This window comes from Ambystoma mexicanum, chromosome 9 (genome assembly GCF_040938575.1).
Source record: "Ambystoma mexicanum isolate Mex_15411 chromosome 9, UKY_AmexF1_1, whole genome shotgun sequence".
Classification (NCBI taxonomy): domain Eukaryota; kingdom Metazoa; phylum Chordata; class Amphibia; order Caudata; family Ambystomatidae; genus Ambystoma; species Ambystoma mexicanum.
The window spans coordinates 1,474,249,360-1,474,321,448 of NC_090931.1; positions in this window are offsets into that span (position 1 = coordinate 1,474,249,360).

A 72,089-nucleotide genomic window follows, 5' to 3' on the forward strand; every position below is an offset into this window, starting at 1 on the left:
TCACCAGGGGCAAGTCCTGATGGTGGTAGGTACTCTGAGCGGCCTAACACACCTTAGAAACCTTATGACTATCCATCCACACCTTAGAAACCTTAAGATTCAACCCATTCCTGACCAGTATCCCTACACCCGCTTTCTTTAGAGGCCCAGATCCCCAATATTCCATCTCCACTCTAGACGGTAAAACCCTTTCTTCCTCTCCCCGGGCATATTTGGTTTCCTGCAGAAATAGGACATCTAGCTCAGATCTCGGAAACACCCTGTACACCAGAGACCTCTTTGTAGGGAGTTAAGCCCCTTGACATTGAGTGAGCCAATTCGGGTGAGTGCTCCTTTCGTTATACTAGAAATTGCTGCCATTACCTATCTAGAACTTGTATCACGCGCATGATGGACCTTAACAAATCTGGTTTCCTTACATAACACAAAAGACCACACACCACACATCTGCATAACACTTTACACTCGCCCTCCCTGCGCCCCTACCCCTCTCCATCCACGGATTCCCTAACGGCGTCCGAACCAGCTTTGCTAAACTCTCCCAGCTGGAGTCGGACCACCAGTGAGAACCGAAATCAACCCGGTCCCATCACAGAAGAATCCACTAACCATTGAGCCCCCTTTCGTTACCCGCTGCTCCGCCCCCCCCCCGGATCCCGTAAACCATCACATTTCTCCAATATGTCAGTGTTACTTAGGCCCTTAAGCGAGTACCTCTTGACCACCAGTGGCGAGCCCGATGCTCAGTTCTCTCCGCCCTGCTATCAGCATACCGACAAGAGATAATTGTCTCTCCTCCTGGGCTCTCCTGAGTTAAACCTGTGCATCTGGGGAAGCATTCATCCTCCTAAACTTTCTAGAGCCTGGTATTCGCCTTCACCTCGGGCCTTTGATGCGCCATTGTCTGTCATCTTCACTTCATCTTCCTTGATTTGTTTCCTCTCCCTGGTCACCCAATAGGTTGGCCGTACAGTTCTGAATGTCCTTCTCCGATCTCAGCTTGACTGTGCTCCCTTCCCATTCGAATGTGAGACAAAAGGGGTATCCCCAGCGATATCGAACACCCGTTTCCTTGAACCATTCGGTGGGCGGGATACACTTCCTTCTCATTTCTAATGTAAGAGACGCCAAATCCTGGCAAATCGAGCCTCTTGCCATATCCAGAATGATCTGTGCACTGCTCTTGGCCTTCTCCAGAACCCTGGCTTTGTCAGCAAAATTGTGGAACCGTGCCAAGACTGTCTTTCGACCCCCTGCGGAACCTCCAGCTCTGTGTATGAGGTCAAGTTTAGGTTTGTCAATGGAGTCATCTTCGAAAAAGTGTTTCATGAGCATGTGGAGGGTTCTCTTTAGGTCTTGTTCGGTTTCTCCTTCTTTCTCTGGGATGACAAAAACACATATGTTATTGCGTCTTCCTCCGTTTTCTAAATCATCCAGTTTCATGCAGAAGTCCTCCTCTCTGGCGTCAATGTCCGCAATTTTCTGGTCCATCTGGGATTCCAATGTGCTAAGAGAGGTCTGGTTATGCTCCACCTCTTCAATTCTTTCTTCCATCTTATCAATCCTCTATGTTATTTTGTCGACTTTCGCCACTATGTCGGCTCTCATACTTTTCATCTCACTCAACAGGTCTTCTACATCTGCTTTGGTGGCGGCCGCCTTGGTCCTGAGGCTGCCATTCTGGGGTCGGGGGTGGCGCTTCAGTGCAATGCGGGGAGAATCTATATGGTGCAAGATTCTCCTTGATGTCCATACGTATGAAACTCAGGATCCTTAGGAGAGGTGTGTTCAGTGTGACTTAAAGTTCACCAGGACCTTGAGTGAGCAAGAAAAGGGTTCCACGATTCCACAGGTGGAGAAGAGGGCACACGCCCCTGAACTGGGTGCCTAACCTTCTCAGTCGTAGATGGCAGTTGAGAATGGACGATGGGAACGTACGTTCCAGATGCGTCACTCCAGAAGAAAGGACCGGAGCTGCACAGGCCCTTGGCCATCTGCCAATTTAGACCTCGCTCAGTCGTGGAAAGGCTGAAAACTTTGGCGATTTGCTGGAAGTGATGCACTTTGGGAGTAGTCACAGGAGGCTTGGTGTTGAGGAGGGCACACGCCCTGGTAAACAGGGGCCCAACCTCTGACGTCTGCTTTCGGTGGTCACCTCCTCTTGTTTGCAATAGGGTGTGGGGTCTCTTCACTATTCACAGGGCTGCGCTCCAGGTCTTCCTACAGTGTTTTAGCTCATACAGCTTTTTTTATGGTAGGGCGGGCCTCTCCACACTCATCAAGGGAAGATGCTTTCTACTTCAGCCTTTAGGTCATCCCGCTAATTATAGATTCCCGTCGTTTGAGAATGTTCAGGCAAGCAATCGACTGAGAGGCAGCCCTCTGCTGGTGGATGCTGTGTCAACCTATTGTGTGCGGGGGGACTCTAAGCATGTGATTCCCATTGGCACCTTTCCCCCAAGTGCAACGTGTTGATCGTTTCGGCGTCTCTGAACCCTTACCATAAGGTCGACATTTAGTGCAGGATGACTTTAGATTGATTCCAGGCACATCGCTCGAGGAACTGGGCCTTCTGCTGAATGGAAGTCCAGTTATTAGATCACTTTAACCTCCCCTCCTGTGCACCTACCATGTGAATGAGCCGTCAGTGAACCAGTATGGTAACTCCACCTTGGTTTATATGCCCCTCTCAGAGAGCAATAAGTGCGCTATCCCACTCAAATAAACCCTGGGAACTCTGGATGGGGGGGCCCCAGGTGTGGTAGGCACAGGTCTTCACAACATACTTAAGAATCCAAACTGTATAGCGCTGATGCGCAAGGTCTGGGCATAAACCTTGAAGTCAGTTGTCGGGTACTATGCTGGGTGCTTGGATCAGGGGAGGGCCTGCTCCCATATATGGTCGCCGTAGTTAGTGCAGGTGGCAAGAGTAGTATAGCCGCTTATAGGTCCCTCACTCTCCTTGCATCTCTGAGCTCATTCTCTGGGGGTACTCTTACAGGCACGTGACACATACATTGAGGGCTGCGCTGGGCTGCAAACCCTACGGGGGGGCCACCACACAGGTGGAGCTGCGTCGTGGCAAGAGCACCAGGATACGTCCCTCTTCCTCCTGTGGAGAGGGCTCCTCTTCGTGGGTGGGACCCAGGGCCTCAACTGACTTCAGGGTAGGCGGCCGCTCGTCCTCCAGATTCAGGGCGGAGGACTGTCCGGACCAAGTCTTCAGCTACCTCTGCTGCGAGGGTCAACTACACCGGGCACCGCGTCCTTCAGATGCCAGTTCCCTGAGTGATGCAGCACACCACGTCGGGAGACAGGGGGGGCGAGTCCTGTGCCACTGCGGAACACAGGGCGGCAGCCCGCCTTCGCTAGGACTGCATAACACTGCGACAGAGCCGCAGCTCTCCTCACGGCCGCCCCGCAGATTACGCCTCCTCCACTCAACATATGACGGAGAAAAGCTTCAGGGAGGCGCTGCAGCTGGTGTCATGTTCCTTTTGCTGTAGCTGGGCAGTATTCTTCTCCGGGTCCGCCGGCGCTCACGTAGACCCAGGGGACTCCACGCAGCAGAGTCTTCACTCGGGGCACACGCTGTTCTCGGCAAGATCAGATCCGATTTCTTCCGGATTTGCTCTCATGTTGTGCGGGACCCCTTCATGCACCAAAATCCATCAACATCATCTGTGTGGGGGGGCCTGAAGTGGGGGCTTAGGCCACTTTTCAGGGACAACGGGACAGAGCTCACACGGAGAAGGCGTTCATCTGTGCGCCCCCTGGTGGCCAGTCCTATCCTTTGCTTTTGACACCATCAACCATGCCATCCCGCTCAATCGTCTCCATGACAATCTTGGTATTACTGATCAGGCCCTGGCCTGGTTGACCTCCTTTCTCACTGACCGACCCTTTCAGGTCCAACTGGTGTCTTTCCTCTCTTCTATATCTCTCTCTCTACTTGTGGTGTTCCCCAGGGGTCTAACTTCTCTCACTGGCTCTTCAACCACTACCTGGCACCTCTTGCCTATGCATCGCTACTTTCTGCTCCAATTTGCAATATTATACGGATTACACTCTGCTCTATTTCAGGCTCCCCTAAGCCACCTCTGCTTCTTCTCTCATACCAGACTGTCTGGCTGCAATTCAGGAATGGTGTCCTGCCAATGATCTCTGCCTTAATGCCAGTAAGACTGATATCCTTCTCATTGGGCCACCCAATCCCTCCTTTCCTCTTTCTCTCTGGCCACCCACTCTGGGCACTCTTCCTGCTCCTTCCTGTGAAGCTAGGAACCTTGGTGTCATCTTCGACTCCACACTCTCCTTCTCTCCTCTTATCTCTGACGTCTCTAAGAAGTCAAAATATCAGCAGCACCTCCTCAGAGGTATTCTTCCTTTTCTCACTTTCCCCCAGAAGCTCACTGTCTCCAGAGCTCTGATCCTCTCTAGGCTGGACTATTGCAACAGACTCTTCTTAAATCTTCATGCCTCTACTCTACGACCTTTACAACTTATCCAGAACAAGACTGCATACTTGTCCTTGGCCTCAAGCCCAGGGATTGTATCTTTCTAGCGCTGAAATCTCTTCACTGGCTCCCCGTAGCTTCAAGGATCAACTTCAAGACCCTGTGCATCATCCACAAGGCTTTCTGGGGCTTGGGACCACTCTACCTCCAACTTTCTCTTCCAAAACCTTCCTTCTGAAGCTCTCCGCTCATCCACCTCTAACTCTCTGAGGGTTAGACGCTTCTCCAAGCAGAGTTCGGGGCAGATTTATCTCCCCAGCCGTGGCCTCACTGCCTCTCTCAAACTTGACCAGAACCTACAATTTCAGAAGCAACTCAAGACCTTCCTTTTCGCTTCAACTTTCTTCCTCTCACCTGCTGATGCATCTGACTGCTCTGCGCACTGGTCACGTGGTCATCCTCTCGGGCTCAGGCTCCTGGATGTCCAGTTGCCCTTGCACTGCCACCAGGCTTCCCAACACTTAAGGGTCTATATCTGCAACCCTACAGTCCCTTCTCTCTGCACTTATGAACCACCCGCTGGCTGCACTTGTGTGTTAACTGCATTGCCCCTTTCCCCTGCCCCTGGCACTTCTCTGCTTCCCTCTTGCCCGCACGTGCAAGATCTGAATGACACAAGGCCTAGTAAGATTATTATCTTGTCCTCCCTTTGTTTCCCCCGTCTTGTTACGCCTAGAAACACTTGTGTACAGGCGCTTTATAAATGCCACATCATATCATATTCTACAACCAGTGCATGTTTCAGCACATTTCAGCTGTCCTCCAGGAGGATTGGTTTGTCATCAACCTGTAAGAGTATATCAATATCAAACTCTCAAGGATGTTTTGTGGCACATTGCTCCAGCCAGCTGGACCCTTCAGGGAATTCTACATTGATTATGCGGATATGATCAACAGGTGTAGAAATTACAGTTACTATATTGCTGTAGTTCGTCTGTTTTCCCGTTGGATGGAGGCTGGCACTTGTGCACAACCAGATTGAAAATCAGTGACTAATTTTTAGTATGCAAGGTTTTTCCTCGCTGGAGTATATTTGAAATCCTAAAGTCTGAAACAAAACTCACTTTTTTAATAAGTTCTTCAAAGAAATGACGTCCCTGATAGGAATACAACATAAACTGTGCTCAATCTACCCCTCTCAGATCAACGGATTTGTGGAAAAATTGAATGGATGGTTGAAAGCTAAACTGTTAAAAAACGTGCACTACGTTAGGGAGGAAATGGCTGCATTGTCTCCCTCTGGCTTTGTTTAGCCTGAGAACGCAGCCAAGCAAAGATCACTACTTGTGCCTGCATGAGATAGTGACGGCGAGAAGAATGTATACAATTCTCATACCTACATACACAGCCACAGATGCTCACAGGGCAGCAGGAGTATTGGGGGTGGAGTTTCAGGGGTATTTGAGAGAGTTAACCAAAGGTATAAAGATCTTGTTTTAATAGATTACTCCTAGAAAAAAAGATACAGCTGATGTGTCAGCGACAAATCCACTGAACTTACCGGTGCCGTAACTATTTCACAGGTACCAGGTTTTCAGGAGGCATTTCTTCCGGCGCTGGAATGATTTTATTTCATTTATTTGATTTTTTGTATCTGTTGGTAGCGCCCAGAGGTGATCAGCGTTTTCAGTTACAATATACAATACAATTGTTTTCGTCATCCTGTTCGTGGTTCGTTTGAAGGAGTTGCGGTACTGGGGTTAACTTATCTGATGTTCGGAACACACCTGGTACTGCTCCACCTTCTTTTATCACGAGAATGAAGCAGTTACTGTGCAATGTAAAAATATACTTTGCAGCATGGTTTCTTATGATATTTTTGTCTGTTACGCGCCTTACCTGTGGACTTGGCTTTGTGTTTTCTGGGAAGAGATAAGGCCTATCTCTTTGGGCAGCCACCTCAACCCCTAATAACACGGGGAGAGAGAGGCTGGTCCTAGAGCCAAGTCAAAAAATAGAGGAAAAACACAAACTGGGAAAACCTCTGAAGGTGTAGATGGATGCCTTAGAGAACTCTGAGGCAAGTTTAGCTGTAGATTCAAATCTTCAAGAGTACAGTGGATCACAATTAACAGCGTTTTTAAGTATAGGTTCCAGGAAGCTAGCAAGGAGAGAGGAAGGCACAGAGCAAATGAGAGGCTCCAAAGTAATAGCACTGAAGAATTGCAGCAGGGTAAGTTCCACAACTGCTGGAGCTCGGCAAAAAGACATAGGAGACTCGTAGACTCACAACGGAGCGGAATGCAGGAAGGTGATCAGCAGACCAAGAGAAAAGAGCAGAGGAATCAATCAAGGGCAAGCAAGGCATGAAGGAAGGAACCGGTAAGGAAAGAAACAACCATCAATGCAACATAAAAAGGCAGTTGCGATACATTAGCTTACTGGAGCTGCTCCTCCTAACTAGTGTTTACTGACGACGGGACGTCAGAAAGAATGCAACGTCCCAGCACGTAACGTGGCAATCGGCGGCCATACTTGGATGGGCAAAACAACGCAGTGTGGACGACATGTTGGAATGGGTGTTCGATGCTGCCAAGGAACCACAAAGAATGACATGGCGACAATCTGACAGTTATAGCAGAACAATCCCTATAATGTGATGAAAGGTTTGGATTTTTCTGCCTGCTTTTCTGCTTTTTCTACCCATCTGCTGGTTCAACATTAGAATTGTTGCGTAATATATATGTTATGTTGCATATGTTGTTTTCTTTTTGGAGTTTCTACATTGTTTCTTTGTGGTTATAGTATATGTTTGGGGAATATAAAGGGGGGTATGGAAATTACACATATGTATATTTGTGGATAACACGAACCAGGAGGGTAACTGAAGCAGAGATAGAATATAATCAGAATAAGGATGTAATACTGGATACAGTGGTGGATTTGAACCACCTCAAGATAGACAACATGTGGTATACTCACATGCGCAGAGTGGGGAGGGAGAGATCAGACAAGAGCTGCAATGTATGTTCTTTGATACCTCAAGCAACAGGTTCACTCAAGTGGTTTATACCTCAAGAAATGCCACCTCTTATAGCCAATGTTTAGTACACCTACCCTGTGCAGAGTACAACGTCTTTTTCAAGGGCACATGGTCCGAGCAGTAATAATGGACAGAGATGATGAAGAATGTGATAAGAAGAAACAACAAGCCTGTTGAAAAGTAAGACCACTGCTCAAAATGGAAGGATCACTGTTTTCCAATGACAAATGGGTGGCAAAAGTAGTGAGCTGTGCAATGGGGGGATTTAATGGGGTTCTCGAAGGATGTAGTGGCACGTGTCAATCAGAACTGTGGCAGGGCATGGGGAAATATGCCAAAATGTACATGGATCGAGTTAAGTGAGATGCCAGCAAAAGTAGTGGAGTATTCTTTTTGCTTCAGAGGAAATGGTATTATACCTGTAGAAACTAAAATTTATTGTAATAAAACTCTCGTCATCCCTGATCTGACTGAAGTCACTGCAACGTTAATAAATGTCTAATGGGTGTATGGACAATGTACGTACCTACACCTTCCGCCATCATGGAGGGGTGTATGTGCACTGACCACCTTGCACTCAGCAATTGTGATAGTTCTGAAGCCCATCTGACTGTTATAAATGTGCCACCCCTGGAAACAACTCAGTCCCCATCTAGCAAGCGTGCCTGCGGCTCACTAAGGCTTTGTCGCCAGAAAAGATCTAATTACTTGCCCTAAGACACATCTGATAAATTTAAGGAGATCACAGACCAGTTCAAATTGTTCACCAAAACAATTTGAACTGGTCTGTGATCTCCTTAAATTTATCAGATGTGTCTTAGGGCAAGTAATTAGATCTTTTCTGGCGACAAAGCCTTAGTGAGCCGCAGGCACGCTTGCTAGATGGGGACTGAGTTGTTTCCAGGGGTGGCACATTTATAACAGTCAGATGGGCTTCAGAACTATCACAATTGCTGAGTGCAAGGTGGTCAGTGCACATACACCCCTCCATGATGGCGGAAGGTGTAGGTACGTACATTGTCCATACACCCATTAGACATTTATTAACGTTGCAGTGACTTCAGTCAGATCAGGGATGACGAGAGTTTTATTACAATAAATTTTAGTTTCTACAGGTATAATACCATTTCCTCTGAAGCAAAAAGAATACTCCACTACTTTTGCTGGCATCTCACTTAACTCGATCCATGTACATTTTGGCATATTTCCCCATGCCCTGCCACAGTTCTGATTGACACGTGCCACTACATCCTTCGAGAACCCCATTAAATCCCCCCCTTGTTTACCTCCCTCCTGGTGCCAACGATCCAGACTGCTGCTAATGCGAAGTGGTTGCAGATCCCCGGGTGGGAGATGCTTCAGTTGGCAAACCACACAGAGCAGGTTCTTAATTCCATAAAGACTGAGCTACGGGCAATCAGGCTGATAACCCATTTGCTCACGGCTATGGAGGGGGGCATGTGCAAGGAAATTGTGTTGTCTTGTTGTACGTACATCCCCCTAATGATGTAAATAACGGGTCCTTGACCCATGCGATAGGGGCCCTTCATAATATGAGGATTTGTCAAAACTGTCAACTTCCTCCTGGTCTTCACTTAATGCAGACAAGTCCCCCTGCTCCTCACCTGATTCTTCTGATGAGGATAGATGCTTCTTTCCTTTCTTTCTCTGAACAGTCTGCTTTTTCAGGAAGAGATACAGCCTCGCTCGGGTAGAAGCCACTATGCCGCCTTAATGCATCCCGAGGACACTTAAAAGAGGAAAAAGCCGGCGTCAGAAAAAAACTTTTAAGTAACTTGTATCTTGAATAACGTCCTTGAATGAGTTGGTTAAGGTAGGTGAAATGCCAGGAAATTTCACTCGAGCTTGATATTGAGAAGAATGGACAGGCCAATCCGTGAAAAGGCAGTATTTGCCAGGATGCAAGTGGTGGATAACAGCAGACTTCCGACGTTCCGATGGCACAGACAGAACAGAAAATTAGATGGAAAACCTTGCAAGAGCCTGCTGAAATGCCAGATAGGAGCAATTCCCGAAAAATATCAGAAAAAAGAAGACGGAGCTGAAGGAGCAAGGTAACCAGATAGGCACAGGAAAGATAGAAGAAAGGGAAAAGACCAGGACGGGAAAGAAAGCACAGAACGAGGCGAGGGGCGCGAGAGAAAGGCAGAGCGAAAAACGCCGCCAAGCGAGGAAAATTAAACCAGCCCAGCGATGCGGGGCGAGACCCACGAGCAGTGGTTGACCGGTTCCAAGAATGGGAAACAATAAAGAAGGATCGAAAGGCAGCGCACAGAAGGAGCTAGGGTAAGCAAAAAGTCAAAAGAGCCGAGAGTAGCGCAACTTAGCGTAGGACCCGGAAGCAAAAGGTGCGGTATGGGTTGCAATGTACAGAAGGGAAAAAAAGGAGTGGTTAAAAAGGGGAGAGGCGGCCATGACAGCAACAGACTAGAGCAACGTGGGTAATGTGAAGTGCCTGTTTAATGGCAGCGGAACCTCCATGTGTTCCATAAGTGCCAGGCTGGCAGGCGTGTGACAGGATTGCCATGGAGAAAGAAGCAAACGTAACTGATGATGACTGGTTCAATTCAATGTTTTTATGGGCCTCCCTGTGGTGGTTGGAAATAGCCGTAAAGTAATTTGTTCCCATCATGTTTTTTTTCGCTCAAGCTTTTTGTTCATGTCAAATGATCCTGAGATGCTGTACGAAGACCATGCCGAAGAGTGTAACAATGATGGTGTTAAAAGCAACTGGTAGAGTTCGTCCTCTCATGAAACACAAGTACACTGAGACTGATAAATGACATGGGGTTGTAAAATCAAGGATGGTGAAAACAGAGCAGGATTTCGGACCCCAATACCTTGAGCATACCCCACTGTAAGAAACATAAATGTGTCGCCCTAGCTTGTCCCCAGGGATCTGTCATCCAGATGGTCAGGACACAGCCATTGCTATTGGATCCAGTTTCTGGTTTTCAAAGAGTTAAGGGGAGCAGGCAACGCCATCTCCCAGGATCAAGGAGATTCAAGAAATTGAATACCCCCTCCAAGAGGGGATCCCCGCCAAGTTGACAACATTTTATTTCTTCTCATTACCTACCATTGGTGCCTCTAATAATTCATTCCTTTGATATGTCGGAGTGGTTACTGTTCAATGAGGTGGCCCTGGGGGTGAAGTGTAAGGTGTCTGGGTGGGGGAAGGGTCCGGGGGCCAGAAACTGTCGGAATCTGTCGGGCACTCCCATGTGCAATCATTGCTGATGCAGGCAATGAGCTTGTGGAGTGGGTGATGGTGGTACAACAAGCATTTTTTGTGGCTTATCATGGGGGATGCTCTCAAAAGAGTATATTGTACTGTAAGGTCCTGTAAGGGATCACGAGTAAGACTCGGGCACAGAAATGTTTCAGTTGTGTGCACCTCCACCAGATGTGCTACACCGTCTCCTCCTCCCCACATTCTCACCAGCACAGCGGGGAGTTGGACCTATTCATTTTGTTCAGACTTTTTGGTGCCTGTGCAGAATTTTGTATTGCAGGTCCTGGCTTTGCGTGGATGTGCATGGTCCAAAAACACTTTGTGTTGCCTGTCCCCACTCCTTGTCTTTGGACTGCCTCCCAGCATCAGCCCCCCCACTTGATCGTTATCATCAGAGTCCCCTTCTCTCTTTCCCCTGTTAAAATTTTATAAATTGTTGAAATTAGACATCTGTTAGTCTTGCTATTCAAGTCCTCTCCCACACTTTTAGCACTCTGGTCACTCATTCTCTCGTTGCTGGGATTTATGCCCAATGCTTGAGCAGCTGATAATTGAAAAGATCTATTTTTTTAGCCCAAATTCCAGGGAACACTCATCAAATGTCTTGATTTGTGTCACATCATACAGATCTTTTAGCTCCCTCAGACCCCCTAACAGCCATTGTGCAAATCAGCTATTTCCCCTGCTTGGCGGAAAGCTGGATTTCTAAGAATGGGTGTTCGTGGAGATGGCCATGGTGCCAGATTGCACCTATTTACCATATCCCTAAATCCCATGGGCCTGTCTCCTCTTTTCAATCACAGTATTTTCCATATGTACTCTACCGCCACTGCCTGCTCCATCTGCACCAAGGGCTTCATATTACCCTCCCTTCCTTATTCCGCACATACTTGCAGTTGCGCCACCTGGAGGTATTTCACTACGTTTGGGCACCCTAAACCTCCTTCCCTTTTGGGTTTGTATCAGACTTCTCCCCATGTGTGGCTTCTTCCCATTGCAAACGAAGCACCCTCTTCAACACTGCCCCTTTTACTGAGATAGGGAGCACCTGGAATGGGTATAGAAGTCTGGGCAGGATGTTCATATTGATGATCGCTATCCTCCCCAGCCATGAAGCATACATGCCTTTCCATATCATCATATCATTCTTGATCGGACCAATTAAATAGGGGATAGTTTGCCTTAAAAAGCATTTCCTGGGGGTTAGGTTCACTCCCAGATATCGCACTGGGCCTTTCACCCAGGTGAAAGGGTTTGTGACTTTTAAGGTGCTCCTTCTCCCCTTGCCCCACTCACAAGTTCAGTATTTCAGATTTGGAAACGTTTACCTTGAACCCCGAAACCCATGAGAACCTATTAATTTCCTCCATGATCTCTTGCACTGACTGCAACGGTTTGGTTACCATTAGCATTACGTCATCTGCAAACAGACCTATTTTATTCTGTGATCTGGCCCAACTGTCCCCCTCTATCGCTGGGTTTTCTCTTATTCGTTGCACAAATGACTCCTTCACTATGGTAAATAGAAGGGGGACATGGGACACCCCGGTTTGGTTCCCTTAATTATAGGAAAGGGTCTAGTGAGCCCCCCCGTTTACCTTTACCCAAGGTAGTGGGTTATGATAATTTGCAATACCTTAAACATATAGGTTCAGTCTAAAAGATTAAACGCCTTCTCGGCGTCAAGCACCAAGAGAAGCGCGGGAACTGTAGCTCCTTCCCTGGAAGCTTCATCTATGATATGGAGTATCCTCCTTATGTTATCAAACGTGTTCCTACCCTGTATAACTCCTGACTGGTCTTGTGTAATCAGATCAACCTTGCAGCTAGGACTCACTTGTACAGTTTGGCATCTATATTGATAAGCGCTAATGGCCTTTAGGAGGAGCACATCTGCAGATCTTTGCCTAGCTTTGTAATCAGAGTGATATGCCATTTCCATAGATATTTGGCTTTGTTCCCGAAACTCATTGAAAAAGTCTGTCAATGCAGTCCCTAAGTGTTTGCTAAATTTTTAATAAAAGGTTTCTGTGTGGACCCACCAGGAGGCTCCGAGATGGCTTGACGTTCCCGTGTCAGTCTCCTCCGAGGGCCGTGTGTTTAGGGACCTGAGCCCCCATAAAACCCTGAGGAGTGAGATTCAGTCCCCGGGGCGACTCCTGGATAGTCGTGTGCCTCTTTGGAGAGTTGTCTTGACCGAAATCAGTGCTGCAGAACCCTGGATCGGGCTCCATGAAAGTCGGAGCGGGAAGGCTCCCGCCTTCTGGTTCGCCCTGAGGCCGCTGTTCACTCGGGGAGTGAAGGCGGTGCTTCGCAGGACCGGAGTAATTGGGGCTTGCCCCCCCACGTAGGAGGACTGCGCGACCCTGCTGCCGGTAAGAGGAGCCTTGGGCACAGGGGGGCTTGAGTGCCGTGTGTTGGTCTGGATCCTTGCCCCATGTCCGGCTCAGAGGGAGGAGTAGCGAGTCACGGGACCTGCTGGAGCGGGCAGGTGCGGCTGTCCTCCGGCTTGTTGTTGCTTTCGTCCACGCCCCTCACCATCTGCTGGCGCGGTCCCGGCGTGTGGGGGTCCCAGCCTTAGCAGCAGAGTCAGCTTGACCCAGCGTGGACCTGAGGTGGGGGGGCGCTCCCCCTGGCAGGAAGACTGAGCAAACCACGGGCACCTGCCTGCAGGAGGAGGAGCATTAGGCACTGTGAGGCGTGAGTGCCTTGGATCGGGCTGGGCGGCCTTGGACTCCTGTTCTCTACTGTCCTGGTTGCGGGGCGGTGCAGACCGTGGGACTCGCTGGAGCCAGTGGATGCAGCTATCCGCTGGCCTGTTGTGGTAGCCCCCGCCTCCGCACCCAGACGTTTGCTGGTGCGGGCTTGCGGTGGAGCAGCCCGGCTTGGGTCTCGGGCGCTTGGTGCCGACCCCCCCCGAAGGAAGACTGAGCGTGCCCTGAGCTCCCGCCTGCAGGAAGAGGAGTATCTAACACTTGGTGTGGGCCTTCTTCATGAATGCAGAGGGCGGCCTCAGCCCGCAGTTTATTCAAGTTGGCGGATCGGCCCTCCCTTCACCCCGCCCCCTCTATGGCATAACCCCCCCTCACCTCCTCTCCAGAGCTGCTGCTATCAAGGGAGTGTATCTCTTCTGGTTTGCCCTGAGAGGAGTTGGTGTCCCCCCTTGGAGTTCGATTCTGAATCTGCGAAGGTGATGAAATTATAGGGGGATGCCTGTGCCATTTGCCTGCCTGCTGTCCTCCCTCCTTCTTACCCTCTCTTTTTTCTGTGGTGCTTCTTGCTGGTTGAACAGCCCGGGGAACGGGAGGGACCACCCCTCCCCATCTACAGTCAGCGTCTTTGGGGAACTGAGGGTCCTCGTCCTGTGAACTCTCCAGTAGGGGCTTTCTGGCAGCCTTGCCTCTGGGCCTGTCCCAGGGGGCATCTCGGAGGGGCCTGTTGGGCCTGGAGTTGGGCTGTGGGTCCGGGGAGGGGTCTTATAATCAGATTGGAGGTTGGGTTGGTCCTTGTCTTAATTTGGAGAGTGCTCTTTCTCCTGTGTTCCTTCCTGTCTTCCATTCGGGCAAAGCTTGGAGCTTCCCTGGATGAGCTGGGCCCTCCAAAGGTTTTCTTGCTCTCCTTCTCTGGTCCAGGCCCCTCCCGACATGTCGGCCAAGGCACAATCAAGATCCTAGATGCTCAGGAGGTTAACAGGAATATGGCTGCCATTTGGAGGAAATCTGCGGCTTCCGGGCGGACATAAGCAGAAGGTTGTATTTGTTGGATAAAAAAGTGGACGCTGTGGACGAGTGGGTTCAGGCTCTGGAGGCAAATCAGTCCTCGGTTGACTTCTTGGAAACTCAGATCGACATGCACCTTTCGGAGCTGGAGCGGAGAGAGGAAAGATGCAGCCTACAACTGGATGACTTGGAAAATAGGGAGCGCCGGAGCAACCTGAGATTCCTCAGTGTTCCGGAGCGAGAGGGGGAATCTCAGGCGGACATCCTCAGGATCATCAATTCAGTGATTCGCAAACTGTTCGACGAGGGTAATATTGATGAACCAACAATTGACAGAGCACATAGAGCGGGTAACCCTAGTAGAGGGCCCAGGTCCATCCTAGTGAAATTTCACTATTTTTCTGAGAAGTATAGGATTCTTGACCTGGCAAGGAAAAAAGGCACCATTACTTGGGACTATTCCAAGGTGACGATCTATCAGGACCTTTCGGCCTTTACCCTTGCCTGTCGCTGCCTGTGTGCTCCCCTAACTAGATGGCTCCAATCCAAGGGTGTGCAATACAGATGGGGTCATCCCTTTTCTCTTTCATTTAAATATGATGGCTATTAATATTCTTTGGTCACTGAAGATGACATTCAGAGGGTCTATGGTGAGATCATGGGCAAATCCAATCAGGGAGCTGCCCGGAAGAGCGAGAGTGTTGATTTGTCCCAGTCACGCACTCCAAGTGGGCCATAGGAAATATAGGAAAGTGTCCTCATCCTCGCCGAGCACCTCCAAAGACTGAATTCCTTAAGATTTCAGCTTGCATTGGGTGGTGGCATGGGGGGGGGTTGCAAGTTTATAAGGGTTAGCTGAGACTGTGTATCTGTCCTGGATCCATTTGTTTGTAGGGATGGGGTTGCATGTTTTGTTGTCTTCTTACTGTTTTTGGGTATCTGTGGGGGAAGGGGAGCGAGGTTTGTTCTTCTGTTCTCTAGGTTGTTGCTTTGGAGCATGGGGGGGCTCATAATGGTTCAGTTGTGTCATGCTTTTTGGCTCGTTGGAGGGTGACGCTGGTGGCCTGGATCTGGTGATACTTATGCGGTCGCAGGTTTTCCAAGCGCTCTGAGGGTTAGGGGGTTGTTGGGAGTCTGTCAAATTTGGGGTTTGTATTTGAGTTTATTGGGTTTCCCGAGGAGGGATCCGCCTCTGTGGGGGCTACCAATTTTTCTCGAGACTGGGATGATGGGGGAGGCGTGGGGAATTCGGCTCTTGAGTGTCCCCGGGGGTAAAATGCAGAGATACATGTGCCCCTGATGGCCGACTTCAATCAAGCGCTGACCCTAGGTTCATTGAATGTTCGGGGTTTAAACTCCCCCTATAAGAGATCCTTGGTGGCTAGGGAGTTTAAGAGGTTGAAGCTCCACGTATTATTCCTCCAGGAAACTCATTGGGTGAGGGAAAGGGAATGGCCTCTTAGAGCCAACTTTGTGCAGGAAATCTTTCATGCTTCGTGTCAGGCTAAGAAGAGGGGGGTGGTGATAGTGGTTTCTCCAGAGGCCCACTTTATTCTACAAGCTCAGCGAAAGGATCCAGAGGGCCGATTTGTAATGGTCAAGGGGGAAGTCAAGGGCAATAGGGTGCGCTGGTGTCCGTCTATGCCCCGAATGAGGCCCAAGACAAATTCTGGGAGGAGACCAAGTCCAAAATTATGGATTTCACGGAGGGAGTTCTCTTGGTGGGAGGGGATTTCAATATTGTTCTTGACTCTGACGTTTACAGAAAAACGGACAGTCCATGCCCGGTTTCCCGCGGGCAAAGGAAGGTCTCAGCTTCTTTTCGTTGCACTTGCGGCATTTCGGACTCTCAGTCCCCTCGGCAGGGATGTGCGCCCCTCTTTACCTTCTTCTCTAACCCACACGCTTCCTTCTCCCCTATAGATTACATTTTGCTGGATAGCTCTTTGAAGGAGAGAGTTTCAAACTTCGGGGTAGAACTGATCCCATGGTGGGACCATGACTTGGTGTGAGTTCAAATAGGAATGCTCCCTCCCGTCCCCAGTGCTTGAGGTGGACTTGTAACGATTTATTGTTGCAGGATAACATTTTTATCCCGGGAACTTTTGGCTGCGATCAAGGACTACTTCGCTTTGAATGACAATGGTGAGGTGGAGGAGGCTGGAGTTTGGGAAGCATTTAAGGCTACGATTAGAGGGGTGCCTATTAGCATGGGAGCGAGAAAGAAGAGGGAGAGGGAGGAGAAAATCCTTAGAGATAAAATCGAGGCTATCCAGCCAGGGGGCAAACTTAAGTCTCAAATGTGCCCAGGCAAATGGTCTGAACTCCAACGGCTCAAGGCCCAACTAGTGGCCCTCCTGGTGGGGCAAACTGAGAGAAAGCTGACTTTTCTAAAGCAGAGATACATGGAGAGGGGGGAGAAGGCGGATAGAATCCTTGCTTGGAGACTCAGGGAACCCAGGAATAGTAAGAGAGTCCATGTGGTGCGTACCCTGGGAGGAGGTAAATGCACGGATGACCTGGGTATAGCGGAGCACTTCCGCCTTTATTATGAACACTTCTATTCCTCGGAATGTGTTAGAGAGGGCTCAGACGCCGACGCTTTCCTGGATGCCCTGCCAATTCCCCGTCTTTCTTCCGAGCAGGCGGATGAACTGGAAAATACTATCATCCCTCAGGAAATAGTAGACACGCTAAGCTCAATGAAGGGGGGGAACTACCCCGGGTGATGACAGGTTCACAATTGTCTTCTAGAAGTCTTTTGGGGCCTCCCTTACCCCATTTTTGCCCAAATTATTCAACTCCACTGCTGAATCTGGTGTCCTTCCTCAGTCCATGCTCTCAGCTCTTATAGTGGTTATTCCCAATGATTCCCCCTCTGTCACTCTTATCGGCCCATTTCTCTACTTAACACCGACGTGAAAATCCTGGTGAAACTTCTTGCTAATAGATTGGCCCAGCTTCTCCCATCCCTGGACCACGGGGACCAGGTGGGCTTTATCCCAGGGCGGCAAGGGTCCGATAATATCAGCAAAACCCTTGACCTCATTCTTGTAGCCTCAAATAGTGGTTTGGAAGTCTTCTTGCTTTCTATCGATTCGGAGAAGGCTTTTGACCGGGTCGAGTGGTCTTACATGGGCAGGGTTCTCCAGAAAATAGGGCTGGGTGCAAGGTTTTGCCGCTTGATTTCCGCCATGTATAACGGGCCCTCAGCTAGGGTATTGTTGAATGGTGCTATTTCTGATTGGCTCTTTCTCTCTAGAGGAACCAGGCAGGGTTGTCCCCTTTCTACCCTTTTATATGCTCTCACAATGGAGCCACTGGCCATAGCGATCTGGCAGCATCCGGGGATCAGGTTAGGGGAGCTTGATTTTAAACTCTCCCTTTTCGCGGATGACATCTTGGCGTACTTAACTAACCTGGATGTCTCCCTGCCCAATCTTCTCTCCATGATTCGTGCCTTTGGTGCCTTTTCAGGCTTGAAGATTAACCCGTCTAAATCATGTTTAATGCTGGTGGGGTCGGTCTTCCGAGACAGCAAGGGGGCGGCGACGGTGGAGGGCATTAGAGTAGTGCGTTCAGACATCCTTTATCTTGGGATCCACCTCCGCGAGATCTGGGCTCCCTATTTGAATCAAATTTCCCCCCGATTCTCTCTAAAATCAAGTCTGACCTTGCTAGATGGGTGGCCCTGACTCTCTCTCAATTTGGATGAATGGTGTCTGTTAAAATGAATGTTCTTCCCTGTCTTCTTTACCTCTTAGCCTCTCTTCCTATACGGATCCCAGAGTCATTCTTTCGATCTCTCCATCTCATGATTCATCGCTTCATATGGAATAGTAAGAAACCGAGGATTAGACACAACACATTGACTCTCCCGAGGTCCTTTGGGGGGTTTGTGTTCCCAGATGTTCGCCTTTATTACAACGCGGCCCAATTTAGGGTGTTGTTGGAGCACATGAGAGACGACTTGCGTACTTACTGGACGTATATCGAAGACTCTCACCCGCAGAAGGTTACAGACTGGTCGTGGGCTTCTGGTAGTGCTCTCCCTAGCCGAGTGAGAACTCATCCTACGCTTCAAGTTCTATGGGAGCTTTGGAGGCCCTGTGGGGAAAACCTTGCTCTCTCTCCAATTGGCCTCCCCCTCTTTCTTCTCTTTGGGGTCCTCCCTTTGATCTTGGTAAAAAGGGTATAAGAAACACTCAGAAGTGGTCAGACATGGGTCTGGAAAGGGCCGCCCAGCTGTTTCATCAGAACTCCTTCATGCACTATGCTTCTCTGGTGGAGGCAATGGGGGAAAGACTGATGTCCATTTTTGAGAACCTTTGTATTAAAGGTATTCTTACCTCTTCTCCCTGGGTTAAGGACCTTGCGTGTGTGCTCTCCCCCTTTGAGAGGGTGATCACTGAGTCTTGCTCACGCAAGGGGTCTCTCTCCAGAATTTATGGGACCTTGGTAATGGCCCAGCCTTAAGGTAGACAGGGGTTCAAGCACCTCTGGGATGAGAGGATGGGATTTGTGATAGAGGATGATACCTAGTCTAGAATTTTTGATGTTCTTTTCTCCGGCTCTCTGTATACCGCCGCTATGGAACAAAACTTTAAGATCCTTCACGCGTGGCATCTCCCCCCGGCCAGGCTGTCCAAAATTTATCGGGGCCTCTCCCCCCCATGTCCTAGGGAATGTGGTGGGAATGTCCAGGTGTTCAGCTCTATTGGTCGGAGCTCCTTAGTTGGATCAAGGACATTATGGGTATTTCTGTGACCAAAGGCCCCCAGAGATTTTATTTGAGATTTCGGTCTCCGAGGAGGACCCGGGTGGCCTCCCCCAGGCAATAAAGGGAATGTTGAGAGCGGGAGGTTAGCGTTGGCGCAGAATTGGAAAAGTAAGCATACCCCATCTAAAACAGAGTGGCTGTCTAAAATGTGGGTGATATTCACCTATGAGAAACTGTATGCGATGGAACACAACAAAATGGTAACCTTTTTGCAGGATTGGATTCCAGTCCTGTTGCATGAAGCCTGTGAGGCGCCGAGACTTTGAACGCTTTGCTGTACCTTGCTCGTTCCTCTTCTTGCTGCGCCTGGGCCTAGATTCCAGCACACCCATTGAGTTTGATGTTGACCGTGAACCTTCTTGGGTCAGAAAATGTTCTAAACATTATTTTTTAATCTTTGCTCCCGTCTTTCACAGATGCAACGGTCCCACTCAGTACTCGGTAACAATCGGGCAAGGGGGGCGAGGTGAGGGGGGGTTTCTACACCAGATTGCCTTGTTGCTGTTGGTAGTGTACTTAACAATAGTACCTGGTTGTTCTGTATTATGAAAATGTTCAATAAAACGTAATGGAAAAAAAAGCAGCCTGAGTCTACCTATAGCTCGCTGGACCTTTACCCTCATTATCAGTGCTTCTTGGTAGTCCTTCTGCTCACCGGACAACCTTGGTCCTGTCCAGCTCCCTAAATAGGCATCCGGTTCTCATTTGTCACACAGCTCAGCACGATACAATATCATGAAAAATTCCTCCATTAACCTTCTTTTGCCCCTCTGCTTCACTACCACCCGCTCTCTGGTCCTTTAGGTCCGCTATATAGCATCTCTGCTCCCTGCTCTTAATTGCCTCACTAGTATGTTTCTCACTTTGTTTCTGTGTTTGTAAAAAGGCTGTCTGCATTTTAAAAAGGTGCTCTCCGCCGACCTATTCACCAATTGGCTTAGCTGCCCCTTAAGTGTGTCAGTGGCCTGGCTAATTTAGCAGTCTCTGACTCCTTGTGTGCTGTCTCCAGCCATGCAATTTCTTCCTCCAGTTCCTTTTCCATCCTCCTCGTCTCGTGCAGCTTTTTGCCACCTTAATTATGTACGTTTTAACATGGTCTTTAAATCTATCCCATCTCTCCCGCTTTGCAACACCCAGGTCCTTGAGTAAAATGAGTAGTCCCTCAACTGAGGGTGATCTGCCCTCCAAATGTCTAACAATCCTAACCCAGCAAGCCTTTCTCGCATCTGATTCGACGGAGGGCCTGTAGCATCTACCCTTACTCCTCCTAGCCTGTCCCATCTTGAATCAAATGCCAGGTTGAAATCCCCAGAAACCGCCCCTACTCCATTTCAACCATGCTGCCAGGAATTGTTCCTGCCCCTGGTTAGGATGGCACACTGAGGCAAATGTGTACGTCTGTCCCCTAATTCTCCCCTTCACCATCACAAACCTCACTAGTGGATCCTTCTTGACTTTTACCTCCTCCAATCTGAGTTCCCTATGCAGAAAGATTGCTACCCCTGCCTGCTTGCCCTTAGCATGCAGCTGAAATTGATTGGGGTATTCCTTGGTGAATAGTCTCCTCACATCCTCCCTTTTTAAATGTGTTTCCTGCAGGCATATGATATGGGGCCCTCTTTTTGTAATATCTCTCAGCAACCTCTTGTTCTGGCCGTTTAGTCCCCTAACATTCCATGATTCCAATGTAATCATTGTTATACTTATACATATGATTCCGGATACCTGGAGGAGCAGGATCCCACTTCCACTGCCGGAGCAGTACCCCTCCTACCCCAGCTGAGGCAGGGATGCATTCCCTCAACCACCAGGCCACCACATCTGCCCACGGTGCCTCCCAAAACGAGCAGATTTAAAATCTGCAAAGCGACCGTCGTCGCGTCGCAAGATGTTATAATTTAGCATTTTATTCAATCTTCAATCCACGCTGATTATTTAGTTTCCGACCTCACAGCCTCCACGAGGCAAGTGTCATTCAAAGATGGCCGTCTGATTTATTTGCATCACAGCCTTTGTCTTTCATCAGGCTGCGCCTGCTGTGATTGGAGCTCTGTGCCTATTTGAGACAATCATATCGCCGGCAGGCGAACGCCGGCCCTCCCAATAAGGCTTCCCAACAAGGCTTCCTGTCTTGAGCCTGTCCTGCCTTCCCAGCCGTCAGCCAGGACCCCTGCCCATTTGCCTTGGGACAACCCCCGCCTCTATCTACGGTATGCACAAGGTACTCTATAACATTTGCGGCCGCGCAGTTTCCCTTATGCAGCATTTGTATAGCCTTAACTTACTCCTGGGGCCTGCTCCCTGCTGTTGTTAAGCATATCCAGCCGTATGTAGCCGACCTTTTGCTTGTTAGCAATGCTGTATGCCAAATTGACTATGATATTAACAGTACTGCCGATCCTTTCCTCCATGGCACCCTAAATTGTGTACCCTCAATGCTACTGTACACATCATACGTTGTTTCTCATATTGGTCACCACGTCATGCCATGATTCTGTTTGCATATGCCCTGTAAACGCATGCTAGCATATTACACTCTGGTGCGTGTTGTTCCCCTTCATTGCGGCACTCATACTCGTATTGTATGCTCCGCCTAAAAGCTTCTTAAACCTCATTGTTGCTACTGCATACTAGGTCCACAGCAAACACCCGCCACCATAGTCCACTTCGTTGCTTGTTGCCCGCCCTTCATTGCGGCACTCATATTCATTTTGTATGCTTCTGATTCAGGTCTCCTGCTTAAACGCTTCTTATACCTCATTGTTGCTACTGCATACTAAGTCTACAGTGAAGGCCTGCTAGCATAGTACATTTAGCCCTTCATTACGGCACTCATACTCGTATTGTATGCTCTTGTTTCCGCTGATCAGCCTAATTGTTTCTTAAACCTCATTGTTGCTACTGCACATTAGGTCTAGCGACCTCACGATAGCCCACTCCTACTCCACTCTACAAGCACCGCATACACCACCACATGCCAATTACTCTGAGCTGTAGCAGGTCGGATAGCATCCCGTCTGCCACTCTCCTAATTAGCATTCAACTTGACTGTTAACTCTTGACATACCGCCCACCTATGTAGCTCTTAAAAAGTAGCTAATTATTGCATCTACCAGTCTTGGAAGCCCACTTCCTATTTGTTACAGAGAAAGTATATGTACCACCATTATAATTTCCAGTGTTATGCAAGCAATGCTGCTATTAGCGCTGTTTCTATCCTATATGCAAACCTCTACATTCACTATGTTTCCATTCTGCATTGTTGACAATAGTATACCTTGCTTTGATAATCAATTTGTTACCTTTAAGAATGGCCTATCCAAACCTGCCCTTCCCAGACACTATGCGATCACGTGCCCTACTCCAGTCCTTCCAACCACACCACCATTTCCTACATCCACCACACACTCTAACACCTCTAGCCCACATCATAGTATATGTTCCCACATTCCTCAGTTCATGCCACCCATTACAGAGCACATCCAAATCCAACCTAGTACTGGTAACCACCCCTCCCTCCCAATTCTGGGTGAGACCAGATGTTACCGTCTAAGGTCCCGTACTCAAAGGCAAGATTACAGAACCTCTGCCATCTCCACTGTACACAAGCCTAAAGAAACCCACCTCACTTCTCACCCTAAGCATTTCAATACATCAACCACCACTAATCAAAATTCTACTCCTAATCTCAAAGGTGGACTCATCAATGCCCGTTCCCTAGGAGCCCACGCCACTGAAATTCATGATCTTATATTAGACTCACAACTAGATTTCCTAGTCGTCACCGAATCCTGGTTGCACCAAGCCTCAGGCCCTCTTCTCTCACTCGCAATCCCTCCTGAATATACTATACTCAGAGCAGATAGGACTCATTCTCAGGGAGGAGGTGTTGCTATCATTGCCAAGACCAACCTCCACCTAAGAGCATGCCCTATCGACAGCCCCCGATGGCTATGAACTCCTCCACACCAAACTTGCCATTAATGATAAAACCACCTTTAACTTCATAGTCATATACAGAGCGCCAAACTCAAACAGCCAGCCTGAATTAGACATCCCCCTTGTACTCGCCCCACTCATCAAAACCAACACCAAATGTGTCATCCTTGGAGATATAAATCTAGGCTTCAATGATAGTAGTGATACTAAAGCAGAAGCCCTCCACGTAGCTCTTAAGGACATGAGTTTCAAACAACTCATCAACCCTCCTAACCATATTAAGGGTAGAACCCTAGATTGGATCCTTACGCATAACTCCACCATCAATATCTCCCCACTTAGTTGGATGGACCCTTTTATCATCCAGTTCACCATTACCACCGCTGAACCCCCCCGCTGAACAAAAATCTACACTCACCCATGAAGTTAGAAACCTCTGAAAGCTCACACCTGACAACATCAATCCCTTGCTCAGCAAAGCCCTAGATACTGCAACATCTTCCAGTGATAACCCTTGCCACCTAGCAGATATTTATAAAAACTGTCTCACCTCCACAATCAACGCAATAGCACCATTAACCACTAAAACAAAACGCACTGACCAACGGTCTTGTTTCTGGTTTAACGACGACCTGGTTGCCCTTAGAAGAAGGAAATGTGCACTACAACACGCCTATAGGAAAAACCCCACGTCTGAATCCAAAAATGCCTTCCTTCCATCAAATAACAGCTACAAATCAGCCATACTCTCAACCAAAGCAAATGTCTACAAAATACGGATCAGCAACGCTGCATCCGACTCAAAAGAACTATTTTCCATCTTGAGAGAATTGGAAAATCTAATCCCAATCGCCAACCCTACTAAACCAAGCAAAGATTGGTGTACCACCATCGAAAATTCTTTAGCCACCAAAATCAAACTGTAACAATCCAAAATAACCACCAAAAAAGATGAACTAGCAAGTAAACCCCCTAGTGACAAACATCTCCTTAACACCGCTGGTATTACCAGCCCTCCCTTTGCCTTCACCCCAGTCTCCCAAGAAACAGTCTGCAACACAATCTCCAAACTTAAAGCATCAAATTGCAAAGGAGATTCAGTCCCAGCACAAATAGTCAAATCTTGCGCCCACATTCTCACTCCTACATCACCAACTTCGTGACCGCCTCCCTCAAAGCCATCCTGGTCCCAGCTAGTATTAAAGAAGCATGGGTCACCCCACTACTAAAAAAAACCCACTCTAGACCCGACTGTACCTACTAATTACCGCCCAATAACGACAATTCCCTTCTTACTTAAAATCATTGACAAAATAGCTTATAACCAAGTCCAATCTCATTTAGAAAACTACCAACTTCTCAGCTCAAGACAGTCCGGTTTCAGGCCAAACCATAGCACAGAAACAGCTCTATTGGATCTCAAAATCCAGATGGATACCATTAGAGATTCAGGCAAACTATGTATCCTCCTTTTATTCGACCTCTCTGCAACGTTTGACCTCGTGGACCACGATAAACTCTGCAACACTCTAGCCAAAGACTTTAACTTTTCCATGGATGCTACCATGTGGATTAAATCTTTTCTAGCTGACCGAACCTCCAGAGTCCCCATAGGCAAGGAAGCTGCCGACCCCATCCCCGTCCCCATAGTAGTGCCCCAAGGCTCTTACCTCTCTCCTACACTGTGTAATGCATTTACATGCATCTACACCAACTTTGCGGATGACACCCAGATCCTCATCCCGCTCTCAGGAAACTACACCCAAAACACCGTACGCATCAACAAAATCTATGCGATCATTCAAAATTGGATGGCCCTAAATAGTCTTTGTCTAAAGGATGAGAAGACCAAAATCCTCATAGTGGGATCGCAGCATAAAATCTGCGCCCTTCACTCTGACTATGCATCGATCAACATCGATGGTACCATGATGCCTGTCTTGAAACAAGTAAAAACATTAGGAGGTTACTTGGATGCTAATTTGATTATGAATAAACACATTAGTAGCCTTTCTTCAACCACCTCCTACACAGCGAAACTATTTGCATTAAGCAGACAATTTCTCACCCCTGAAAACTGCGTCACCCTGGTCAGAGCTCTAATATTGTCACAACTTGACTATTCTAATGTATTACTATTAGGCACCTCCAAATCCAATCTACCATTTGCAGACAGAATCATCTTCAAAACCCTGTGCATTTCCTACAAATGGCAAGAGGGCTCAGCTCCCACATACCTTAATAAAGTTCTGCAAAAAAAAACCTTCATAAGAACACTTAGATCCCACAAACAGCAACTACTTGAGATCCCTCGCTTCAAGAACTCTAAAGCGGGTGGCAGTAGTTTCAGATACTTAGCCCCCAAACTTTGGAATTTCCTTACCAATAGCATTAAAGAAGATAGTTCCTTTTCAGGTTTCAAAAAATCACTCAAAACATGGCTTTTCAAATAATATGAAGGTCAATAACCCTGAGCGACTGTAAATATAACTGCAACCTTCTCTGATGTATAATTTTGTAACTATGTTTTGTTTTGTTCGCCATACTGTTCGTATGAATGTCCAGAACAAATTAGCTCAAACCCACTGTGTAACTATGTGAATATTGTGTATGCAATCTTGAATAATATTTATGCAACCTCGCCGTGATACCCGAGGGTCTGGGTGTGTAACAAATGCAATAAATAAATAAATACTACTTAAGACACATGCTCTCCCTGCGCCCCCCTTCTCACATGCCCAAGCGATACCAGTACATTCCCCAGAATATTGAACCTTCCCTCTTTTAGACCTGACCCCCTTAATGTTGTTATGATTGTCCCTGGAGCTTTCATCCAGGTTCTGGGCGTTTCCCCCACCTGTGAACTAAGACCGGCCTTGGTCCCCATGCCTCCATAACTAGCAAGCCCCACCCCTCTATTCTCCCCAATCCAACCTTTCACAACTAAGAATTAACAATATCTCCATACATTCCACTGTTAAGAGTAATGCTGATAGCTCTGTGTGCCAGAGCTCCTTACCCATCCTAATTGTGGGCATAGAGTTTTGTCAACCGTTCTCCACCACTACTGGCTGGATGCTGCCTCATCTCTTTCTCCTAGCCTTTGTGGTCCACCACTCTTTGTTCAATGCAGGTCGTCTCTGTATTCCCTCCTTCGGATCCTCTTTCTCCTGGCATCTCATCCCTAATATCCTAAGTCCCTCTTCCAAACTGTCAATGATTTTTTCTTCATTTCCTACTCTGCCCTGCAGCATTGTTGGGAAGAGCCAATGGTATTTCAGATTCTTTCTTTTGAGCTCATCCGTGATGAGTTTGAAAGCTCCCTGTTTGGCTAATGGCACTTGCACCAGGTCATCGAACAACTGGACCTTGCTTCCTCTGATGTGCACCTTACCTCGCCTCCAGGCAGCCATCATTAACCTCTGTTTGTCCTTAAAGTTGTACAGTTTCACCAGGAAGTCTTGTGTGCATGCCCCCGGGTCATTCTTCCTTTTACCCACACAGTGCACCCTCTCTATTTCCATTGTCTGTGCCTGTCCATCGCCCAGAAGACCCACAAACAATTCCATAACGCATTCGACTAGGTCTGTTTCCCCCGCTCCTTCCTTCAGGTCTTTGATCCTGATGTTCTCCCTTCTCGAACTGGCCTCTAAATCTCCACATTTCTCTTCCAGCATCTGTAATCTCTGCTCTGCTGTTTGTGCCAGCTGCAATAATGACAAGTTATTCTCCCGCATATCCGTTAAATGCCCCTTCATCTTAAATATTCTTTCTCCCAGACCCTCAATGTCCTTTGTGGTCACTGCTATGGCTTGGAACAGATCTTCTTTAATGTGCGCCACCTCCACCTTAACCATTTCCTTAATGTCGCTTTTAATTTTGTCCAGAGGGGAGTCTAAAACCTCCCTCGTGAGCAGCATTTCTTCGGCTCCACTCTTCTGTTGGGGTGCAACATGGATTGTACATTGTGTGACGGTATCTTATGTCCTTGCACTGCTCCTTCTTCGGACTTCCCCATCTGCCCCGCCAGCACCCTCTTCTTTGGTCCCATTTACATGCGGAACACTTAACCAGGCTTCAAGAGTTTTCGATGTTGCATGGCCTATGCCTGCTTTCCGCTTTTGGGTACAACTTTTACCACCCTGTGACTTGTTTTCTTCATCCTCCTTACCCAGCTAGGCCCAATCTAGGCCTGGGGTTGTTCAACCTCTCTCCATCCGTCACCTCCTGGGATCACTTGGGCCTCCCAGCCATGCAGTCAGGCAGCTGATCGCCAGACTCTCACTCCCCGTAACTGTCTCCTTCCGCCACTGCTGTCTCCAAGCTACTCTTGCACTCTCCTCTGCTTCGGGTTCAGACACTTGTAAGCCCCCCTTGTCTTTAGTGTTTTGAGGGCCAGTCAGCTTCTATCGGCAGCTCGCTCCAGCTACTCTCTGCTTCTGACTCCAAGGGGGCCACCTCGCACTCCTAGATCTCGAGCGCAATCCTCTCTCTGGTAGTTCACTAGCTACACACCTTCATCAGGGGCATACCTCAGGTGCCAGCAAGTCAGACGCCCCTCAATAAGCCAGCTCAGCAGAAGCACCAGACCTCGGTCTCCCCCTTCCTTGGGAGGCCTGAGTCACTCCATCAACCAGCAGCTCTGCTGATGTGCTTGGACGCTTCTTCACTATGCATGCAGGTTTAGCCTGGATCTGCAGTTCTTGGCCTTCCCTTGTCCTAAGGCCGCTGTGCTGCCCCATTGTCAGAGAGCTCGCGGCCCTGTTCCCGCCTGCTCCTCATCCACTGCTAAATCGCTTTGCTGCTCTTTCACCGCAGCCTCCCGCCTTTCCATGCTTGCGGACAGCTTCTCCTCCGCTCCTTATCTCGTCATCACCCGAAGTTACCTCCTCGCCACTCCAGGCCACTCTGTCCCGCCTGTCCTCCCCGTCGCTCCTCGTCTCCCGGGGACTCATGGCCTGCAGGTCACTGCAGTCACCATGTTGCAAGCACTGCACCTCCGCTGTCACTACTGTCACCTTCTGAACGTGCTTCCCGCGGCTGCTTCTTCAACGTGCCAGCACTTCCAGCAGACCAGCACACACTGTGCTCATTTAGCGATCTTCCCTTTTCACAATTTCAGGGGGATTTAGGTAATTTAATGGCCTTATATCGCTCGTCGGGATGGGAGACCTCGCCGGACATGTCCAATCAGATCGCCATCTTGGCCATACACCCCACCACACAGTTCTTTTGAATATTCAGTTTCTCACTCTCTGGATCTCAATCATCCTTAAAGGGGTATGGTTCTTCCCTTTTTCCATTGATTGTCACTATTCCACACTTTTTTTACCCTTAAGCTTTCTCAGTCTTTTTCCAACACCTTGTGAACTGCGAGGGTAGTCTCGGCTTTATTACTTCTCTTGCTCTCTGGGTTTCAATTATCTTTTAAAGGGGCATGGTTCTTCCCTTTTTGTATGAATCCTTTTTCTTTGAACAATTTCACTTCCAAGGGGTATGAGTCTTCCCTTGTCTTTCCCACTAAACAAAAACTACAATATTGAGATTCCACAACTTCAAGGAACTTTCCCTTGCCTTGAAGTATTCAAACAGATTCTGTTTTAAAGGGGTGTGGGTCTTCCCTTGTTCTTAAAGAGCTCCCATATGTTTACTCTCTTAACCTGGTTTACTCTCGTGCTAGGACCTCTCAACTTTCCAACATAAAGGTTTCACCAACTTCAGGGGGATTTCCCTTCCCCTGAATTACACTTCCAATAGTGTCTACTTTCAAGGGGTATGGGTCTTGCCTTGTTCTTACTCCTACACGGTTCACAATTCAAGTAGGGCTGTTATTCCTTTGTCTTTACAGTCTTTTCTTGTCCCTGGTTTATTCCACTGCCAGGGTATCGCACTTGGGTGCAGGTCCCAGACTCGCACACTGCCTGGTTTGTTTTCCTGCCAGGAACGTTTATGTCCTTTTATGGGTGGGAGTCCCAGACTCACTGTTTGCCTGGTTCACTATCCTGCCAGGGCTTTTCCGTTCCCCGTTCACTCTCTCTTGCATCCAGGAAATAATGCTTTGCAAAAATTGGGTCACCGAACCTTTCTTAACAATGTTAATATTCGTGTCATATTCGTGTCAGTTATTTCAGTTCCTTTAATGATGCCCTCTGTCAGTGGTACATGGTATTCGCCTTGAAGAGCTCCGGTAACCCGTTCGTTCTCCCTGGGCTTACCGGTCTTCACCCGCAGCTTTGGCATTCGTCGCATCTTTCCGCCTTCTCTACTCTAGGCCAGCTCACTAGGAGTGTGTCCCGTTTGCCGCTTGGTTCCCGCTTTGCCTTCCTCTACATCTGGTGGCGCCAGCTGCCTGTGGCAATAGTGCAGCAAACTTATCTCGGCCTCTAAGCACACCGTTCTTGTCAGCCTCTGTGCTGTATCCTGAAGTCTGTTCACCTGCGGTGTCCCAACCAGCATCAGAACAAGATGGGTTCAGCTGCAGTGTCTCCCTCTCTCTTGCCATGCCTTCTCTTGCCGTGCTTTCTCGCCTTCTCTTCCTTCTTTTTTGGTGAGTTTTAAATGTCCTGGCACATGGATTCGATTACCTGGGTGTCTTGGAACACGGCCAGTAAGATGACACTTAGGAAGTGTCTTCACAGGGAGCTGTACTGTTAAACTTAATAGGGCATGGTCGCTGTGGGCATTCCACCCTATCTCTAGGGCCAGTACACACGCCAATACAGCGTTGCTGCCAAATCAGTAGTCTAATGTTCCCTGTTTTTGGCTGCTCCTCCATGTCCACGCACCAGGCGTGTGCCCTCTAGCTCGCCTGTTTAATAATACCAGTTCACATTCTTTAAGGACATTGACCCATAGGTACCCTTGAGTATTAGTATTCTGCTGTATCAACCGATACTGTGGATCAATATTCTCAAAAGGCGAGCAGAGATCACCATCCAAACAGTGCTCATTTAAATCACCTCCTAAAGGATCAATTTGTGTTCTACATCTCCCCCCAATCCACAGACATTTCATCAATCTATGTTAAAGTGCTGTTGGTGCTGGCTCCTCCGGTGGGGGGGGATTATACACATTTATTAGCAGCATATTACTGCTTTCATTCGTCTGCAAGTTGATTTCACCAGCCATGACGTTATTGGTATTTGTACTAACCAGTATCATCTCGGACCCCATGGTTTGCCTAGTACCGATCAACAGGCCCCCGTATAGTCTACCCTAAGGGCCCTTTTTGCCAGGCTCTGATGTATTACAAAGCCTTCAATGTGAACAGTGTCTATCAGCCATGTCTCTTGACACATGATAATATCATATTTCAAAAATAAGGTCAGAGAATCGGTTTCTGAAAATCGGTGGCATTCTCCTCTAGTGTTCCAACAAAGGATCTTTAGGCCTCACTTAGAAATGTGACATTATTGTGAAAGGAAGCTCTTAAGCCATTCCCACCTGCTGGTTTTACTGCAGACATAGATGTGTGCACTGGTGGCACTGGGGTTACCTCCTTGCTTAGCCAACTTGTGAGCGTCCCCACACTTCTTTGTTTTCTTTCCTTCCCACAAGTCTCCCTTCCCCTCGGCTTCTTAGATTTTCCTCAACATATCTTTTAATTACTTTTCAGTAACATGCGGTAAAATCAAACCAGAAGGAGAAAGAAGAAGCAAAGACAGAAAACAAAGTGTAACAACAAAATTAAAGTAGGATTGGGAAGGCCGGGGGAACGGCAGCGTCGTGAATAAACATGGGTAGTCAACATTGGGGCAGTAGTAGTTTAATATCAACATTGGGGCAGTAGTAGGTTAATATGCTTCTTAGAGTTTTGTGTTAGTGCTACTGTTGTCGTGATTAGAGGAGCTTCTGCCGCATCAACCTCTGATGTCAGTGTTAAGGAGCCAAGGGCTTCCATTTCTTCCGTTCTTTTCTTTAAGCAACCACCTTCTTTGTGGGTCTTATATGTAAGAGGTGAGGCTTCCACGTCTCATACTTGCACTGTTACACCGGAGCAGTGGGTAGGGGCATCACTCGTACTGGCCACAGCATTGCTGGTTACCATGATCTCAGCTGGCAAAGGTTCTTGCGTTTCAACAGACTGGTTTTGTTCAAGAAGCAACGTTAAACGCTGTACCGTTACGCCCTGCTGTTTTAGATCCTCGTGGATGCGTCCACAGAGTTTTAGTAGGATCTTTACAGCAAAATGCAGTGCTCCGTTGTTAAGGTCCACTGCAGTGCTCACAATGCTACTGTTCGCCAGTGTGCTATGGTCCACATTCTCAAGTTCTTTGGGACGTCAGGCTGTATCTGTGGCAGGTAATAGGTTAGAAATAAAGGACATCTATGGGTTTGATCGATGTATGAGAGTAGCGCAGTAGGGGTAGAGGGAGGACAAATCACTGTAGGCACATCCCCATTTGAGGGTACATCACTGTGTAGATCACAGGTAGATTGAATTGCCCCTTGTAAAGAATAGCAGAGGGCTAAAAGGAGCTATTATTGTCAATTTCCACTGCCGAGCAGTTTCTGCTGCTGCCAAACTCATCTTCCTGAATGGCAGTTAGCGGTTCAAAGCTGGCAACTGGTGATAAGCCATTTTCGGTTTGCGTACTGCCTTCTGGTAAGTTTAGTCATTTTGCTGAGTCTAAAGGAAAACATGATGTGATGTGCCCACGACTTCTGTGCATGGTTTGCCTTTGTGATGTGTTTGGTGTGTTAAACACTGGCGGAGGCGGGGACGTAGCTAACTGCTTAGTGCTTGTGGAGTGTGATCAAGTCATTGCTTTATTTTGGGGCGTTGTCTTTACGAAGGTTATATGCCTTCCATCTACTCAGTTTTTCCCGGCATATTGTTCAAGTAATACAATATATGGCGCACAATGTGTATGGATTAATGGATTCTGCGAGGATTCTGCGAGCGGAGGCCAAAGGTCACAGTTAACCAAAACAATACTAACAACAGATCTCAGCAATCGTCTTGATAACAGTACCTCGTGCTGTGATGGCTATCCGACTTGGGCTCGCTCTCTCTCTAGCCGCAACAGAGCACAGAAGCATAGGACACAAAACACTCTACACACTCTGCATTGCTGCGCTTATGCACAGGGTGTTTGTTTTGTTAGTCCCACCTCCAATGAATGGCAGCAACAAAAGACTTTCTAAGAATAACGTATCCACAAAACACTCAACACACTCCTGGAAGAACGTAAATCCAAGATGGCTGGAAGTATCAAGAGGCCAGAGGGAGAGGTGCTTTACAACCCTGTAAATATAGGGGGTGCATTCAGGAAATTTTACAAAATGCTGTATTCCTGTGAATATGCGGATGACGGATATCAAATAACACTATCTATTACATGGTTATCCGATGTGGCATCAGGTAGTATTGATGATCCGATGAGGAGGTGATTCAGTATAATCAAACATATGAAGACAAGCACCACCAAAGGAGATAATGGGTTCTCTGTTACATTTAAAAAATGTGTCAGTCGACCGTAGAACCACACTTGGCATGAGTCTTCAATAAAATATTGGAGGGGAGTTGTCCTTCCCAATTCCATGCTGTGAGCAATCATAGTGGTCATTCGTGAGTCGGGAAGGAACTCATCGCCATGCTCTTCGTATAGACCCATATGTTACTCACCGAGCCGGAAGGTGTATGTGACCCCAACCTGGATCGAGATGTAGGATGAGCAGTAGACGTCTCCGAAAACCCAGTTCCCCTGATTTCAAGAATCGGGATTCCTCTTCGAGAGGGGCTCTTTGTCACGATGTATCACTCTGCTATTTATGTAAGAACAGACAGAGTGATCTATAATGCAAAAGAGCGAGATTGAGCGCAACGCCATACCATTGCTGAGATAATGTATGTGACCTGAAAGGAAATCCTCAGTTTCAATAGTGAGAACAAAATCCAAATGGTTGATGAAAATGACAGGAAAAAATAATAAATGGGAAGGTTAGTATAGGGAGGACAACCCGAACGGCACGAGGGACGCACTAGAGCCGGGTTGGTGCATGTCCTGGAAAGCGTTCGTAAATGCACTTCAGTAGAAAGAACAAACAGTTAATCAGGTAGTTGGAGCAAAGGAAGTCCTTGATAAGCTGCACTGGTAAGAATGGTCTTATAGTCCAAATAGATGATTCAGATTGAACAGGAAGAAAGAACCAAGCAATGTCACGCTGAAGCGGATCTCAGAAAATCGTAGAGCTGGAGACTCCAGATGGAAAACGAGGGCCTTTGTGCAAACGTAATATGAATGAGAACTGGAGTTCAGTTTTGAGCGTGAGTGAAGAACCGCAGAGCCCGTAGAAACTGAAGGTTGAGCGGGGAGACTCCTGCGGTTTAACGTCAGAAAAGGTAAACTACCGTGGCAACAAGTCCTTAAGGTAATCCAGATAAACAGAATCAGAGTACAAAGCCGAGGTCTGGTAACGAGAGTTCAGAGTCAAAGGTTCACGCAGGGTAATCCGAGGAAGGCAAACAATGCCGTAGGCGGGCTACGAAAAGGCACGTAGTAATGTACAATTAGCAGCAACAAAGTTCCCGCGACTGAAGGCTTTAAGGAACAAGGGGGCGTGGCTTCCGTGTAAGCGAAGCACGTCCGATCAGCTGTCTAGCACGTTTACATGACCTGAACAGTTTCCAAGGCAACTTGTAACAATGCCAAAACAGAGTCCATGGTTGGGAAGGTCTTCGTAAGAAAGCTCTTTGCTGCCGTAGTGTAACACCATATCGCTCCTTAATACTGATGTGAAAATATTAGCTAAACTATTAGGGCAAAGAATTGAACAGGTTCTCCTGACCCTGATCAATGGAGATCAATCTGGTTTCATTTGAGGGAGGTAGGGATCAGACAACGTCACAAAGACAATAGACCTCATGTACATAGTTTAGAGATCAGCCCGGGATGCAATGGTAATCTTGATGTACTCCGAAAAGGCGTTCAACAGAGTTGAATGGCAAGACATGTCAGAGGTACTAGAGAAAATAGGGTCTAGCCATAAGTTTGTAAATGGATAGCTGCACTATATAGCTCTCTGACAGCAATGCTCCATGCTAATGGAGTTTTGACGTCCCCCTTTTCACTCTCTAGAGGAACGAGATAGGGATGCCCACTTTCACCATTATTGTATGCAATTTCAATGAATCAACTTGCGATAGCCATTCGTGCCAACCGGGATATCAGAGGAATTCAGTGTGGGAATCGTGTTTCAAGTTGACGTTATTAGCTGATGACATTCTGTCCTACCTCGATGATATAGATCCTTGCATCCGTTAACTTCTTTCCCAGATCGTGACATCTGGGCAGTTTTTTGATCTCAAGATTAATGTGAGAAAATCTTGTTTGATGCTGATCCATTGAGGGGGGTCACGTTTAGACAACAGAGCCAAATTCAGGGGAATTAGGGTAGAAATTATGTTGATCACATATCTGGGAATTAATCTCCCGAGAAACATTTGTAAATCGTGTTATTTTAACTACGATCCCTTGCTGAATATACTAAAAAAAGATCTTATACGTTGGGTGCCCAAGGTTCTCTCTTGGTATGGCCGGGTGATATCCGTTAAAATGAATGTTCTGCCTGAATGTGCTACCTTTTCTTGTCCATGCCTATGACTATCCTGGAGAGTTATTTTAGAGAATTACAGAATATGTTGAGAAGATTTGTCTGGCAGAATAAAGTCCCCAGAATCAAGCACTCAACACTCACTCTGCCTAGAGATTGGGAAGGGTTTGACTACCCGGATATGTATTTATATTACAAAGTGGCACAATTGAGGGTCATATTGGAACACCTCAGAGATGACTTAGGCAATTATTCGACTTACTTAGAGGACGTTGAAGCCGGTTCTATGATATTCTACCTAAAGAAATTACAGAGAGGTATTTTTTACTGAAACATTTACAACCAAAGAATAAATAACATTTTAGTTTTTAATTTGGGTGGGTACCCTCCAAGCCCCCCATTTTCCTATGTTTTCATTCCCACCCCAACCCCTACCCACCCATTTTAACCCATTTACCCAACACCCCATATATACTTAATTTAAAATTCAGTATTTTTTCATTGTAGAATGTTAAGTTAATAATTACCTCTCTATTTTATTTTCGATAAGAGTACTGGGTACCATTGAAGACCACCCTAAAAAGATTAGAGATCTGCTCTGGACCTCACTGCAATTGGTGCCCAAGAAATTAAGAGAGCATCTGATGCTGGGAGTATAATGGTTCTTATGGAGGAAAACAAAGACAATCCTATGCTTGTCGACCTCGCCATCCCCATTATCTTTGGCCGCCCACAGATATTGCTAGGCAAGGGTTTCATCACTTGCAGGAGTGGTCTGACAAAGAACTTGAGAGAGAAGGCCAGAGTTTCTCAGAATGTTGATTTATAGAATACAAAGTACTCTGGAAAGTGTTAGACTGAGAAAACCTCTCCAATTTTGAATATCTGAGACTGAGAGTGTTTCTAACAGATAAAAGGTGGGGGTATGATCTATCCAGGGACTTGACACAATTTGAGATGGTGTTGGCCTCCAGTGGGGGCAGAAAAGGTATCCTCTCCAGACTTTATAATATAAGGTAATGATTACATCCGAAATAGGTAACAGACAAGACTTTAAACAAATGTGGGAGGATTGGGTGGGAAGTGAAATTACAGAGGACGCGTGGGGTAGTATATTTAAAATAACCTTTCATGGAAATGCATTCCCTTCTGCAATGCAATATCCTTTTAAAATATTACATGGATGGCACAGAGATCCCATGAGGCTCTCCAAGATATCTCAACACACATTCCCTCTATGTCCAAGAGAATGTGGCCAGCTGGGCTCACAATTCCATGTGTGGTGGCAATGTCCCAAGATTCAGATTTACTCGGCCGAAATCCTGAGCTGGATGAAAGAGGTGAAAAGGGTAAAGCTTGTTCACGATTGCCTTAAAATGTTACTTAGTATCCCACCAGATAATAGAGAGGAAAATAGGTTCCAGAGGCTATGGGAGGCAATGTTAGGAGTGGGAAGAATTGCAGTGGCACAGAAGTGGAAATCTCTGGTCACACAGAATAAAGGTGTTAGGGAACAGAATCTCAAAGATATATACACCATGGAAAAGCTTACAGACATAATTAATGACCACATGGGATTGTTCCGTGATGAAGGGGGCCCACTTATCATGAAGTGGGAAATGAATTAAGACACTTAGCAGAGTTCTGATATAATGGGGAGGGAGCCATTAAGATCGCTAGCGGATTACAACCCCTCTGGGTGCGAGCTGCATTTAACCCACGGGCACTACATGCTTTGTAAATTGATGGAATTGGCAGGCAGATAAGAGAAGGATAGTGATGCCAAAAACAGAAGGTGGACTCAGATGTGAGGTCTCATGATCAGGGGTAGGGAGAACTAAGATGTTAATAACTAAGGTGTTATGGGCCAATCGTGGAAGGAGAATCACATCTGTCTATACTGCTCGAACTATTTGGTGATTGCCAGACTTAATGGATGAATATTTTTCAGGAATGTGGGTGGATGGATATTGAGAAGGGTAATATATGTTATCTTTATTTTAGTGTTAATGTGAACCAATGTTGGTGTACATAAGTTTAAAAAAGTTGCAATAATTATAAACATTTGCAAACACTTAAAACATACGTATTTTTTTATTTTGCAATTGTGATACAGCATGACACAGGTTTAACATGGAACATGGCAGCAGTTACGTAAAAATGCAAGTGGTGTAATGCAGCTTTCATTGAAAATTCCACCAAAAACATACATACTAAAATGTAATACTTAACTTCTACTTGTTTTCAGAAGCACTTTTTGTCAAAAAAACAGCATTTTTTCTTAATGTGGGTTGCCCCCTGAAGTCACCCTCCTAGCCCACACCACCACATACCCGCCCTCACACTCCCCAACCACCATAAACACATATACACATATATGTAATTGGTCGATTTCAACTAAAAGTGCACAAAGTGCAGACTTTTAAAAAGTTGTCAACTCAGGCCTCAACTGTTTTACAAAATTATGCTAGGATAGATGCATGTCTGGTTCTTAACTGAAACACGCAGCGTCCTGCACTCTTGGACAAACAATATATTCTGAGCCCTCATTTTCATGAGGAGGAAAGCATCAGTAATGGTAGGTGGAAGGGAGTTACTGTAGTGCAGCCTTGTGTGCCTTTCCTTTAGAAAGATGCCACCTGTTTGATTGAAGGCTGGGTTGTGTACAAATTACTTCAACCATTCAGTTGAAACTCGAGTTGGCTATTAACAACCTTTTGGAACTGAATTGGATTATCCCATGTTGATAGTCATATACCCCAGGGGTAAAGCCTGTTGGCAAATCGGGGTTGTTAATTAGTATGGCACATATCATCCACCACATCAGTGCCAGACTGTATCTAGCACCAGTCACTTTAAGATTCTATTCTGTGCCTTAAAATGCACCTATTGCACAAGGTTGTTTTTTATTAATGTGTGTGTGTTTGAGTGTTGGTACATTTGGGGGTTTGAATGAGTATGATTGTGATTAGCTATTGTTGCGATTACACATTTTTACCATCTGCTTGTTGAATGTTTTTTGCAGAAAACTTTATATAAATTGAGATGCGTTTCTTACGTATTTACACGTGACTGCATGTTTTTTCCTAATCCTTATGTAATAAAATTGGGCACTAGCTTTATGCTTGAATTCTTAGACAAAAAACAGTTTTTCAATTGAACTGTTAACTAAACTATCTATATTATAAACTGTATGTGGCAATTGGGTCTTTTTCTTGCATGTTATATGAGCTCCACTCACACTTGCTCTAAATCAAGGTGGGAGGACCTCATGCTTGTGTGAACTGATTGTCTTTAAGCAAGGATCCCTATATGCCCTCCATATGCCCTCCCGGGAGGATGGCTCAGCGGCAGCGTGCGCGTCTTGGAAGCAAGAGGACATGAAGCAACAACAGGTTCGATCCCCGGGTCCGCGCTTAGAAACCTCTGGGTGTTTAAGCGCGTTATAAATACGTAACTAAGGCACACAAAAAAATAACACAATTACGCAACTAAGAAAAACAAACAATTCCTGTAACAGCGCCTCGATGCCTGTGGGCTGTGTGAGCGCTTTATAAATGTAAAAATAAATAAATAAAATAAATTATGCCAAATCCATTAGTCTGTGCCCTTATCATTCTAGACTGTCCCTCACACAAAGTTAATATTCAGTAGGTTAATAAGAACATCTGATATGTAAAACACCACAAAGCTGTAGTTCAAGCACTGGTTCATTCATTGCTTGTAACGAGACTTTGAAATTTACATTTGTTAATACTTTGTAATGGGTAAATACGTCATATTGTTAACGATGATGTGAAACATGTAGCCTAAAAGTAAACTGGTCCTTAAGCAAGAATCCAAAGCAGCATAAAAGCAGTTATATACTCCAGCTTTAAATCTGGTACACAAAATATACAAACCCCATTATGAGTGCCAGGCATTGTCCAAAATAGTCAAATGAAAATAAAGTATGAAAACAACACTGCGACATCCCTACCTTAGGGGGCCTGTTTCATCAATTGATTTGGATCTAGTTACATAGGTCAGGGCATCCAATAATTGTTCAGAAAATTCCAATAAAGACTCATGCGAAGTAAACACCAACTTGGGGTGCCCAATCATTCCCTTCTAGGCGGTTGCAAAATCCTGTTAGTTATGAACTCCCCGTGCAGAAAGATTGTGTAGGCACTGTAATATAGAGGTGGAGACAGCAAGACATATTCTAACTTCATGCACCAAATTAAGGGAATGTTATTTTAAAGGGTATGCAAATTTTGTAGAGGATATGCGAAGGATTGAATCTGACCAATTCTGGTCAGTTATTTATGATGGAGAGATTAAGGTTTTTATTGGGGCAGCCTTTTATATTTGGAAGCGAGTAATATGATGTATGCTTTCTTATGTGTAATATGTAACTGTGTTTGGTTGATAAAATATTTTTGTAGTGTATAAGGTTTTAATTAACCAAAAAACACTTTAATTAAATAATAAAAAAAAAAGTTAGTTATGAAGTATATAATCTTGTTGGTCACTAATGAGGTAACCTGAGTCAAGGCACTACTATACATTATAGATTAACATATAGACCACCTAGGCTTTATCAAGCTGGACCAGCAATGGTTTGAATGTGAATTGGATGGTCCAATCATTCAGAAATTCCTCCAATTTCTTTGGAGGACCTACTTAATTTGCTAGAAGCCAAGCCTCCCAAATGGGAATCCAATGTCATCCTTATTAAATTACAGAAAACTTTGTAGATATGGTACTGTACAGGAGTAACGCTGCTGTTGCAATACAAATGGTGGGTACTGAGTAACCAAGGACTACATTCCAAACAACAGGTAGAACATATCATAGAAATCAAGAAGGATAGGAAGGTTGCCACCATAATTCGACGTCGTGGCCTCGGCACCCTCGAATTTCTCATTGACGCCGTTAATGCCAAGTTCACATTCTTCGACACCTCTCGACGATCCGTGGCTCCTGCTTTAAAGAGAGTCCCTCAAAAAGGATCCGTTGATGCTTTTTCGAAGAACTCTACTCCACCATGTACATTGGGGGGGGGTAAGACATTATAGGAGAGAACCTATATATGGAGTGGGTTTGTGCTATGTCTTTATTTTTCAGGTTGTCCAGGTGGGGGGATCTCCACACAGAACTGTGTCTATGTAGCTGGGCCAGTATTCTGCCAAGTTGGTCAACCATTTGCTTTCCTTCCTATCTCTATTTCTGGTTTCCTTGTTATTGATCTGTGTGACAGTCTAACAGTATTGTTGATGCCCTTTAATGAGATCTGATAATATTGGTGGTACCACTTTAGAATTGTATATATACCATTGTGCGTTATTGTGATAGTGTACATACTTTTGAATATGAATTATATAAAGACTGTGTTTTCAGTAATATAGTGTGTGGACATTCGTTTGTGGACTACACTGTACTTAAGAACCAGCCTGCATCACCTCCTGAGAAGCTAGGCCTTGATTGCTCATCCATTGCTACCCTATAGAGAATCTTGGTTGGGGTCCTCTGTGCCTCTCCTCTACCATATAGAGAGCAGAAGTACAGACACCCCCCTCCGGTCCTTTACATCCTGTTTTCTTTGTCTCCTCCAAATCATTTCTCCGGTGACCCTAAAACTTTCAGAACATTCACAACATTCGTAAATCAGTGTAAATTACATTTTATATGTCACCTGCCAGCTTTCCCTTACTCTGCGACCAGGATGGCTGTTCTAGCGTCCCATTAAGAAGGGGTAGCTATGGAATGGGCCGATTTGTTTATAGAAAATAAAGATGCTTTATTGTATAACTTTGAGACGTTAACTAATGCATTAGCTATGGTTTTTGAAACTCAATATCACCAACAAGCGCATATATGCCCTAAAGAAGATGAAGATCTACGAAACTATTTAACAGAAAGCTTAACAACATCAACATGGAACTCTTGGTCCTCAGCAACCTCTCCCTTAATCTTCATAGCTAAAAAAAGATTCAGAAGCACTCTGTTTGGACTATCGGGCGTTGAACAGCATCACAGTGAAGAATAGATAACTGCTTCAGTTTATTGCCAGTAAACTGGAGCAGGTATGCATGCCAAGATCTATAAATAAATTAGACTTATCAGGTGCCTACAATTTGGTGAGGATGATTTGTTCTGCGGATGAGTAGAAAACCACGTTTCAGATGCAGTATGGGCTTTTTGAATGCCAAGTGATGCCTTCTGGCTTGTGCAGTGTCCCAATCAATGATGGCTTCTGGGAGGCTTTGGACAGATTTTTGGTCATCTATCCTGATGATATACTGATTTTCTCTTCCTCATTACCAGAGCACGAAAGTGCTCTTTTCACAAACCAAAAGTGGAATTTCTTCATGTCAAAGCTGGGAAGGGGGAGTGGAGGCTGAGTGTGTACCAACTTGGGGATGTTACGATAAAAGAGAAACTCCATGGAGGGACTGAGGAGTACTTTACACTGAACTAAGGCACAGTCGATAACGGTTCCACGCTTTGGCAGGCATACAAAGTGATGATTCAGGGGGCTGCGAAATGTGGGATCGGGGTGCATGAAACAGAGAGAAGGGTTGAACTATGGGAAAAGGAGGAGGCAGTGGAGGAGTCTGAGAGGAGGCACAACCAGGCACCTATGGCTGAGACGAGACAGGCCCCCATTAAGGCGGAAGTGGAATTTAATGAACAATTGTCGGATGAGGCCCGACTGACGTATATGGCCAAATGGGCACAGATCTATGAATTAGGTGACAAAGGGAGATGAATGCTTGCATGGCTTGAGGAGAGAGGAAGGGGCGAGATGGGTCCGGACTATCCTGGATTGGACAGAGGGGTAGGGGGGGTACATCGAGGGTGAAGAAATAGCTCAAGTTTTTGCTGACTATTATCAATCCCTCTACGCTGCGTTTCCAGGGCCAGCATCCAGGGAGATCTTGGGGAGGCTTTATAATGTACTGCCGCTTTCTGAGTCACTGGAAGGGCCCATGTGGTCATGGTGTTACACTCAGAGAAGGCCCTCGACTCAGTGGGGTGGGGCTTCCTCTGGGCAGTGATGGGTAAAATGGGGTTTCGGCCTCAATATATGAGATGGGTACAATTTCTCTACACATGCCCAATGGTCACACATACTGTGCTTTTCCGCTCGAGAGTGGCACTCGCCAGGGAGGCCCGTTGTCACCCCTCTTATTCCTCATGGCTCCTGAGGCCTTGGCTCAAACCCTTAGAGCAGATTACTCATCTGTTTCATTCTGTATTTCACAATGATGTCTATGAATATGATGGCTTGTTTTTGATTTATTTCCAATTGAACAACAAAAATAGTTATTTATTTGATAAAAAAGTTTTTGGATGTGGAAATAAGAATTGGGTATTTTTAATGTACCCATGTTAGATGAAGTATTAAGCCCTGATGAGGACCTTGTGGAGGTCAAAACACGTGTCGGCTTTGTTCTTCTAATGAACATTAAACCCTTGAAAAGTTGATGTTAATTTTGTTTTGTGTATCTATATCTAATAGTGGAGATTTGGAGTTCCAGTGGTTTAAATGAGTGACTAACGGTTTGAGACAAGCTTACTGTACAATTTTCTTGGGAGCTACGAAGTGCATGAAGCATAGCTCAATTCTTGTATAATGAAAGCTTCTGTCTGTATTGGATTGGCCAGAACCCTGCAACTTAAAAAAATATGCATAGCTTTCTGGGTTTTGCCAATTACTACTGACTGCTGATTCCTAATGTTTCTGAAATCGCCAAACCCTTAACTCACGTTACTAAAACTGTGGTCACGTTTCTCTGGATGATGGAGGCCCAGACTGCTCTCAGCACCCTAAAACAAGCCTTTACTGCAGCTCATATTTTGCAGCATACTAACCTAACATGCCCTTTATTGTTGAAGCTGATGCTCCCACTTGCGCGATAGGACATTTCTGAGACAGCATTATCCCTAACACAGGCCATGCACCATGTGGAGTATTATTCGTGCAACTGAACCCAGCTGAGTGCAATTATACCATCACAGAAAAAGAGCTCTTGGCTATTAAGTGTGCATTTCGCCAAATCTGTTGGGTGCCAAGCATCAAGTGATTGCTTTAACAGATCACAAAAATCTTCTTGCAATGAGTACCATTCGGTGCACTAATCCCTGTGAAGCAAGATGGCATTTATTATTCTTCGCTACATTTCACTTTGTTATCACATAATGTCTGCGGCAAGCCCACACTAAGGCTGATGCCTTAACCAAAATACATGAGGGAGATGAAAGACATGCCAGACAGAAGGTTACCATTTGGTTAAGGGAACGAGTAAAATATCTTTGCTCTTCTCCTGGGAAGGAATTAAAAGAACTCAAACAATGGATTAGTCAGAATCGATGTGCAGATGAATGGTGCAATTTGGTCTTTTACGAGGATCTACTATACAAGTTAGGCTGAGACAAAGGACACTGTATTGGTGCCGGAAAAGCCATATTGCAGGTCATATGAGGGTGGCAAAGACAAGAGAGGTTATCAGCAGTTGGGCTTGGTGGCCTGAGCGCTCTAGCAAGATGTTGCTTAATATATATGCATGTGTGAGGTGTGTGCCCAAGATAAAATCATTGATGGTAACCCAAGAGGGATTATTACAACATATGCCTATTCCCACCAGACCGCGACACACTAACAATCTTGATGTCATCATCGATTTCTCTAGAACACATGCTTGCACCACAATATTATTTGCAGTTGACTATTTCACTAAGATCAGGCATTTAGTTCTTAATATAGGTTTGATTGCGGCTGTACAAACCATGTGTTCCAGCTGCACTGTCTGCCATCTATCATACCAGAGAGTGGGACACAATTCACATCTAGATTCATTTGTATGGCATTCCTGTCATCAATGACCGAAATAAGCTGCTCCTATTCCTTGTGGCTAAAGGACCACTTATTTCATTAATTTAGTCGGTAGTCTTGTGCCGCAGCACCTGCTTCAGTCTTCCACAGTGCCGCCATGCCTGGTCTCCCGCCTCCCCCCCGCCCACACTTCGTTGTCTCCCACTCCTCCTCCCTCCCACCTCCGCGCTTATCCTACAGCCTTCCAGGCAGCCCCTGTCTGTTTGCCCCCTTGGCGAAGGACCCGAAGCTAAAGACAGCTCCAGTGAAGCAGCTCCAGATGGTGTCTGCCGGTGTCCGCAGGGGAAGCAAGGAGCCTGCAGCCATCAACCTGCTGCAACCAAACAGGCAGGGGCTGATGGGGGCAGTACTCCCTGCAGCCATTCAAGCTGACCCATCCACCCCCATTGTCACTCTCGTTGTCTCTCTAAACACAGCATCTAAGTAACCGGTTTGCTTTGCCTCCCCAATCTTCTCCCCTGTGTAAGGAAGTCACGGTATCAACAGTAAGACAGACACAAGTGCCCACAGTTCAAGGGTGTTTATTGAACTTCAACAAGGGTATGATAAACTCATATCTAATCCTAAATGTACAAATGAGAGCAAGCTACGACCATCAAATAATAACGCAGTCCTAGCAGTGTCTTGTCAAAATGAAAGGGCCTCTACTAAGAAAAAACTATTTCCAATCCTTACCTCCAAATACAAATAGTGTGGGGAATAATGTTACGAACAAAAGAAGTGTTCAAGATGATATGTCAGGATGTTCAGGCCGTTGGCATCCCTTCCCCATGTTTTTGGCACTGGACAAGGATGTTCACTCGAGCATAGCACAGTCTCTGGCTTCTTTAGCACGAGGATACAGTTCGATCATTAGCATCAGGACCTTCTGTACGCAAGTCTTTTCTTTTCACAAAGTCTCTTCATTCACAGGGCCTGATGCAATCAAACAAAAAAACAACTCTTTTCCTCTTCGGAATATCTTTTTTTGTTCTTTTTAAAGAAAAAATGACTGTGTCAATTGTACAAATTGTACATTTACACAGCCTTTTATAACGATTCATAACAAAAATATAAGCACATCATCACATTTCTCATAAGATTGAACCAGGACAGTATACAATTCAACATTAAACTCATAAATAATTAATTTAAAAAGAAAAGAAAAAGAAAGAAAACAGAAATTAGGAATTTAAAGTATAAACCTTACAGAAAGCCCAGTCACACTGCTAATCCTGCTTAATTCAATTGATCACGTTCACATTAACACACATCATTTAAGTAAGAGATTCCTTGCTCCATCACTTTGTCGATCTCAGCAAAGATGTCGATTAACATTTTTACTAATGTAATTAATGACAATTCAGAGGTCGTCATTAACCTATGCCATAGACCATTAGTCAAAACTGTAAATGTTGAGTGAACAAATCTTTCAAAGTAGGATATTCTCTTGTTGTAAAATTTGGCACATAACATCACCAAATGGAACAGGGACTCAGTCATATTCGAATGGCACACTCTGCATCGTCTCAGCTCCAATGGTACTCCCAGCTTGGGGTCTACAACCTCCAGGGTTGGAAGGCAGTTTAACTGAAATTTTAAATACCAGTCGCTGTACTTTGAGCTAGGAAATTTTGCCAAACAGGCTCTTAACTTAATGGGAGGTAAACACAGTAATTATCTTCCCTCATAAAGATTTAGGCGGCTCAGATCCGATAGATCACTAGGTTTATCCCATTGTTTAATTTTGTTCTTAAATTTTGTTTCAGAATTGCTGGGATCCTTTTTTGGAGATCTTAGATCGTCCTTTCATAGTTTAAGTTTTTTTAGTTTGTGAAGCTTCTTTTCCTGCAGCTTGCTGACGTCAAATTGCACGCTATTTCAATTTGCTGGAGGTTTGTGTTGACTTGCAGGTTATGACAGACGTCCTTGCCATAGATGCATTCATTTTGAGTTCCTTCACGTGATGCTGTGTGGTTTACTGCTCACTCTCAATGGGCTTCTCCAGATGAGTCATTGATTTATGATTTGTTGTTTGGCCTGTCGAAGGTAGTTTATCCAGGAGAGTCTTGATGGCGTCTAAGGATACCGTATTCTGGAGAACGTCATAGACAACAGTGTCATACAAACAGATAAAAGATTGTAGCACCATATTTAAAGCAGCTGGCGAAGTTGAGCCTCCTTCCATTGAGTCATTACAGGTTGAATCATTGCCTTGAAAAGGAAGTGAAGTGCGCTATAAGGATGACACGGAATCCATTATCCCACTTCTTCCAGATATAAGGGTGTCAGGGATCACCTTATTAGAAGTGTCCTGTGAGATGAATAGTCCTGGAAACACACGTAATAGTTCCTGCAGGCTTTCCTGCATGTTCATCATCAATTGCTTGTATTTCATTTTCGAGACTAACACAGTATCAAAAATAGTAGTGTTAGCCTGATGTTCCACATTAGACAGGTCGTTCCTTATTTATTAGTTCCTGGCGACTCAATTTTTTGTGCATGGTTGTCATCAATATCACTGCCAATAGTTTTCTTAGTAGATTTCTCGGCTGCACTGGGCAGCGAATTGTGTTTTGATTTTGCTGGCGTGTAGGAAAGTCAAAGAGTCTTGCCCCACAGTCCCCCCGCACTCTACACGCTCTCACAATAGAAGGTTTCTAAGCTGTATTGGTAAGATTGTTTGAAAAGAGGGAGGGCCTCATATAGGTGATTTCCTACAGAGTCACTCAATCCTTTTCACTGTTTTTCCACTCATCACTTCGCACAATGTCATTTCCCCCAAAACTCAACTGTGAGCTCTCTCCCACCCTTGTGGCCCTCCAGGGCTTCAATAAGCTTATGCGTACCCACACACGCTATCAATGGAGGATAAGCGTGGGAGATTACAAAATGGGGAAGCTAATCCTCAAGCCCAGAGCCCTCGAGCAGCCCTCTGCTGTGAGGAGAGGACCTGGTGTGGGTGCGTTCACTACTTACCCCACTTATCCACAAGTGGGGGTGAGGGTGGGGATGGTGGGTCAATGGACCCAGAATTAAGGCTTGCAGCAGCGCGTTTGTACTGTTTGTTCATGCTCGTTGGTAGCTAAAGGACATCAAGTCTTGCATTTCTCGTCTCTCGCCATCAAGCTACACTGCATCTCCAATGCTTCAACAACTCAACTCAACAACAACTCAACTCAACAACAACAGCAACCGCATCCAAATTTCACAAATATTCACTTTTAGGTGATTCACTATTCACCTGGATGCCCCCTCTGGCTCAGATCTCTTTAAAGCAATGTTAGTTCCCTTTGGATCCCCTCACCCGGGCTCAGATGCCTTTTCTTTCACAATGCTTGTAAGATATTCTTTCTGGTGACTCACGGTCCACCCCGGATCCCCCTCAGCTGGGCTCAGATCCCTTGGTAACACAATTAGTCTCCCTCAGCCGGGCTTAGACCAATTTCCATCAAATATCGAAGACATTCAAATGTGGACAGAGTTTGGCTTGACCCGTTGCAGGACCACTTCGATTTTACAATTCCTTCCCTTTACATTTGTCCCCTTTTGGGTTGGATACCTAACAGAGTCTTTCAAATGAGCACCCATGTGGTACTGGACCACTCTGTTTACAGTATCTGTCTTAGCTTCAAAGTTCAGTCACTCATTTAGCGTATTCATTATTTCACATCACTTGCCACATATGCTTCATGCACTATTCTCTTCAATTTCCTTTATACAATGTTGCCACTTGCAACCTTGGTTTCCAGACAGACCGGGCAGGTATCAGTATCCCCAACTCAACGGCTGTGCTGACTTCACTGATGTTTCTTTGTTGTAGGAGCCAAGGACAGTACCACAGCAGCAATCGATTCGCCCCGCCTTGACTATCGACACGGGAGAGCAACGGGTTCATCCGACACACAATGCAGGACTCTTCAGCTTTGATTCCAGGTCTTATGTTTCCTATTCTGGAAGGCTCATGAAAGTTAGTCTTTTGAAGAAAAGCTCATGGGCACTTCTCTCCTTGCAATTCTCTTCGGTCTCGCCGTCTTTTGCCTTGTATTAAACTGCCATCCTGGAACTGCTGCTTCCTCGTGTGCATTGTCTCAGCCAGAGTGTGATTTCGTGCCCCAACTTTTATCCGAAGTGTGATGGAAGTCAGGAGTGTGTAATGATCAGTAATTGCTTGACCCTGCCTGATCATAGTATTGGGACATGTCAGGTATACGGCTCCGGTGTTAGTCCGTTTTCCCTCACAGTGAGTTGTCCGTGAGAAAGTGTTTGTGTCAGAAACATGCGGTCCCCAAGTATTCTACCTGGTAGGATAGGGTAAAGGTGTTGCAGGGAAGGGGATACCGTGTCTCGCCATCCGGTGTCCCACTTCCACTCCATAAAGACCCCCCATCCAAGTGATCCTCCTGCACTGGTCCACCTCAAGGAACTGGATCCAACAGTGATGGCCGTTTCCTGGCCACCTGGGTGACAGATCCCCGGAGAGTAGCGGGTGAGACACCTTCAGGTTTTTCGCACCTGATATTCACTGTCTTTGCATTGCAGCTGTTTTAAAAACTTGGCGCTTTTTCCACTTTTAGGAAAGTTGAATCTGGGTGTTTTGCATTGCTGCTGTGTTAAACATTTAGCATTTTTCCCCTCTTAGGAAAGTTGAATCGACTGGACTCTCTCCCACTTTCTAGGTCCCCACCTCGCTTGGGGTTCCATTTACTGTTGTGCATCACCTGTCTATTTTTCTTGTGTGTTCCCCAGTGTCTGACCCTCGCCCTCCCCCTGCGCATCTGGCACTGTGGCACTGGGCTGTGCATCTCTTTCTCACTGCCCCTTCTTCCTCCTACTATCTTCCTAGCACCCCCTATGGTGCTTTCTGTTTCCCCCATCGTCTCTAACTGTTATTTTATCTCCTATCCTATCCCTCTCACTAAGTCTGGAAGGAAGGAGTTCAAGAGGGACATCCAGGTCTCCAACCCAGGCCTCCCTATCACTGATACCTACACCAGTGCTACCTCTAGACAGACTATCATCGACATCCTCTTTGTCATTACCTCACCAGACCAATGGACCCTTCACAAGTTCTCGGCTCTCTCCTATCTCCTCCTCTCTCATCAATGGTTGCACGCGGTAGGAGGTCCTTTTGGCCTTCTTCCACACCTCCAAGACCATCATTAATGTCGATCTTAATGGCACCATCTTGTTCCAGGGGCCTCAGCCAAATCTCCTTTTTCGATAGGCGTCTCCCGCATCTTATCAACTTTCTTCCTTCTCCTGCTGCTCCTACCGGCACCTTTCTCTCCTCTGCCACCCCCTTCTTCCACCGCCTCTCCGGCACCTTCATCCATCCCTCTGGCTACCTTGTTACCACCGGCTATCACCTTTACCCATTCTCGTGCCCCCCCACCACTTCTGCCGGTGTACCTCCCCTCCCTGTAAGTCTTTCAAATGCGGCAACTTGCGTCACTCTCAACGCAAACTCTGCTGCCAAACACTTCTCTGACATCTGCCACTTCCTCAAATATCTTTATTTATTTATTTATTTATTAACATTTATAAAGCACGCAACAGCCCAAAGGCGTTGTGGCGCTTAACCTTGATATCTTTGCTCTCACTGAGACTTGGTTCACGGCCAGCGCTGTCATGAGTTTTGACAATCTCCTCCCTGATGGCTACAAGATCCTTTCCATGCCCAAAACCAACCGACCCAGAGGGGGTAGCGGCGGGGGTAGCTCTCATCTTTCCAAAGTGGGTCCCTGCCTGTCATTCCTACCCAGGCCTACTCCTCCTTTGAATGCCTAGTCTGCAGGCTCTTTATCTCTCTGGCCTTTCTCTGACTGTGGCCACCGTCTGTAGGCCACCTGTCCAGGCTGCCCTCTTCCTCTGAGTGGGCTGACCTCTCCACATCTCTCATTGCCTCTACCTCTCAACTTATCCTACTCAAGAGACCTCAACATCAATCTGGATGCTTCTGTTCCTTCCTCTGGGGTCTTTCGCAACCTCTGTGACTCTCTCTATCTCTCTATTCTACCCTTTGTTCCGACAAACATTGCCGGACACACCTTGGATGTTCTCATCTCCTCAGACATGCCTATCTCTAACCCTCTCACTCCTCCTCTCTCTTCGACTGACCACTTTATTCTTTCCTCTCACCTGACACTCTCTGCCCCCCAGGCAAAGCACACCCCAACACTGCCACCTACCTTCTCAGTAATTCGGGCTATGAAGCGTGTGTCAGTGGATGCCTTTGCCTCAACCTTCTCTGATCCTCCTACTCCTGCATCTGACTCACAACCTGACACAGACCTCTCTAATCTGCATATTGCCATTTACGACACTCTGGACACATCCTTGCCCCTGCCATGAGAATCTGTCTGAAGCCTACCTCCAAAAGCAAATCTTGCTATGACTTCGACCTCGCCACCCTTATTATTATTTATTTATGTGCTTATAGCGCACCGAAAGCCCACAGGCATCAGGGCGCGTGAAACATAAAACAAGACAGCCTAGAGACAGACGACACATAAGTTCTGGGGGAGCTGATACAAGACATTCACTAGAATGGCAGTGACTTATTTAAACAGATGAGTTTTAAGATGTTTCCTAAACGTCTGGTAATTGTTTTCCAAGGAGTAAAGGGCAGTTTATTCCAGTGTTGCACAGCCTGTACCCGGAAGCATTTCCCCATACCTGTTATTCGACTGAAACGTGGCACCTTAAGCCAACCCTGTTCTTCTGATCTTAAAGATCTCGATGGAATGTATCTAAAGAATTGTTTTCTTAAGATACATAGGGTCCGCTCCATGTAGATATCTGTGGACTAAGGTCATGGCTTTGAATGTGATTCTGTCTTTTATTCTTAACCAATTCAGTGATTTCCTTCCTTCTGTAAATGGGCTCTCTTTCTTTATCCTTTTGATAATGCGAAACGCATTGGTTTCCATAACTTGGCATGGTATTGCCGTAGTCCAATCAAGAAAAGAATAATGGCCCTGGAAATCGTGGCTGTGTTTTCCTCATTTAAGAAAGGACTGATGGCTCTCAATCGGCGCAGGTAGTAAGCGTTGTTCTTATGAAGGTATTTAACCTGTACCTCTGATCCCACTGATGCCTCCACCATCATCCCTAGAGTTTTGACCTGCATCATTACTCGGATCATTGCTTCCTTAATAGCAAAGGCTTTATATTCTATGCCTAATCTTGCTCTAGCCTTGTGTGATCCAAAAATCAACAGCTCCGCCTTGGTATTATTCAAGCACATCCAATTGTGTTTCATCCACTTGTCTATGTTATATATGTCAGATATTTTGGCACTGTCTCTGAGATAATCACCTTCCAATTCAAAGACCAGCTGGGTGTCGTCGGCGGAGTTGGTGAAAAACACGCTGATGCTTTCCAAGAAGGCACAGAGGCATCTCATGTACAGATTAAATAGCAGGGGAGATAGGCTTTCCTCTTGAGGGATTCCAAATGTATTGAGAGTGGATTTAAATAATTTTTCCTCCCGGTGCACCCTTGCTTTCCGGTCCGCTAGGAAAGATGTCAACCATGCCAGGCCGAAGAGCATCCCGCTATTTTATCCAGTGCCTTTTGTAACAATTGGTGGACCACCAAGTCAAATGCTGTGCTGAGGTCTAGTAGAATCAGGATACCCGCCTTTCCCTTGTCCAGGATTGCGAGCAAACATGTCTGCAGATCTAACATTGTAGTTTCAGTGATGTGAGCCTCCCAGAATCCTCATTGTTGCTCATGCAGAATACCCTGGGTTTCTATGTATTTTTGGAATTGATGAGTTGCTACCTTATCCAGGATTTTTAGGATAAAGTTGAATTTGTAATAAGCATAGATTGGTAGGATCTTTAGGATCAAAGCCCGCTTTCCTGATTAATGGCGTGATAGTTACCTGTTTGATACACTTTGGTACCATGCCCTCTTGAAAGGATGCATTAACTATTCTTGTAAGTACTGGCGTGAACAGTTCTTTGTTATCTAAGATGAATTTAGCCAGCAAAATATTTTCTGCACATGACGTAGGTTTCATCTTAGCCAATACTGAGGACAGCTCTGAGACAGGATGAAAGCTTTAAATTGCCGCATCACACTGTCTGAGTTTCATTGTAGGTTGTGATACTGCAGCTCCAGGTTCCTCTCTGGATAAGATGATGTTATCGCTATCCTTCTGTATTTTTGCAGAAAAAGCCTTCTGTACTACTTCACAGTCCTCTTCAGTCGGAGTAAATGGGGGAGTGAGGGCCTTGGGTTTATCAATACTCTTAAGGATTTCGAAGATTTTACTTGTGGTGTTAGGGGTTGCTACTATCTATTTATTATAATTATGTTTAGCTTCTCTGATCCCTTTTCTATATTCTAGGTTTATAAATGTCCATCTCTCTTTATTATCTGGTGTGAGATTTTGTAACCATTTCCTCTCCATGCTATGTTTTTCAAGTTTCAGTTTGTTCAGTTCTCTATGGAACCATTTGTAGTTATTGTCGGTTTTCCTAACTAATTTATGTTGTAAAGGTGCAAACTGTTCAACCAATTCATCCTGAAATGTAAGTGTAAATTGGCTGAGAGGAAGTGGAGGTCTCCGGGTACATCCTCTGACAACCTGTCCTGCAGCCTGCTCCAAAGGCAATATACAATAATATACCCCAGGAAAACTGAGATTAACAAATCTCAATAGCCAATGTATAATGCAGCACTGATAAAACTATATTTTTCAGAGCCTTACAAATAGCCAGAAGACGTCAGGGCTTGAGTCCCTCGTAAAATCAGTTTTGTTTTAACACCACATCTGCTTCTTGTGAAGTTGTTTATCTAAACCTTCTGCCTGCTTTTTGAATCCCTTCCCGTTTTGCACTTGGCGGTGACTACATATGTTCTGCCTTATTTCCTTGAGGTCCTCTGCCTTCCCTTCTCCTAGCTTCATTTTGTCTGCCCTCCTGTTTTCTTTCATCATCCTGCCTTTCTTTGCCGCCTCAGATGTATTTTACTGGTGCATCGACTGGCTTATGTATGGATCATGGACTGGGAAATAGATTTACTTTTGTGGGCTTCTTTGGTTGGTTTGACCTCGAACTGGATTCAAGGACTAAGAATTGTGGATGGAACTGTTTTTCTCTGCACGGTGGATTGGACACTGAACATGGTTCCTGTTCCCCTGCCCGGTGGTTATTCCTTCTCTTTTTGTCCTAAAGATATTCTGCCTTTTAAGGTAGGGGATTTTCGCAAACATCTCACGCCCAAGTAGGCAAGTGTGTCTTTTAATATGACACATATAGATATATCTCTTCACTGTATCTTTGTACCACGGCTAGTGTGTTTTTGCAGTTGCAGTGCAGTTGGGAGGGTTGTGTCATATTTCCCTGTAATTGGGTCTGATTATATAGATTGACCTCCTGCTGGTAATTCATATGTCTGTGAGGGTGAGCAGCGGCCTGACCATCCCAGATCATGACAGTTATGGCCGCTGTGCAATCTAACCCAAAAAAAGAGAAACTCAGTTAAACATGCACATTTATCTTGGCCTTGTTAGTGCTCCCTGTCACCCCTCTTGACACCTATTGTTAAACTTAATACCAATAATTGCACTAAACAAACGCATACACTAAAAACTAACATTTTTGATTGCTGTTAATGTGTGAATGCTTTGATATGTTAATATAAAGTGTGACTGTAAGTGAATGCTTTGAGGTAACTTAATATAAAGTGTGGGTGCATGTATGGAGGTGTTTTAGTATAAAATGTGATTGTGGGTGTATGTTCTGAAGCCATTTAATAATGTATGATTGTGGGTGGATGTTTTGAGATCATTTAGGATATGGTGTGATTGTGAGTGCGTCTTAATTGTGCCTCTACTAAGCTGAAAGTTACTGAAAATACAGTTAAAAAACTTAAATATTAGACCTCCCTGGACATCTTCTGGGTACACTAGAGCTGGTATTTAAACCCCTTCTGAGGGGTTCTTTGAAAGCAAGACAGAACGCTTGGTACATTTACTATGAAATATATACGCTTGGTACATTTATTATGAAAGATAGAGCAACTCTATATTGACAAATCCCACTGGACCTACGAAAAGGAACCAGCGTTTGTGCATGAAGATGATGTTTCTGGTCCAACGGCCGCAACACAATGAAATAAAGTACAACTTTGATTGTTTTTAATCATGTAAACAGACCCTTTCATGCAGTTCCTTGTTGACCAATTTGCCAGTGATGGTAGCCAAAGGCAGGCAGTGAAGAAGTTGGCAGGATGGAACAAATAATAGAGAAAGAAACTACCTTATAAACATGCTCAAGCACTGGAAAATGGATACAAAGGAACAGAAAATCCCCCCCTTGTATAAAACCCAAATGATAATTCTCATTAATTATCTTCAATATTCATTGGAGTACACAGACTGTTCGATGCAAATGGCAACAACAATTATTTATGTCACTGAACAAAATGCATCATCTCTGTTCTGTTTCTACCCCAGAAACCACAACCCTCCCACCACAATGTGTAGCCAATGGCTCACAGACCTGAGGTTTGAGTTTGTTGGGGGCTTTTAGACAGCGATAGGCTAACTTAGGACAGAATAGCAGCGGAGCAGCTATCTTAATTATACTGGGCAGCAAGAGAAAAGTGAGACCATTTGGCAACACTTCACGCTGCCTTGCCTGCCTTGCAGAATGGTTGCCTGCTTCCTGTACCATGTTCACACACAATGATGGCGGACAACATACCTTTACTGCTCTTTCATTTGGAATCTTTTCACTCACAATGGTGCTTCGGTCACACAGTTCCCAAGCATTGGGGGAGAGGATGATAGTGCTGGCTTCTGCCAGACCCTCGGCCAGGCGTACCTCATCCACTGCCCTGCCAATCACCACAAAGAACTCCTGAAATGCATTTCCAATCACCACCTTCGAGATGCGTCCGGCAGAAATTCCTAAACAAAGAGAAAGCTTTATTACTAAGGCTGCTGTGGAACATTGGAGTAGGTGAAGGGGTAAGGCAAGGAAAAGGAAGGAGCTGAGATGAGAGGAGAGTATGTTGGCAAACAAATTAGAGGAATTTAGTGTATGGACGAGAAATGACAAGAGGTGTGGTTTGCGCTTGTTCAGGGCACTGACTTCATGAGGGCAACATGTGTGCGGAAAAGCCAAAGCAGAAAGGTGTCCTGCGGGCTGAGAATGGATTGATAGGCAGAGAGAAAAATGAGGCGTGAGAGGAGATGCAGGTATTTGTAGGGTGCTGAAATTTAGAGGAATGTCAGAGAAGATGTGAGGGGTCAGCAATGTGAGGCGGACAACTTTTGGATGACTGTACAAAATATGCCATTTTATTAAATTCTAAATGTCATCAAACGCCTCACTATCCCTACTCTGACAAAGATTTCCCTGCCTATCAAAACTAAAGAGAAACACTCCTAACAGATGATGTCTGGCCCTCACACTTAAACATCAAATAAACAAAGAAATATATGGCAATTCACAGTAACATCAACAATGATATTCAGTCTCTCTTGGTAACTTGGGTGAACTTCCCTTCCCCAGGTTTCAAGTTAACTTGGTTCAATGTTCAACAAAAGAAAAGGGAAACAAGGAAATCCATATATGTAATACAGTCTCAATCCAGTTCTTGATGGTTGACATATCAAAGGAGAGTTTTGTTAACCAAAGTTCCAATAACAGTAAATCATCTCCTCTTGGTGGTAAGACTTTCCACTACACCAAAATAGCATCAATGTCATTCCCAGCCACAATGCTTTGCCACAACTTCCAGTTGTCCAAGAATAATTGCCACAGTTCAAAGGAAAGACAACTCCTGTAAATGTTAGTAAAGCACAGGTCTTGGTTAACAATGAATATATTTCTCTTTACAATATTAGGAGTCACAGTAAGTATCTTTGTAAGGATGACGTTACAGCACTTCTACTTCCACTTCAACTTCTACAAGAATTTACCATGAAGACATACTCCTTGGCCTCATAGTATTCCACCTTCATTTTTTCTACTGCAGTCTCAAATCTATTGACAACCAAATACACCACCACAGCTTCAGTAGTCTGTGACACTGCCACAGCTTCAGTACTTTGTGACTTCAAACAGGGTTTGATTGTGACAAGATTCACTTTTGGGTACTTCAACACCTTGAAGTAGACAAGGAACTCTTCCTCTGAACAGAGGGGCAGCCTCTCTGCCATTCTTGTCTGTCTGCAACCATGAGTCACCACAACTTCATTATTTTGTAATTTGAAACAGTTTTCAGATAGAACAAGATTAACTTTCAGGAATTTCAACATCTCCAAGCAGACAAGACACTCTTCCTCTGAGCCTTCCTTTCAGAGGGACAGCCTCTTTGTCCTTGTCTGTCTGCAACCAACAACAACCTAGAATTGCCTTTAGGACACACTTCTCTCTTTCTCTTATGGTCTTTGGCAATGTAGTGTGAAGGGTCAGTAATGTGAGGCGGACAACTGCTTGTGGGTTTCTCAAAATATGCCATTGTATTAAAGAAAATATATGAAAACCAAGCCTACCAAAGCCTACTCTACTGAGGAATTCCCTGCCTAGTCTATAAGCTAAGTGGACATTTTCTAGCATGGAAAAACAGTCCCTCCAACTAAATAACACATTTATTTATTTATTATGTATATAGCCAACAAATGTCTTTACATATGACAGCATACAATTCATAAACCATAAAACAATGTCTTAGCATATCACAACATACAATACATAATACAGTCCCAACAAAAACGCAACATCATCAAGTTCCAATTAATTATAAAGCTTGATCCCTAAAATGAGTTCTTTTAAAATGGTTAATACAAATTCATAACATTTCATCATATGATAAATAAGATTCACATCATGTCCTTCTAACAGCATTCTCCATATCACATCAATGTTATCTAGCGTGCTGGTGTTATTATATATTTTCAAATACTTAATCCACAGATCGTTGAAACTTTCCCAGTGGCACATCAGGTGTTTTGCAGATTCTATTTTATCGGTACCACATAATCTACATAGCCTCATGTTTCACGATACACCCAATTTCACACCTAAGATTTCCACTGTGTCCTGCTAATTACATTTAAACAGTAGATAACTTCTAACAGTGGAGCAAAGGGGAAACACAGATTTATATTTAGGTTTTTGGACATGACTTGACCAATATTCTAGGAACAGACCACTATTTGATTTGGTGGCTAAGTTGATCATGTCTCGCTCTTTCGCACCAGTATATATAAACTCTTTAATATTTTAACTGTAGGCAAGGAGTAGCTAAGCCTTATAGCTGTGTTCTCCTTAGTCCATCTGCGATAGCTCACACATAGTGCATAGACTGAGTTTAAGTTGTGGTAATTATCTGTCTCATTAAATATTTTCATCAGTTCAACAATAAAAGTATTATCATTGAGAGAGCTCAATTTCACATACAGTATGGCCAATTTATATTCTAAAATATCACTAGCATTTCTAAAATTGCATTTAAGTAAAACATATTTGTATGATAAAAATGTTGACATTCTAAAGAGCAATCTTAAATGTTTTCCTTCAAACAGATTCAAATCCTTTTTAAACTTCGCACCCCATATTTCAGCAGAATACAACAGACGAGATACAATTTTTGAAGAATATATCAATAAAACAGTATTAACCAAAAAAACCTCCATGTTTTTCAATAAAGTGACTTAGTACTCCAGCTATTTTTAATTTTTGGTCTATAATGACTCCTAGATACTTATACTATTCAACCCGTTAAATCTGTATTTTGGTCACATAGCATATGTAATTATTAGAATGGCTACATTTGACTTTCCCTTGGAATGCCATTATCTTGGTTTTACCAATATTAATTTCAAGACCATCAGTTGTTGCAAATCGCACCAAAATATTCAATTTGTTCTGTAAACCATAATGGGCGTAATCGAGCAACACCAGGTTATCGGCATAACCAAACCATCCTAACTTCAAATCTGCAATCTTCATGTCATCTGTAGATATCGCTGCTAACTCATCTGGGAAGTCAGCCAGATAAAGATTAAAAAGGGTCGCTGCTAATGTGCAAACCTGCTTGACCTAACGTGTTGTTGAAATTAGTTTGGAAAGCTTACCTTCACCATCTAAACAAATTCTTAGAGAAGTTTCAGTGTACAGCAGTTGAATCATCCTTAGCAACATAGAAGGTATTCCCCATTTTCTTAATGTAAACCATAGTCTTTCACGAACTATGGTATCAAATGCTGCGTAAAAGTCTATAAATACTGCATATACTGGTAGATTACGAACACCCCAGGAGTACTCAACGGCAGTCACTAAATTCATAATGTTATGGATGGTAGAGGTTGGGCTCTAAAACAAGCTTGATTTATTGGTAAAATGTGCTTATCTATAACCCACTCATTAAATCCATTTAGCAGTACTTTCACAAATACTTTGGCAGGAATATCCAGCATGGCAGGCATTCTATAATTCTTGGAATCTTTCCAATAACCTTTCTTATGAATTGGCAAGATTATGCTTTCACGCCATGATTTACAATACCATCTTGAGTTCACATCAACATTCAAATCTGTACCTATCACTGGTTTCCCTTACGTCTTTTTGACATAGGTTATCCAGTCATTTTCTGGCACATTTATCGGTATGGTTCTCTTCTTGATGTTATCCATCACAGCCCACATGGCCTAAACAACACATATACAAAGAAAACATATGGTAATACAATATAAACAATATTATACAATATCTGAACAACCTTCTCCTGTCCTGGGTAAGGTCCCTTCCCAAGGAATCAAAGTCAGCTCAAAACGCTCAGCAAAATAAAAGAAAGGTTTTGAACCAGCTCTTGATATTTCCAAGTCAAAGAAAAAGTTAATCAAACACAAATTCACTGGTAACACAGCTTTGTTCCTGGATGAAAGATCCCCTTCCAACTTCCAGAAAAGAAATAGCACCAATGGTAATCCTGGTAAGGAACAAGTTACTTACCTGTAACTGTTGTTCTCCAGCATGGGTCTGGCATGGATTCACATGCTCTTGAATATTCCCCGTCGTCAGGCCGGGAATCCTCGGTAAAGAAAAAATCAGTATCAGTTTTGTTTCTGATCTGTCTTTCTCAGTAGTAACCAATAACTGGTGTCTGGGTCATACTGCCCCCAGCCAATGACTGCCCTCTCCCCAAGTCCCGCCTCTGGCAACCATCCTCAGATTTGAAAGCACGTGAAGAGGCAGTATGACCAAGTGAATAGCCACAGAGGGGTAGGAGGGAGGGTTCGCATGTGAATCCATGCCAGACCCATGCTGGAGAACAACAGTTACATGTAAGTAACTTGTTCCTTCCCCAGCATGGGGTCTGGCATGGATTCACATGCTCATGAATATAAGAATACATAGCAGTACACACATGCACAACCACGGGAGGTGGCAAAGGCTCAACATTAAGCATTACATCAAAACTCAACATTAAGCATTTCTTACCTCCTCACCAGGCTCACCTTAGGCGAACAGGTTGCACAGCACTGCTTGGCCGACCCTGGACTCCTCCCTGGAATCCCGGTCGATGCAGTAGAATCTCGTGAAGGTGTGCGTCAACCTCCACGTAACAGCCCTGCAGATGTCCAGCAGGGGCACACCAGACAAGAACGCCGTGGTACCAGCGATAGCTCTGGTCGAATGGGCTCTCGGACGGCCGAGTAACGGTCGGTTTACCAACCAATGACATTGCATGATGCAGCCGGAGAGCCATCTGGAAATGGAAGCCCTCGAGAGAGCCTTCCCTTGGTTCACAGGTCCAAAGTTCACAAACAGCTGTGATGTCCTCCGAAAACTCTTTGTTCGGTCCACGTAGAACTTCAGCGCTCTAGCTACATCCAGCGAGTCCAAAGTCCTCTCGGCTGGCGACGAAGGCGACGGGAAAAAAACTGGTAACACCAAGGGCTCGTTGAGATGGAAGCACGATGGCACCTTGGGCCTGAAGGAGGGGTGCGTCCTCAGCACTACCCTTGTATTGTGAAAGGTCAGGTATGGAGGCTCGCAGGATAGCGCCTAGATCTCTCCCACGTGTCGTGCGGAGGTGATGGCCACCAGGAACACTGTTTTCCATGACAGAAACTTCAATGGGCCGAATGCAACGGCTCGAATGGCGGACCCATGAGCCTGGTCAGCACCACGTTGAGCTCCCACGCCGGGGCTGGTGCCTTCACCGGCGGGAATGATCGAAACAGTCCTTTCATAAATTCCTTAACCAGGCGATGAGACCACAGGGATGACCGCCCTGTAGTCCTGGTGTATCGGGAAATCACTGCCATGTGTATCTTGATTGAAGAGTGAGATAGTCCAGCTTTGGCTAGCGACAGTGGGTACGGAAATACTTGAGGGGCAGTAATCCACAGTGGGTTAATCTGGCACCAGATAGAGAACCTCTTCCACTTATGTCTGTAGCACTTGAGCATTGAGGACGCCCTGGCCTTTGCAAGAACCTCTCTGCAGTCAGTTGGGATATCGTACCCTCCAAACTCTAGTGCTGCAGGAGCCAGGCCTGCAAGATCAGCGATTCTCGGTCGTGATGTAGAATGACGCCTCCTTCTGTAGAGAGAAGACCTGCGTCCGCCGACATCTTGACTTGTGGGGATGCTGACCAGTCCAGAAGGTCCGGGAACCAGATCTGTCTCGCCCACGCCAGTGTGGCGAGGATCATCCTGCACCGGGACTTCTTGAGCTGGTTGACGAGTCGGAGCAGCAACGGCAACGGAGGGAACGCATATAGGAACAGGCCGTCCCAGGGGAAAGAGAAAGCAGTGGCCATGCTCCTCGGTTGGGGAAACCTGCTGGTGAACCTCTGGCACTTGGAGTTTGTCACCGTCGCAAACAGGTCGATCTGGGGGTTGCCCCATCGCTGAAAGAGTCGGTCCACTTGGTCCTGGCGTAGTTCCCACTTGTGGCACGAGGCAGCTCTCTGCTGAGTGAGTCGGCGATGGTGTTTTTTTATCCTTGACAGATGAAACGGCACCAGAAACAACCCTTGAGCCACGGCCCAATGCCACAGATCCTGGGCTTCCCTGGATAGGGCTGGGTACCTGCCCTATCCAAGGAAGCCCTATTCCGCCCTGCTTCCGGATGTAAAACATCTTGGTGCTGTTGTCGGTGAGGATCCTCACAACCTTGCCCTTGAAGGACAGGAAAAAGGACCTGAGGGCCCAGAACACTGCCCGGAACTCCAGGATGTTGATGTGGAGCGGCTTCTCCTCCGGGAACCAAAGGCCTCTCGCATGAAGATCTCCGGTGTGCGCTCCCCACCCCTCCAGGAAGGCATCCGTCGTCACCGTCACCTGGTGGGCGGGGTTCTGAAAGTCTGTTCCTGCCGCCAGATGAGTGCGGGTGCCCCACCACCGGATCGCTCGACGGAAGGTCTCGTTGAGAGGGATCCTGTCTTCGAAGCTGCCCGTTGTTTGTTTCCAGCGGGCGTCGAGGAACTCCTGTAGAGGGCGCATCCGAAGCATGCACAGGTGCACGAGATATATGCAAGAGGACATCATCCCGAGGATGGACTTGATGGACCGCACCTTGGCCACGTCCGTGGCCAGCAGATGCTGCACCTTGCCCAGGATGGCCTTTGCCCTTTCCTCCAACGGTGAGGCCAGACGTGCCACTGTGTCGAGCTTGGCCCCCAGAAACAGTGCGACTTGTGAGGGGACCAGGTAGGACTTGGGGAAGTTGATGGAGAACCCCAGGTCCGCGAGTAGCTGGACGGTCTTTGCTGTGTGTTCCACGGCGATCTCCCTTGTACTTGCACGGATGAGCCAATCGTCCAGGTAGGGGTAGACGTGGATCCCCTGTAGGCGCAGCCGTGCCGCCACTGGAGCGAGGCACATGGTGAAAACGCTGGGTGCCGATTTCAGTCCGAACGGGAGGGCCTTGAACTGGTTGTGCCGCCCTTGGTCCACGAACCTGAGGAACTTTCGGTGTCCTTTTAAAATGGGGATATGAAAGTATGCATCCTCCAAATCCAACGACGACAGGAAATCGCCCTCCTCCAGCTGTCCCAGCATGTGCTGGAGGGTGACCATCCAGAACTTCTGTGCCTTGATGTACTTGTTCAGTCGCTGCAGGTCCAGGATGGGCCGACATCCTCCTGTCTTTTTCACAAGGAAGTACCTTGAGTATACTCCGGAGCCCCGGAGCCACTTCGGGACGAGCTCGATGGCACCTTTTTTGAGCATCTCCCTTACCTCCAATAGCAGTTGAGGGACGTGATTTTCCTTCCTGGCCACGGGTGGAATGCGGGGGCACTTTTTTAGAAATTCGAGGGTGTGCCCCTGGGCCAGGGCATCCAGCACCCAACGGTCGGTGGAGATGGACTCCCACACGCTGACGAACTTTGCCAGCCGGCCTCCCACCGGGGTGCTTCGGTGGGGACCTGACACCACGGTCGGTTCAATCTTGCTTGGAGGTCGCCTTGCCGCCTTGGCCTCCCTGGCGACGACGGCGGGGTCCACCCGACTTGCCTCGTCCTCTATAGGCTTCCTGTGATGAGGAGCGGGCTGCTTGGCGGTACGTAGAGGAGCCACCGCCGAATCCCTTGGAGACACCCTGCTTGCTTCTGGTGCTCCGAAAGGATGGCCTTCGTTGTGGGAGAACGCCTAGGGCCTTATCTGTCTCCGTGTCCGCCTTGATGGCTTGGAGGGACTCATCCACTGTTTTCCCAAACAGATTATTCCCGTCGAACGGCATGTCCAAAACCTTGGCTTGTACGTCCTGGCGGAAATCCATCGCCTTGAACCACCCTCGTCGTCTAAGGCAAACGCTGTTGCCTAGCTGGTGGAAACCTGGGTCAGCAATCTCCATTGCCACCGTAATGGCGTGGTCTGACGCCACTTCGCCTTCTTGCAAGATCTCCAGGGCCTCGGCCCTCTTGTCGTCCGGGAGGAAGTCCAACAGGGGACCATCTTGTACCATAACTCCCTGTCGTAGCGGGCCACGATCGCGAGGGCGTTGGCCGCCTTAATCGTTGTTGCCGCCGATGAGATAACTCATCGTCCCATTGCGTCCAGCTTCTTTCCTTCGCCGTCCGGCGGGGAAGTTGACGTTGAGGCCGATGCCCCCCCGCTTTCTTCTTGGCCGCCGCTGAGACAGGGGTCGGTGGTGCCCTAAGGCACAAAGGGGACGCGTCGGCGACCCGGTACTTCTTCTCGTACCGATCCCTCTTGGCAGGCGTCGTAGACAGGTTCTTGCGGAGGGTGAGACCCTCGTCCCAGATGTCATCCAGCAGAGGCACGGCGAGGACTGTTTTCCTCTTGGCTTCGCGCCATTGGTAAAGGAAACCTTCCTTCTTCTTCTCTTCGGAGCTGAAAAAGCTCGGATGCCCTGGCGATCATCGCATGTAAAGATCCGATCTCGTCGGGCGGGGAGGCCTGCGCTGGGGGCGATGGAAGCTCCGTCCCGTTGTCGTCGCCGGTACCCGTCGTGGCCGTGTCCGTTCCTGTGTCATCCCCAGGGACGGGGGACGTGGGCAAATGTTGAGTAGACCGAGAGGGCTGAAAAGGCGGGCTGGATGGATCCGTCTTCTTTTGTTTGGGGGGCTTCCCGCCGGGCCTGGCTCTGGCTCCTCCGTCGAGTCTAGTTCCGGTTCCCCCGTCGATGTTAAGGGCAATCTCGTCCTTATCTCCGAACATAAGGATTGTATAGCCAATAAAATGGCCGCCGAGTTGTCCTGCGGCTCCGGAAGCGACGGGTGACTAGGACCCTCGCCGGTGCCGCCGTCGCTCTCGTCGTCACCTTCGTCGGGATCCCTCCCGTGGGAGCGGGCCTCTTCGACGCCCTCGATAGAGGCCTTGGCCGGGTGAATCAAGGCCTTAAGTGGGCCTGCGGCCTTCACCTTGGGAGGAGGGTCACCGCCTCACTCCCCTTGAGCTTGACCGGGGCCTCTCCAGAAGCTTCGCCGGGTTCTCGGCCTTCCTCTTCCCTCAGCCAGAGCATTGGCTTGTGGTTGATGGCGATGGAGTGGATGCGTCCTGCCTGGCAGCCGAGGAGTCCGACCGTTCGGCGCACCCGGTGTCCGCGGACTTGCGGTGCTTTGCCTTCTGTTGGACCCCTGTCGCCCAGGCGCCCTCACAGGACTTCTTCTTCTCACCTGACGGGCTCTTTTCTTCCAGCCAGTTGGAGAGTGTCAAGTCTTGTTGTACCAACTCTTTCCAAACCCCGATCCTCCTCACCTGATTCTTCAGAGGAGGACTTTCTTTTGTGTCCTTCCTTCTTCCGTGTCTTCTTTTTTTTTGTGAAGAGGTATGGCCTGTCCCGTATGGAAGCCACTCTGTCTCCCTAGTGGAACAGGGATTCAGGTGACCCCCTTCCGGAAGGACCGGAGAGAGGAAAAAAGCGTAAGCTTAAAAAAACCTCTCGTAGTGAAAGTCCAGGCTAATGTGGATCTGTGGTTGGTGATAGAAAGAGTTGCTGGTAGTGGGTAATCTGGTAGGTATCCCATGAAGAAATGTAGGTAAGTATGAGAGTACTGGTCTCTTCAGTATGAAACCTCCGTAAGGAGGGAGGATCAATGATACACCGGAGCAGATGGAACAAAGTAACGGGAAGAGACCTGTGGAAGAAGAGAGAGCGGAACGAGACCCATGAAAGGAGGGAGCCAGAAGGGACCTGGAGAAAGAGAAAGAAGGGGGAGCCTGAGAAGGGGGAACAAGCCGGAATGGAACCGGAGAGAAAGAGAGCGGGCGAGCCCGTGAAGGTAAAGGGAACTGGAAGGGAGCGGGAGAAGTAGAAAGCGGGTGAGCCCATGAAGGGAAAGGGAGCTGGAAGGTACCGGTAGAAAGAGCAAGCGGGCAAGCCCGAAAAAGGAAAAACAATGCAAGCGAGACCCGAAGAAAAGAGAGAAAACGGGCAAAGACCGAAGCGAAAGCAAAATTTACTGGAAGGCAAAGGAATGAAAGCAGCTGGCAGCGTCAGCACCAGAAGCAAAGCAAGGGGCGGGTTTAATAAACAGTAACCCGGCAGAGAAGAAAGACTAGACCGGTAACAGGGAAACAGGAAAGAATCAATGTCTGACCATACGCCATCGTTGCCACAAGCGCCAGCACGGCAAACGATCAAGGCGCGTGACGGAAAGACGAAGGTGTCGGTCCCTGATGTTCCATTCCGACATGTTCCTGCAAAACGCACAGTCCTTCTCCACGTGCGTTTTGTCCTCATGAAGGCAGTAGAGACATTTCGAGTGCTCATCCTCTTTGAACACATTCTGCAGCTGGCATCCAGGGCAAACCCTGAACAGCTTTCCGGGTAGGCTGAAGAAACTCCTGGCCTCCTCCAAGAAGCGTAACTCGACGAAATCTTCACCCTTGAGAGGCGTAGAAAAATCTGACACGCATCCCTGTTAACCGGATGTAGAGACGGTGGAGCTTGAGGATCTATTTGACCGAAAAATGAGAAATTCTCTTTCAAAAAAGGGCGAAAACGCAGCAAAAGCTCGAGAGCTAAACACGAGGACTCCCAACACTTGAGCGTGTGGTAAAAATCTGAGGATGGCTGCCAGAGGTGGGGCTTACGGAGAGGGCAGTCATTGGCTGGGGGCAGTATCCAGAGTACCCAGAGACCAGTGATTGGTTACTACTGAGAAAGACAGATCAGAAACGAAACTGATACTGATTTTTTCTTTACCGAGGATTCCCGGCCTGACGACGGGGAATATTCATGAGCATGTGAATCCATGCCAGACCCCATGCTGGAGAATGATACATTGGGCCTCATTACAAGTACTCCGGTCCGGAATTAACACTGCCGGTTAAATCATACCGGCACCGTTTCCATGTCCGCCCAATCAAATATATAGGAAATAGGGGTCCCGTTAAGTCCGTCTGCACGGAAACCCCTCCGTTACCGTCAACACGAAACACCGTGAGCATCACAACTAGCGCGGACACGGAAATACCGACAAAAAATGGCGTAAATACCGTGATCACGGTTGCGGAACCGCCGCCACCGCGAACATGGCGTTATACACTGCCTGCTGAACTGAATCAGGGCACAGGTGCACCAAATCAGCCCACCTGGACCTAGCAGGCCACTGGGAGCCTACAAAAGGGCCACACCCAGCCCAACACAGCACAGAACCATGCAGGCAGCAGGTCTAGTAGCACTGGGACTGGGCCTACTCAACCAACAGGCAGCACTGCACATGGTGGCAGTAATGGCGCAGAGGAGGAGGCATAGGCGGAGGAGGCGCAGGCAGCAACCAGCCAACCCTGCAGCTGTGGCAAACCCCATTGCCCAGCCAGCCCAACGCCGCCGCCAGCCAGCAATACCACGCATCAGGGCCTCACCCTGGAACCTCACCCCAGGACAGATCCACACACTATACCGGCTGGACCGTGCAACAATCCTGCACATCACCGCCATGATTGAGGACAACATCAGCAGCCAAATTGACACCCCCACCGCCACCCCCCCTCTTGAAGGTTGTCTCAGTACTGCATTTCCTTGGCACTGGCACCTATCAACACACGGTTGGTGAGCTGCACGGCATATCACAACCCTGTTTCTCAAAAATCCTGGTACAGGTACTGGATGCCCTGTTGCGCCATGTGTCGGAACACATAGCCCTACCCCGCACCCTCCCCGAGGTCATTGCCACCAAGTTGGCCTTCCATGCCATAGCAGGCATGCCAAATTGCATAGGCGCAGTTGACTGCACCCACTTTGAGACAGTACCACGTGCAATTGAGGCGGTGTTCCGCAATAGGAAACAGTATCACTCTTTGAATGTCCAGATGGTTTGTAATGCCATGCAACTGATTACACACTGCTGCGCACGTTTCCCAGGCTCATCACATGACTCAATGGTACTGCGGAATTCCACGTTGCCACGGTACATGGAACGCTATGCCAGACAAAGCACATGGCTATTGGGTGAGTACAGCTGACAATGCTACAACCCTGTCGAAGTGGTGTGTGTGTGTCCAGGCCAATGAGCATTGTGAGTGTGCCGCTGTGACCGCACATGCATCACCCCCCTTCCATCTACCAAATACACAGCGGATGCCAAACATTATGAAGGAAGACATGACAGGTCACCACAATGTGCCCGTGCACACGCTGGCACAGCCAATCCCGTCACTGTCCCATGAACCTTGTGTCACTGCAGACACCCACCCTCAATTGAAAAACTGCCTCAAAAGACACGAGAGGCAAGTAAATGAGACGACGTGTATTTACTACTTCCGTACAGTGGAGTCACTCTGTCATGTGTGGACAGCACTGCACCGTGACATGCACACAATCAAATGTCACCCGCAGGGCACAGTAAACATGCAAGTTAATGTGTAGGCCCATATCCAGTTAGCGACATACATCGTGATGCCCAAAACATACCTCCATACACTGCATGGTACATATGCATGAATGAATGATGATACAAGATTGCACAGCAGCAGATGAGGACATGATGCCACAAACACTGACATGTTCCCCCATCTACATCCCATGTAGGAGATGCGGGATATACACTCATGCCATGGATGATGACACCTGTACGGAGACCAAGGAACATGCATGAAGAGGCATACAATAGGGCACATATCCGCACACGTGGAATGATTGAGAGGACATTTGGACTGCTGAAGGCCCGTTTCCGCTGTCTGAGCAGATCTGGCGGATCACTGCTGTACAGCCCAGTGAAGACGGGTAAAATCACGCTCGTATGTGCCATGCTGCACAATATATGCCTGCGCAGGAACATCCCAATGCCACCAGACGCAGATGAGGAAGATGGGGATGGGGATGTGGATGGGGATGGGGATGGAGATGGGGATGGCACCGCCTCCCCCTGGGGGTTCACATGATGGCCAGAGAGCACGGGATGCCCTGATTCGCATTTACTTTTGAGTCACAGAACATTCACAGAAATGCACGAACATGGTGACGACAATGAATTAATAGTTGCACTGCAAAATAAATGATCAATGTCCACACATGTATGTCTTCATTCGAAATGGTGATGTATTGATGTAATAACAACAGGGAAGGAGGTGCATTGGTTAGGGAAGCTGTACACCCGGGGCCACCCACCACCTAAACGTGCCCACCCCCACCCAGGCCCCATTGTTCAAACCCCCAAAACTACCTACCCCACCACCCAAACGTGCCCACCCCTCTCACACCCTTGTAGTCCACATGTGTCCTGCACTGCCCCACACACATGCCATCACTTCCGTGTGCGCTTCTGTGCAACCTTGCCCGAGGGACCCGTTAGCCTACTGGAGCGCCTCCTTGGACTGGCAGTAGTGGAGCTGGATGGGGTGGTTGTGTTTGATTGCGCAGAATCTGGGATTGAGGGCCTCTGTGCCAGATTTGCCTGTTGGCCAACCAACATGGCCTCTACAAGCCTGGAGGTGTGGTCGTTGCCCTCCCGCACATGGCATGCAAGGGTTACTATAGTGCTTGCAAAGCGTCCGATGGACCTCGACAGGCGACGCACTGAGGCGCTGTACCTCTCCCTCTGCAGCCTGGATTCCTCTAGCTGCCTCTCCACCAGCTGGGTGAGGGTAGCCTGCTGCTCCTCCATCCGCTGCATGCAGGTATTCAGTTCGGCCATGGATGGAGTGGGCGACCTCATGGGACTCCTCAGTGATGTGGGGCTGAACTCCAGCTCATGGAAGGAGCCCAGGTCTTCCAATGTGGGCATCTCCCCCTGTGGCCCCGTTTCCGAGTGCTCTTGCGGGGCACTGTAATCACTGCTGGGCGCCCCCTCTGCAGGGCTGCTGCCTTCGATGTTGTGTTGGGTGGCCATGATAGGTTCCCGTGGCACCTGTCTAGACTCAGGCAGTGTGGAGACGGTGGGGATGTCGGTGGTGGTGGTGGGCGGCACCTCTGTAGTGGCTGGTAATGTGGCCAGAGGTGCAGAACTGCCGGCAGCATCCTCCTGTGTGGTGGCGGTGGCTTGTGTACTTGCCGGTGCAGATTGGCTGGCCTGTTGTGCAGTATCACTGTCACTTGAAACGGCTGTGGGGACACAAAGGGCATGCAATTAGTGTTGTTGTGGTGGCAGATGGGTGCATCACATGCGTCATTAAGATTGTACATTGAATAGTGTTAGTCACATGCATCTGATTGCTGGTGTATGCATTCTGTGATATTGGTTGCTGTACAGATCATGATGGGTCCTTTGGCCCACTCATGCACTGCCTGGGGTGTTGTTAATGGGTGCCTGGGGTGTTGTTAATGGGTCATTTGGCCCACACATGCACTGCCTGGGGGGGGTTGTTAATGGGTCCTTTGGCCCACACATGCACTGCCTGGGAGGGGGGGGGTTGTTAATGGGTCCTTTGGCCCACACATGCACTGCCTTGGGGGGGGGGTTGTTAATGGGTCCTTTGGCCCACACATGCACTGCCTGTGGGGGGGGGCTGTTAATGGGTCCTTTGGCCCACACATGCACTGCCTGGGGGGGTTGTTAATGGGTCCTTTGGCCCAGTAATCACAACTGCATATTTTCATGTGGCATTCATGTTTGGGCACTTGCCGGCATCTGCAGGTGGGCTCACTCCTGCCTCAGCGTCCCTGATCCCATGGATTGCCTCAAGGTGGAGGACGCTGCTGAAACGCTCCTCCCATGCTTGCAGCCTCAGTGGGGAGGGGGGTCCTCCGCCTGTCCCACTGCTGCGTTGGCGGTGCGTGGAAATGAGGTTGCGTACCCTCAGCCTCAGGTCGTCCCACCGCTTGTGGCAGTCCTTCACGCTCCTCACTGTCACGCCACAGCGGTGCACTTGCGTGCAGCTTTGGCCCACACCTCCTTCCTCCGCTGCTGTGTGGCACGCCGTTGGTCGGCGCTGAACAGCATCTCCGCATTGTCCACAATGTGCTCCACCAAGACGGTTAGCTCCGCCTCGCTGAAGCGCTGTTTGCGCTGCCTCTGAGCAGGAATCCTGGCAGACATGGTGGTGGTCCCTTTTGGCTTCTCAGTGTTAGGATTGAGCTTGTGCTGACTCTGGATGGCAATGGATTGTGCTTTTATATGATGGCTGCCTCTCTGTTTCCAGTTTTGGCGATCATGGTATTTCCGGTTCCGTGTCCGTGGCGGCGGAGGCGGATACGGGTTTTGCGCCACTTTTGGCTGCGTTATTTCCATTTCCATGGGTTTTTTCGTGACGGCGGTAACAACGTTTCCGAGTCAGTGTGGTGCGCGCGACCGACAGCGTGTAATCGGACAGTTTTTCCGCAACCTTGCGGACACGGAAACGTTTTTACCGCCGTCACGGATTTTGCACGGTCCCGGACTGGCAGGTTGAATTGGGGCCCATTGTCTCTTCTTCCAGATAGTTGCTACAGTTTAAAAGAAGGTGTAATATTCCCCAAAGTCAATAATACACAATTCTTTAAAGACTTCTTTAGTTACAGCTTTATATTGGTATCTTTGACAGGTTGTTTTCTTTGTGCTGCTGCTTCCACTTTAACAAGCACACGTCTACTGCTGGTACTATGATAATGGTCACCTTTGTCCCACAGTACAATATTGGTTCAGACAACTTCAAGGTTACATCTGCTGACAACTTAATATACCACCACAGTTTAAGTACTACTACCACAGCTCAGTATTTTGAATTGTTAGACAGGCATCAGCAAGATACACTTCAATCTCTTCAGGTAGGCAAGGCACTCTTCCTTTCAATGACTTACTCAAAAGGAGCCTCTTTGCCTCTCTTGTCTGTCTGTCACAATAACAACCTGGTTCTGCCCACAAGACTCACTTTTCTTTGATTTCCACAGTCTTTTGTACCACAGGTTGTGCATACTTCAGAATATTCTTCATAAGCCATTAGTTCTCTTTCCCCAGCTTTACTCATACCTTTTTATCAGTTATCAGCCCAAGTAATTAACCAGTAGCCTTGGTGCCACTCTCTCGATTCGGGTAATACGGGTACACTTGTATCTTGGGCCACTTGAATGTTAACAACTTCACTAATAGCGCCGGCAACGGGCAATAACGCTATTTGAGCTGGGTTGTTCTGAGGTCATCTGTGTGTCAGTGCTATTTTTGCGGGGCGCAAGTAGCTTACTGCCAGTGACTGATGCGCGTGCCCGCGATGTTGTGATGCTGCACTTTTTGTGCCACAAGTCACGGTGGTAACGCTATTTACGCTTGATTCTTTTTGATATTGGCACCGGCGGGAAACGCATGACTGCCGAAACGGGAAGCAGTGCTGCAGCTATTTTGAAAATCACAATACATTAAATATCAGAGCTTCCTGTAGCCATCCCGACCAACAAACTAGACAGAATGTTGCAGAAGAGGGTCAGGGGCAAGGCTGCCCAAGATCAGACCAGAAAACCCAAATTTAGTGAGGGGGAGCTGGTGGTGCTTGTCGATGCTAGCACACCACGATTAGCTACATAGGTCGAGGCAGCATAACACATCTGCACAGCTCCAGAAAGCTTGTTGGAAATAGTGTCTGCTTACAGCCGAACAGCTGATGAGGCCCACTATCTCTAACGTTACTGCCACTCATTCTGTTATACAAACACTGGTTGTTTTTGGTGTTACAAAAATGAATATATATAAATACTTCCTGGTCTGCCCAACCATCCAGGAGTGTTTGCGTTGGCTCCCTCCCTCTCACCATCACCACTTGCGTACCTTTAGGGTTCGCTCCCGGATTGGGACACCGTCTGCTTTGCACTGCAACCTGCGTTTCTCATAAGTTTCCAAGATGACTCTTGGAAAAGCAAGCTTTCTACATTTTTCCAGAGCGGCTGATTTAAACTCCAAACTCCAGGCTGGGGAAAGTCTTGGACCAAGCATAGTCTTCACAAAACTAGACTGCGCATTATTGTTCACACTCTCTCATGGCAGTCCTCTTCCTCGTCTCAGTACATGCTGTTTTAATAGGTCAAACATGTTAACAAATTCTGTCAGCAGCCTTTGCAGGATATTGTAGGGAGTGTTAGGGAGAATTCTCGGTAAGGCTAATTTCCCAAACCTAGTGAGTCACCCAGCAGCTTTGCTGGATTTTTGGGGTTTATTTTTTTCTCTCCTACTAAGAGTGAGATTCTTTTGCTCCCACTCCTAGACATGATTTGAGGTGCTCCTTTAACTTTCAATGTGTTTTATGGGCTATGGGGTCTTTTACTCCATAGGGTCTCATGTGTTTTTTTTTATGTGGTTTACACAGCATCCTCCGTGCCGTAACCCAGGGGTGTCGTAGCGACCCCCCAACATAGACTCCATACCCTGGGACTGACTACTGTCTCCCAGGGCATGTAAAGTCACCATTGGCTTTGCTAGTCCCAAATTATGAACAGAAACCAGTACAAACCATCATATTGTGGACGTACTGGTCGGGGCAATTCGATTGCCCCGGGGTCTGTTGTTCGAGGGGGCACGTCTCCGTCCCCCCTGATCGAGTTTTGGCTGGTGGCAGTGGATACTACTTTTTATATTCAACCGCAAATATATCTCTATGGGATTTTCCCATTGTTCGAGGCTACCAAC